This window comes from Akebia trifoliata, chromosome 5 (assembly GCF_017979445.1).
Source record: "Akebia trifoliata isolate Shusen 1 chromosome 5, ASM1797944v1, whole genome shotgun sequence".
NCBI lineage: Eukaryota > Viridiplantae > Streptophyta > Magnoliopsida > Ranunculales > Lardizabalaceae > Akebia > Akebia trifoliata.
In genome coordinates, this window is record NC_141379.1 from 5634720 (window position 1) to 5706808 (window position 72089).

A 72089-nucleotide genomic window follows, 5' to 3' on the forward strand; every position below is an offset into this window, starting at 1 on the left:
TAGATTTGTACGTCTTGGGATATATGATTCCTTCAAGATACACTTTTTTATGAGGAAGTGCAATCCTATATCCCGAGACGTACAGCTCTACGATACCCAAACTTATCCACGTCATAGAGTCATTTGAGTATGCCACATGTCGAGTCATATTATCAGAACTCAAAATAAAACTTTATTTTAAACTAAATCAAAGGCTTTGAATACCTTAATATATGATCTGAAATCATGTGACAAATTGAGAAAATATCATTAACATCGTGCGAGTAGGTGAGATTGGTAGTAAGTAAGATTAAATATGATATCGGGCGATACATGTCTGTTTCGGCATGTGATGCAGTATCATTAAATTATTACATTTTTCGGCAAGATTCCCGAAAATTGTTAGTAATTAACATTGGAGTTAGCATGCTCCCGTGACAAACAAAACACCATTATTTACTCTCCATAATCAACATTTAAATAAGTAATTATAATTAAACGATATATAATCAAAACTATTATACAATCTTTAGCATGCGTATCGGCCGACACATAGAAGCTTTCCACTATGGTTTTTTTAATCTTACTAAACCCTTTTAGAGAAACATAATAACTATATTACTTTTTAATACTATGAGGATGTTTAACGTTTATGGACAGATCATGTGGTAGACACTCTCTGATTAAATCGTTGTGTACACCTAAGGGTGACAATGTGTACCCCATTCCCCGACATACTTGAGCTTTTATTATTCAGTTTTGGGTCCCTTTTTTTAGATCCAAAAAATAATCAAGTTTGGCACTCTCATCAGCTTCTTATGCTTTGTCCCACATAGTTTATAGTTGAGTCGTTGACATGATCGTATGTCTTAGCCCAAATATTATGTTAATAATTTTTTATATTAAAAGTCTTGTGCTTCATACAATGATTTATTGAATGCGTTTTCTAAAATTTTAGGGAAAATTATTAAAAGAGGATTAAATATTCTAATATTTACAATAAAAAAACTATTTTTCACAAAATTATCATAAATGAATTAAGTCGTTGGACAGTATGACTTCTTAAGTGTTTGGAGGGCATTTTTGGTAAAATAATGTATTTTAACACATTAAAACGTTGGACTGTCCAACGACTTTTTTTTTTATGGTAATTTTTGAAAATATTTAACACATATTTTAATAATTTTCCCAAAATTTTATGTTGAAAAAAAAATTGTATCTAGGATTTTACTATCAATTGAGGCTTTTTTTTTTTATCTAAATCTTGAGAACCAGAGCCAATGTTTTAAAAATCGGATAAGAACGACTATTCAATTGGGTCTGGCCAGAATTTTTAAAAATGATGGTCCGATTCATTGAAAATCCAAACTTGGTTGAAAACTGATGATTTCTATAGATTTTTAATTCAACCGTTAAAATCAATCATTTTTTTGGCCATTCAATTCTTTTGAATTGAAAGAAAAAAAATTTCAATAAGAAGTCAAATAATAATAGCTTTTTGGTTTTGACTGACAAATTCTAATATGTTTACCATTCCTCTTTTATGAGATTGTAATATAAAGTTATAAACCTTCTTAAATTAAAGTATTTAACAGTAGAATTTGGATAATATGACATTATTTTTGGCGCACGCCCATAACACCCCTTTCTCTCTTCTACCATAGTGACAAAAAAAAAAAAGTTTCTCATCTGATCACCTTGTGACATTTAAAAACATGATCCGATGCAATAAAGTTGTAGAGGACAAAATTATATGAACATTAAAAAGAAAATTAAATAATTATTTTTCACCGTTGAATTTTATCTTTAAATTTGAGTGTTTGGTAGCTGTCCATTTTCAACACCTTGGATTAAGTTCGAAAAAAAAATTATATATATATTATATGAAAAAACCTTCATAAATTAAATGGTGAGATATCAAAATATGTCATGAAATCCTTAAATTTTTTCCCTTCTAAGAGGAAATTTGTTATTTAGGGACATTTTGCAAAAGCCTTTATCATATTAAATAGGTCATGAAATCCTTTAAAAAAATTTCGTTGTAAGTGAAAGTTTGTTATTTAGGGACATTTTCCAAAGCCTTTACTAGTTACCAAAATATGCAAGGTCTTTTTAAAGAAACCTTCTAAATTAAAGGTTGAGCTACCAAAATATGCCATGAAAATCCTTAATTTTTACTTTCCTTCTAAGTAATGTTTGTTATTGTTTGAATACAATTATCATTTATTAAAATACTAAAAATTAGAATCTCATGGAATTTAAAAAATTTAATTTAATTTTTAATATATATTCAAATATATAAATATATAATAATTATTTTTTTAATAGAAATCAGTTGGACCAAATTGAGCTTCGATCAAACCCTAGTCCAACCTATTAATAAAAAACAGGTAGATTATTGGTCCAATTTTTAAAACATCGACTAGAAACGATGGGTTTGTTGGCCATTTGGGTTCCACTGATTTTAGAACCGACAAGAATTGGAATAAAAAAAATATGATTGTTCCAGTTCTAGATATCTTAGGAATCGAACTGAAACCAACACATTAACTAGGGCTTCAAATTGGGCTGGTTGACCCGAATGTAACCCGGGCTCAACCCGATTGCTGGACGAACCTAGATTGGGTTATATGGAAAATGAATTGAGACTAGGCTAGGGAAAATCTCAACCCGAACTGAATTCGGGTTGAGCTCGTGTTGAGGCTCCAAGCAACCCAACTTAACCCGAACCCAATGCTATATCTTTATATATAAATATATATATATTTAAAATAATATTAATTTTCTCTTCCTAAATATATTTGTAAAACTTTAAAAAAAAATTATGATATAAAAATTAATGGATTTGGAGGTTGTATGCAAATTTATTTACTAATGATTTTATTTTTTATATTATATTTATTTTTTAATATATAAAATAAAATTTATGTGTTGTTCAGCTCAACCCAATTTTAAAATTTCAATCTCGGGTTGAGCTTGGGTTCATGAGTTCTAACCCGATGATCAAGGTGAGTTAAGCTTGGTTTGAGGGTTCTACAACTTGGGTTGACCCTCCAACCCACCTAGGTTGTAGCCGTAACATCTTGTATCTTTATCCCTTGATGGCATATTACATACATGCCCATGTTTTATGTGAGTATTTGAGATACTCCATGGTTTTCAACCTCAGTGGCATGCCCCTACTTGATCTTGGTCTTATCTTATAAGTTAATGGTAAATGACCCAAATGCCCTTGTCTTTCACCTCTTATCAAAAAATCCTCTGATTTTTCTATAATAACCTGTCGTCAAATTCTTTTAACCTCAATGATAATTATTTTTAATTTATTTAACTTTATCTATAATATATTATTTTCAACCTAACTTTTACCCTTTGCATAAAATCATTGATTTTTCTACCCAAAATTTCATGATTCCCTAATTTCTTAAAAATTCTATCTTGCGGTTTGACTGTTGAAGTAGATAGAATCATAAGGTAGAAGATGACCAGTTTTGAAGGGAAAAAAATTATTTAATTTTTTTGTGCTACAAGTTGAAGACATCTCATCAGTTTGAAAACATAGTGAGTATTTCAAAAATTCTCCAAAATGTAGGGCGTATATTAGCTAAATCACCCTAAAACTTAGGGCAAAGCTGAGACTCTTCTATTAAAAGATATGATCCAGATATTAACATCAATAATGGTCGCTCAGCTCAGCTCAGCACGCATCGTGGGGCACATGAGGTTGATCCAATGGACAGAGAGGATTGTACTCTTGAATCAGGAGGAATCCACATTTATTTATTCCTGAAATTCAGAGAAGCTTAGACAAGAGATTCTGTGTTTGAGACCCAAGAAAGATTTATTTGATCTTCTTAGCATATGCTCTAGAGTCTATACTGTCTACCAACCTTAAAAAATCCTCAGATTTAATTTGATCGTACATTGTTTAATAATAATAATTGAAATCAGCCCTATATATCATATTCAAACTTTCTAAATTTTTCTTGCTAAAGAAATGGTTTTTTAAACATATATTTCTCAACAACTTGCTAGAATTTTTAAATCCTTGATGGCAAATCTACGACTATAAATTGTTTCCCGTGGGGGTGTTAATGGATACCCATCAAACCTGAACCGATCTAAAACATAAATTCTTGGTTCCAGTTCCCTTTATGTTGGAATCGGTTTGAACTAATAGGAAGTGGAGTTGTTACTCGTAGGGACCTATAGTTGTTACTCGTAGGGAACTAAATGATTTGAGATTTTTCGACTTCTTAAAATTAATGTATATTACAAAATTTTCTTCAATTTTTTATACACCCTATGGGTAATTTGATGTTAAGTTGATGTTTTTTGTAAATAATATGTTAATTTTTGTGTAAGAGAAAAAAAATTTACAATGATTCGAAGTATTTTTTTTTTTTTTTTTTTATCCCTCATATGATTCTTGAGAATGGGAAGTGATGGACACTCACATTTCTTGGTCGTTTTGATTCCAATTCTACTTATTTAAGAATGGATAAGACATTATTCTGATTCAAAGTACTTTTGAAACCAAACCGTAGCCAACCCATTGATACCCGAATTTCCCATCTCGGTAGTTTCACAAATCGGGTCATATTCATTATCTGATTCATTTCTAACCAATAACTACAACTCTGGATAAAGATTTGGGTTCACCTATTTGGATTACTTACTGGATTAGTTGGATTAACCATCTTTCAAGCACATCCATGAAGATTGACTCAGGGAAAAAACACATGATACCAACCATTTAAATACAAAATACAATGATTGCGATTTTTCTCGAGATTAGTATCTACAAGATGTGTGTTATGGAGATACGTATAAATCTTGGCCTTTAGATTTTGTGTTTACACAGCAAGGATGATGTGTTTTCTCATGAGTCAACGGATCCCAACCTATATATTTTATTTAGATATACCACATATGATGCATGTAAGGGGTGCAACTTAGATCGGATTGAAATCGAACTGACCTAGGACAGTTCCATTAGATAAGAACCAAATTGCCCATATAACCAAATCGAATTAAGGTTGGCTTGGCTCTATAGGTTGCTAATGTCCTATAAACCTTCTTGGAAGTAACATATTATTTTAATTAAAAAATAAACAAATATAACAAACACAAAATATTTCATATAATTAATAAGTCATTAATCTATGTTCTAACTCCTAAGCACTAAGCACAATATAAAAAAAATATCTAGCACTCTCCACCTTTCATACTCTAATCCATAAGATATATATACTCATTCATTTTATAAGGGTTTGGTTCGGTTTTTTACAAGCCTTGAACCAAGAATGAAATCAAATTGATCGATTCTAAGTTTTCGTAACCTGGAATCGACCATAACTTATTCCAAATCAGTCCAAAACTATCGATTAGGTTTGGTTTTCGGTTTGAACTTGACCAAGTTGCATCCCTAACGTATGCCATATTAAGAGATGCTATTGCCGCACCAACTCTTGATAACACCACTCCAATCCATATGTAAAGCACCAACTAGCACATATTTTTGGGATGGTATTATCAAAAGGTGGTGTGGCAATAGAAGCATTTATTATATTTTATATTTGGTATATTAAAATCGAATTGGGTTGGATTATGACTGATTAAAAATATTAATTTTTTGATATGATTGTTTCGGATCCAGAACAATACTGTCAAATCATATCAGATTGGGTCCGGACTTAAAAAATCCGATTGGGTTCTATCAAACGGTATGAGTATATCTGAGAGTTGGCTAGCTAATTTATTCCATGTTGTCTTGATATATGCCACGTGGATAATCACAAAATATAATTAGTTCGTAGAAAATAACTGAAAGAGGTGGAGTGAATCTCAGACAAACTGGCTTATCACATAGAAATAGTATTCTCAAGTAGGGATAAGTCTGGCTCTTTTGGATGCCAAACCATCAAATCAAGAACAATTTTATCCCGATAAACCTACAAGAGTTATCCAAGGATCTTGTACAATATATAATTAATTAAATTTATAAGAACAAAATTAAATCTAACTGTAAAATCACAAGAAGACAAAGATATACAAGATTCACCCAAAATTAAACTACAAAGAGAATAAAATCCTTGGACAATATGGAGATCTTGTTAGGATAATAGAAGCCTACTTCCTCAAATCTGGCCCATGAAGTCCACTATGTATGTTCTCTCTACTCAACTTCGACTAAACTCCAAAGACATATATATATATATATATATAGATAGAGCTCACAAAGAATCTCTCTTAAAAATAAGAGAAAAACCTTAATTCTACTGTATTTCAAATCAATTTTTACTTTACCAAATCCACCACTTTTTTGTTTTGGGCAAGTGGGTTAGTGGGTGAAGATGGATTTTGAAACCATGGTCATGGTAATGGTTTTGATTTCAACCCTCACAAATTAACCTTATCAACTTGGCAAGTTGACACCTACATAACAAATCCATCATTTATAACCTTTTGTACGGAATATAATCAAACTTATTTCACTCCAAATATCAATTGGAGTGAAAGCAACACCAAAAGCTAATTGTCTGGAAAGATTTTCTTTTATACAGTATTTATAAATTGATTTTACAAAATTAGAGTATCCACCAAATCATGGTAGATTGTTGAGGATATATATCATCTCATATCTCTCCAACATAAAGATATGAAAGAATATATCTAGAGAATGAAAAGAATAATAAATCTTGAGCTTAAATCATTGATGATTTATTGTAGAATGATTCTTATTTCTATCTAAAGATAAAGATAGAAAGCCGGCCGGCTATGGCAATATGATTCAATGTTGCATGATATGATCAAATCATTGAATAAAATGCATGGAAGAGAGTCAGATCTAGTAATTAACGATGACCCAAAAGCAATTTTCTTTCGAATAAAGTGGTAATCCAATTCAATATGTTTTGTTCGAACATGAAAAACTGGATTAACTGTTATATGAAGAGCATTGATGTCTTCACAAAATAGAGTTTTCGGTTTGGAGAAAACCATTCCAACATCTCGCAAAATAAATGGGAATTATGCACGTCAATTCTACAACAAAAAAGACCATGGCACAATACTCTACCTCCACATTATGAAATTTGATTTTAAAAAATGTACAAAATGTTGTAAAGTTCATCTAAATAAGCATGGATCTAGGATTTGATTTTAAACAAAATTATAAATAAAAAGTAAATGATAAATATAAAATACCTAGAATCGCTTTTTCAATAATCCGCAAACAATGTTTCAATCTCGATCCGCGAAGAATAGACGCATTACCCCAACTATGCTTATATCTTAATAATGGGAGTCTTTATCTGATTAATAGAATTGTATTTAGAGAGGGGGAGGACAACCACCTATTTATAAAGAGAGTACTAGATTTTCTATTCATTCTAGAACTAATATTGGGTGAATACCACTTAAATTAAATAGGATGTTTATTAACCCATCATATATATTTGATGTTGAGAGTGAATACCAGACCAGATACATAATTTTCAATTTTATCCTCATGTTTTAAATAATTACAATTCAATATTTATAAAATTGTATATGTAAAAAGACCACAAACTTATTTTAATTAGAAAATAATAAGTATATAATAATCCAACACAAAGACCCAAGCTTAATTTCCTTATCATTGGACAACCCACCCAATTAACATAAAAATAAGTCATGTACGTCACAGCTCAAAGTTATTAGTTGTACTAATATATTGTAAGATATCATTCATAGCTAGATAGTGGCCAGTTGTATGAGGTTTCATGAATTGACATACATTACTGATTGAGACCAGTCGATATTTCATAGTCAAGTACTAATGCTCCCACAATGCTACGATAATTGGTGGGAGGCCTCGATATATATGGATCATCACCAAAAGTGAATGACTTGGATTTAACTACCATGGGACTTCTATTGACTAAATATATTGAAGCGGCCCAAAATCTTTTATTGATTTCTATGGCCATCGATAATAGAGTTAAGGAAAGAAGAATTGTTATTAGTAAGAATAATACCATCCACATAGAGTAATAGAATAATCATACCTTGAGATAACTTACACATTAACTGAAAAGATTCCGTAATTTCAGTGCAAAATTAAGTAGTTTTGGCCCAAGCAAAACAAGCTGAATCTTCCAAGCCCAGGCTTTAGGAACTTGTTTGAGCCCATGTAGAGCCCATTTTAATTTGCAAACATGATTGGCAACGTTTGATCAATGCTGGAGACTACTCTATAAAGATTAGCTCCTGTAAATATCATTGAACAAAAGCAATTTTGATGTTCAATTGTCACAGTGTGAATTAAACATAATTCCGCACGGGGGTTAATAACACAATGTTCCAAAATAACCCATTAATTCATTCCTTTTGGTTGTGTTATTTAGCAACAAGTCTTGCTTCTAAACGCTCCGATTACAGGTGTACTTTTAATTTATTTTGTCAACCCAACAGCAATTGACGACATTCTTATTAGAGGTACATGAAAGCAAACCCCAAGTATTATTGGATGCAAATGCTTCCATAATTTCTTCTCACATTATGAAGTTTTCCACCTGGAATGCTTAAGTGCCGAAAAAAATGGTTTTGGGTTCTCTAAGTAGACTATTTTCCATTCAAACATATAGCGCATTCTTGAGATTTGGTTTGAAAACCCCATTCGTTGCTCAAGTTGTTATGGCATGGGTGCTTGCATTGTGAATCAATAGAGTCAATTAGCTCATGATTGTGTGGATGATCATAGGCCACTGATTCAGTACGTACTTGTCACGCTAAGCGCCATGCATTGAAACAAATTAATGTGAGTAGAATGGTAGTCCAAAATATACATTGTGAGGACCTTGGATCTAATTTGTTTGTCGCGTATATACATTTGAATAAGGAAAGCATCGACATCCAAATACACATAGACTTGAATAATCTGGCTTCTTTGCAAGAGGTAAATTACACGGGCAATTCATCTTGAGATATAGGAAAGTAGAAAACTGATTAGAAATAAAAGTTTATAAAAAGCCTCCACCCAATTCTATTTAGGGATTAAACTGTGAAACTTCTAAGTCAGATCAAACTCAATTATATGCCTGTGTTTTCGTTCAACAATACCATTTTGTTTTAGTGTCTCCGGACATATATATAACTAAACTAATGGCCAATAACCATGTCGATATATCAAAAATAAAAATCCTCCACACAAATGCATTTAGGGACATGTAATTGATGGTCAATTACATTCTCGGACCATTTTATTCTCGGACATGTAATTGATGGTCAATAACGATGTCAGTCAAAAAAGTCCAAGAACTCCTTTTTGGAAAATTCCCTCCACCATCATATTGAAAAACTTTAGTCTTTTTATCCAACTGATGTTTCAACAACCCTTGAAAATTTATGAAGCACCGAAAAAATTCTGATTTCCTTTTAAGAGGTTAGAACTATATTTATCTAGAAATGCCTCCATTTTTTTTTTTTTTTCAGTTTCAAATAACAAGATTCATTTTCAATTCATTCTACTTGATCTATTAATTTGCTTAGAACATTTCCTATCAATAAAAACTTGGTTTCATTCATCGTTGACAAATATCTTCGTGATTCTTCAACAAGCAATTACTATTTACTATTTACTATTTTATTGGTAAGAGTATCTTCATCGATATAACTCGAAGTCGTAATTAAATTGAAGTATGTATAAATTCAACAAAGTACGATGAAGAACTTAAGAACCTCTCTAAAATAAGAGAAAACTCTTCTCATCTACTCCATCTTAAATCAAATCTCTATTAAACCATCTTCACCACTTTTAATTCTCTCAAATATTATTTCGCACCCAAATGATTATTTTGTATTACTGGTTGTGCTTTTAGGCCCAACCTGTATTGGCTGGTTTTGGTCTGCACTTAGGTCTCATAGGCTACGCTAGGGCCTAAAATTTTTTAGCCCAATATGGGGCCTAGCCATGTATCCCTGGTAAGTCTCATACAGAGTTCAATCTGTCCAAATTCAGCCTTTTAAATATACTATTGGAGCCCATTGACCAACTCAATAATACTTTCCCATCATCATGATCATCCTTCATCAGAAATATCTATGATCATGATAAATACCTTGAACATCAGATTAATCTTCTAAGATTAATGTATTTTCTAATGGATCAATCTTCTCTTCTTATGTTTTTCTTCCTTCGTTATAGCAATTCATACCTCTAGATTATTTTTTATTATTTACATGTTTAATATATTTGTTGCTATAGTATACTCTAGTTCGGACAAACTAATTCATATAAATCTTTTTCATAATTAATTTTGTAACAATTATCTTCACATGCTTGGTGTCGTGGAGAAAGCGACTACCATGAATCGTGACAAGTAGAAATTCAGGAATAATTCTTCAGAAAGGGAAAAATGGGCAAAAATACACAAAGTAGAAGAAAAATCAAGAATATATACAAAAATGTTTATTGATTATATTAAACAAATTAATATCAAACAAAAATTACAATATTTTATATTAAAATAATATAAAAAATATATTTTCAAAGCTTTGCGAATAAGTCAGGATTAAATCACAGATTAAAAGAATCAGTAATTAATTGTGATTTTTTCAAATAACAATAAATAAACAAATTGATATTTCTCTTGAACAAAATGCAAAAGATGGTATCTTTGAGGAAGATTTTATGTCTTATGACATCTCGTTGGGAGGAACTAAACAACAATCAATAAAAAAAATTCCTCTCATATCTCCAATAATAATGCCAAAGCCAGCACCTGAATCAGCCAAAGTCACCTCCTTATCGATCGTAACTGATCCATGAACCATACAGGTCCATGAGCACATGAAATGTTGCATGGTGGACCATATAATTGCTCTCCCAAATCTGTTGTAATCTGGATGTTGACATTATGTCCATGGTGACATTTTGTTTCTTCAAAAAGTTCTATATTGTTAAGTTGAAAGCTTTTTGAAGAATTAAAGTGTAGAAAAATAAGTATGAGAAGCAATAATAGCAATCAAGAATAAAACACAAATCAAAGATAATTAAAGAGAAGCACGCGGAACAATTTGGGCATGGTTCTACAAGATTGTCCATGTCCATGAACGATGATGAGTTTTCGTTAGTTGTTCCACAGTTTTTCGACGGTCGATGATCCAATCCAAATGTGGTGTTTCAGGGATGGAACTCCTTAACTAAATTTTCTTGTTGGTATTTTCATATATATTTTCTCTATAGAATGTAAAACCGTAGGTACCTTTCTCGGAAGCATAAATATTTCTTTATTTAGTGGGTTAATGAATATAATTTGTAACAAAGAGTTTTCTCTTTATATTGGAATCAATATCTCTTTATTGTTGTGGAGCATGATAGTACTAGTCAATAAGGAGGTATTGTTAATCAAGCAACACATTAAGAAATCTTTTTTGGGTATTTTTCGTAATTTAACTAGTATTATATAAAACCCTAATTAGATTTTTTAGATAGTATATATATATATATATAGGAAAATGTTCAGCACCAAACATTTTGGCAAAACATTTTTCAAAACATGGGTTAGAAGTTTTGGAATGGGCTGATTTTTAGTGAGGATGATCTCTACAGTGAGGAGATCATCCTCACCAAAAATCAGCCCATTCCAAAACTTTTAACCCATGTAGGAAAAAAATGGTTGGCTAAAATGTTGGCCAAAATGTTTGGTGTTGAACAGGACCCATATATATATATATATATAGGGAAATGTTCAGCACCCTAAGTTTTACCACACACTTTAACAAACGTTTTTTGTCCTACATGGGTTAGAAGTTTTGGAATGAGCTGATTTTTGGTGAGGATGATCTCTATGATTAGAAGATCATCCTCCCCAAAAATCAGCCCATTCCGAAATGTTTAGCCCCATGTTTACACGTTGAAAAATCGTGGACCGTCCATTTTTTGTAAATCAATTTTGATGGGGTTAGAAGTTTTGGAATGAGCTGATTTTTGGTGAGGATGATCTCCTCACCATAGAGATCATCCTCACCAAAAATCAGCTCATTCCGAAACTTCTAACCCATGTAAGACAAAACGCGTTTGTTAAAGTGTGTGGTAAAACTAAGGGTGGCGAACGGGACCCATATATATATATATATAGGGAGCTGTTCAGCAGCCCTAAAGTTTGCCAAACATTTTTCAAAACATGGGTTAGAAGCTTTGGAATGAGTTAGTTTTTTATGAGGATGATCTCTACGATGAAGAGATCATCCTCTCCAAAAATCAGCTCATTTTGAAATTTCTAACCCTAGTTTACAAATTGAATAATCGTGGACCGTCCAATTTTTGTAAATCACTTTTGATGGGGTTAGAAGTTTTGAAATAGGCTGATTTTTGGTGAGGATGATCTCCTCATCATAGAGATCATCCTCACAAAAAACCAGCTCATTCCCATATATATATATGGAAAATGTTCAGCACCCAGCCATTTGCCCAACATGTTTTGTCCTACATAGGTTAGAAGTTTTGGAATGGGCTGATTTTTTGTGAGGATGATCTCTATTATTAGAAGATTTCATGGATCATCCATTTTTTGTAAACCATTTGTGATGGGGTTAGAAGTTTTGGAATGGTCTGATTTTTTATGAAGATGATCTCCTCACCATAGAGATCATCCTCACCAAAAATCAGCCTATTCTAAAACTTCTAACCCATGTAGGACAAAACATGTTGGGCAAATTGTTGGGCAAATGGTTGAGTGCCGAACGGGACGCTATATATATATATATATATATGGGACCGTTCGATAGACAATGTTAGGAGACAAAATTTGTCATATATGAATTAAAAATTTTGGATTTGATTGATTTTTTGTGAGGATGATCTCTATGGTGAGGAGATCGTCCTCACTAATAATTATCCCAATCTAAAACTTCTAATCCCTTCAAAAGTAATTTACAAATTAATGATAATAAATGACGATACAAAATTCTAAACCACTTTTGATGAGGTTAGAAGTTTCAAATTTGGTTGATTTTTTATGAGGATGATCTCCTCACCATATATATCACCTTCACAAAAAATGAGTCCAATCTAAAAATTTTAAGTCACATAGGATAAATTTTATCTTCCAACGTTGTCTCTCTGACATTGGTTGTGATATATATATTCAGTGAAAGGGTGCACTATGTAACTATGAGTTTTCTCTTCACAATGAAATCGGTATGATCTATGGATGTACCTCAATTTTGAGGGAATTATGTAAAAAAAATTATGTTTATGTGTGTGTGATTGCATCTTTTTTCTATTTTCTTTGTTACCAATTGTTTTTATTTTTCTCTACACTTGCATCTTTATCCATTTTTTATTTACATAGATATGTTGCACCAAAATATTTATTTGTGCTACTTAAAGTTTTGTGGTTCAAGGATAAGTTTTGGGCAACTTACATGGATATGTAACATTACTTCAAGGATTCTCTTAATATGGTACGTAACCGTCCTCGAGAGTGCCCCCAATTAAACAATGTTCAATGTAAAGATAATGATACATAGAAGAGCAAGTGCCAATTAGCTTAGTTGGTAAAGTCTTTGGATGATGATATTAGATACTTAAGTTCAAAATCCACCAGCACTAAGTTACTAAACTCATTAAAAACAAACTTACCAATTCATAAAATTAAAAAAAACCGAAGGGTATCAATAGGTCAGATCCAAATATGAATTAAACCAAAATTGGAATCGTCAAAAAATTCCTTTAAACAATTGTTAATTTCTATTGATTTTTAGTTTAAAATGTTGCGATTTCAAGAAACCCAACTCTAATTGGTTTTATTAAAAATTAAAGTCGTGATAAAATAATGCATTGTCTGTGTTCAATTGACGTGGCAAATGCACAAAATCATAGATTTTTTTTTCATTGCGATGGATAAGTAAAAATCTGCCAAGTTAATCGTGTACATACAGTATATGTGTCTATGTGTCAGTGCGTCATTTTATTATTAGTCTAAAAATTAAGGGACCCAAAACTATCTTATGAGTTGTAATTTTGACTCTGATTCCAGTTAAATTGGTACTCGTTTGGTGAGAATTAATTAGACATGAATGAACGATGTATAAAGACCCATTTAGATACGAATGAAGACAAACTATAAAGACAATGAAAGTCAGCATCCCTTGAAATGTGCAGAGGACAGACCTCACTATCAACAGTAATGACGTTATGATATAACAGTACTAAGCGTGATAAATAAACATCAAAGTGTGTGTGTGTGTGCGCGTATGATGTGACAGTTCTACTACTTGTCCTCTTTGATGCTCTGATGGCTCTAAAGGCTGTCTGTCGTATTGGGTGGGCTCCACTGTATAAGTGCACGTTCCTTCGTACCTCATTTTTGGTTGGGCCCGGCCCAATTTTTATCCACGCCCACTTTCCATCTGAAACCTCCCTTTCTTCGCTTTTTACAAAAACGCTTTTTCTTCTCTCTTCTTGACTTTATTACATCAGTGATGTAGAAACAGTTTAAATTCTACAACAAAAGTTCATAAATAAAGATTTTAAAGAAAAATGCTAAACTGACTTCCTAGACCACTGTGCTGATGTGGAACTGTGCATTGAACCATAGATGTTTTTTCTCGAGATACAAGTGAATAAACCCTCTCCAATCCCTTTAGATCTTATCATATAAAAATCAAGGAATTTTTTTGTTTTTTTAATCTTTTCTTGATGAGAGATCTATATGACAAGATCTGAGGTGTGAGAGTCTGATTTTAACCCTCTTTGGGTGTATACAATCCATACTCAAAAAAATAAAATAATAATAATAGTAAAATCATGTGAGCCTTCAACATGCCCGTTAATCCATGAGTGATTTACCACCTCTTTGTGGTGATCAACATGATTCTAAATTATAGCCTCGAAGAACTTTTCATCATCGGCTTGGAGTCCACTTGTGTTCGTGTTCACTAAAGCAATGGTACAAAATTCTCAAATCCAATGCTTCAGAAACATCAATCAAGATGATTTTTTTGCATTTAGGCCCACTTGATGATGTGTTAGACAATCATGGAATTTTTGACATGTAGCATATTGGTAGGTTGATTTTAGAACTTTGATGTGCCATGGAAGAGCGAAAAATTTACGATAGCGAGGGATTTTAAAATTTACTTTCCTTAGTCCTCCTTTGTTTAGAGATCCAGTACCAGAGATCAGTAGCTTGAAGTAATTATGATCATAAATGAAAGCTACAATGGCCGTTGAGATATTTGAATTTGGACTAATGGTTCAATATCATAAGGCCCATTAATTATAATTATAATATATACAAAGCCCAAAGAAACAGGGAAGGTAGCATTGTACACCAGGCGCATTTATAATCCTGTGCAGTGGGAATTCTTCTAACGTGCGCCAATTGGGACAAAGCACAACACATTTTGCACTATTTGCTTCTCTTTCTTTTTTTTTTTTTTTTAAATTTAAAATGCTAAATATCCATCCTTAAGATAGCCGTCGACAATACATGATCTACTAACTAAACATCCTCATATATCTACAACCCATCATTATCATTCACAGAACAAAATGATAAAATCAATGGCACCCATGTAATCATATCCACCCGATGCATGCCACGTTGCATCAATCAAAATTTCTCAAATGTGATGATGCTGCAGCTGCAACAACCTGGAATACGCGCCATCGACTCGACTAACCAACTCAGCATGACTTCCATGCTCTATGATACGTCCATCTTGCACCACACCAATGCTGTCCACCCCTCTTATGGTTGATAACCGATGGGCCACGACTAATGTTGTTCGCCCTCTCATCAACCGTTCTAGCGCTTCTTGCAGGACACACTCTGACTCCGCATCGAGTGCACTCGTGGCCTCGTCAAGGAGCAACACTGATGGGTCCTTGAGCACTGCCCTTGCTATAGCAATCCTTTGTTTCTGTCCACCCGATAGTTGCACCCCTCGCTCCCCTACTGGAGTCTTGTACCCTTCCGGTAACCCACTCACAAACCCATGCACATTAGCAGCTCGAGCAGCCTCTTCAACTTCTGCCTCAGTCGCTGATTCCTTCCCGTAAGCAATATTCTCGAAAATGCTAGCTGCAAACAATGCTGGCTCTTGTTGCACTAGACCTATCTTAAGCCGAAGAGACTTTAAGTTCAACCGACGAATATCTTTTCCATCAATCAAAACCTTCCCTGATGTCGGATCATAGAACCTCTCGATCAATGCAATCACCGAGCTCTTTCCGGACCCACTAGCACCAACTAGAGCTTGGCTCTGCCCAGCTCTGACTCTGAGGTTAAGGTCTTTAAACACGGTGAGCTCGGGACGAGCTGGGTAGGCAAAATCAATGTGACGTAGCTCAATCTCCCCACGGACGGATTCAATTGGGTCCGCTTCCGGATCATCTGGATCGATCTTAGTGGAACAATCAAGGATTGAGAAGACAGAGGTGACAGCCTCGCCACCTCGGATGATCTCGGGGGCAAGGCTAACGGTCTCTGCCACCGAATTGGCCGTGATGACAAGGACAACAAAGACTTTGATGACCTTGGAAAATGTGGAGATGCCTTTGCTTACAAGATGGACACCATACCATAGGATAAGTGCCTCGGATGCATAAAGGGCAAGTTGGGAAAGGCCGAAGAGGAGGCCAGCAGATTGGCTGCGTCGAAGGCTTCGAAGCTGTGGGATGCGAAGCTCGTGACAGAAGAGTGAGATGATCTTATCCTGAGCATTGAAGGCTGCAACGGTGCGGATGTTGCTGACTCCTTCCCCAGCAATCATACTTGTTTTTGCATGGGCCTTTGCTGTGTCTCCAGCAAAACCCTTTAGAGATAATTGCTGAACATTGCAGATATATGACAGAAATAATTGTCAAGATAAAGAAATCTAGAAAATTATTGAAATTAAGAATCATATATAGAGGAAGGCACAGAGTTTAACAATACATGCAAATGTCAGTGATTGGGATCCATTATATTACACTTAGAAATACTTTATTGCTAAAAGTCCACCTCATATGATGATCATAACAACTGTTCAATAAAAATAGATCCGGCTTATATGAAACACCATCAGTTCAACCATTGAATCAGGTGAACCGAACGGTTTTTGTGAACCAATTTACAATACAAAAATTTGAATGATCTTTGAGGATAATATGATTTCTACAATGGAGGATTCTTTAATAATCTAACACTGATAATGAGGATTTAATAATGTCTTTTTATAAAATAAAATAAGACAATTTTGGAAAATAAATCCTAAATAATCTTAACTAAATCACCTAGTTGGAGGCCTATTGAAAAGATTACGAAAATTCACTTCAGACCCTAGAGATGGAATAAAAAACAATACCATGGGATTGAACCTTGAGTATTATGTGAGTGGAGATTGATTATTTTGCAAGCGAATAAATTACATTCATTTTAAAATCTTTACTACTATAATGAGAGAAGATGGAGTACAAGAGGTTCGACACCAAATTTTGGATCCCACAAATGCGCATATCTTTACATTTCCACATAATATAATTAGGGTCATTTTGGTCAAAAACCAAGAAAATCGTAGCCCATCATCCCAGAATCACGGTGGTTAGTTTTTAAAATTGCAAAAATATCCTTTTTATTATGCAATATTCAAAAATCCTTTAATAAATGTTTTAAATTACAGATAAACCCTTTTGATACATGTGTGTTTTTCTAGTTATTTAATAAATAGAATCCAGTCCAACCAAATTGAACCAGGATTCAACTGTGGTTAGATCAATTTGAGAAGTTTTTTATCCAATTGCCAGTTCAGCTCTTAGAACAGTGGCTAACCCACATTTTATTGGATGAGTAAGATGTAATTTCATAAGGTTGACAGTTTAATTTGTTTGGTGAATAATGAAGGTGGAACTCATTAAACTTAAGGTTCTCTCCCTTTCAGACTAAGACATGTTACTGCCCATGACATTTAGAAACAGTAGGTACAGTCAATAATTACATAACCATTGACCAAGCCAAAAATATAAAAAACTGAGTGAAGAGGGAGAAAAGGCATTACTTCACAATTAAATAGAAACTGGACAACAGGACAAAAGTTTGCATGGGTGAGGGGTACCATGGCTGGCATGTCTGACACCCCTCATGAAGACAAGACCAGTATATGGAGATTGTATCAAACATCACAAAAGACAATCACCTGAAACTCTCACATGGTGTTAAGGGATTCGCTCAAGACAGTAAAGAAGTAAAAGGTCATGTACTTATTATAATACAGTCTAGGTCGTCCCATCCATCTACCAGAAAATACTAGTTAAACCTTCCCAACATAGTGACAAAAATCACGTAGTTTTCAAATAATCTATGATTTTCCAAAAAAATAATAATGATTAATCGTGATTTAATCAACACAGATTACTTCTAACTTTAGCACTTTTAAGTGTTATTATATTATATAATATATGAAATACATATTTTTTACAACTTTATGTTTGAAAAAAAATTACTCTTATTTTTTAAATTTTTCAATGTTTTCCCAACTTTTTCCGAAGCTTTCTCTTGCCAAATTATTCTCGAACCTAGACTTTGTCACTATGCTTCCCAATGTTGATGTGTACAAAGCACCGCTATTTTCTCTTTTTGATAGGTGTAAGAAGTGATTTTTGTTAGAAAATAAGATGCATTGTATTAAGGTGCATGAGATACCTTGTATCTCATCATAATCGGAAGGTGTCTTGTTTGTATATGTCATTTATCAATAATGGAGAATTGTATCAAATTCCAGCAAGCCAGATAAGATGCCGAGGTTTGACACACAAGTAAAACCATCATAATATTCAGAATGACCAAAATGCCATCAATTAGATGGATAGGAAAACAGATGGATTACCTGAGCAAAGTTGGCAACAACCAGAAGAGGGAAGGCTCCGAGGATGAGAAGAGAGACTCTCCATTCAACTATGAAAGCCACTATGAATGATGTGAGAAGTGATGTCATGTTCTGTAGTATCACTGAAATTCTCTCAGCAATAGCGGACTTCACGTCTGCAGCATCTGTAGCCAAGCGGGCTGCAACAAGGCTTGAATTGTTCTCCTCCTCATCAAACCACCCAACTTCGTTCCTTAGGATCGCTGGGCATCATTTTTAAAATTTTCAGAAACAAACCTCCAACACTTAAGTTCACAAAAGGCAAGCAACTTCAAATCAATTTTCTAGAAAATAAAATGCACAATCTAACAATGATTGAAATGTTAACCAACCAACTACTCCAAAAGACAGATCTGTTGGAAAGGGGAAGAACTATGAGTATAAGAGTGTCATGAGGCTTAACCAAGATATGACACACCCAAGAATGGAGGAAAATATACACTCCACACTCCCCCTCACTCATAAGGGTAGAAAGAAAGAATCGAACCCGTGATCTATAAAAACCTAGCGCTCTGATACCATGTTAACCAACCAACTACTCCAAAAGACTTATCTATTAAGAGAGGGGGAGAACTATGAATATAAGAGGGTCATGGGGCTTAACTAGCGTATGACACACCCAAGAGTGGAGGAAAAAAACATAAATCACTCAAACATAGTTCAATAGTTTATCAAACAATTAATCAATCATGATATAGTATGGAAGAACATAAAACTATACAATATAAACTCAAAAGAAAGAATAATGATATGTACCTGCAAGCATCATTCTCCTCACTCTGGTTGTGAGGTTCTCCCCCATTATACTAAAGAAATAATGCTGCATTAGATATGCAACTACAGCGTAAAGACCTGCTCCAATGTAAATGAACACAAACTCTTTCGTCTTCCTCTCCATTGCAGAATAATCTTTATAGTAGAACACCTCAATCATGTTGCTCATCACAATGGCAAAAGTTGGTCCAATAAACCCTGAAAGAACCGATCCAATGGCACCCATAATAGCATATGGCCATTCAGGTGCATTCAATTTAAGAAGCCTAAAGAAGTATCCATCTGGTGCGGGTCTCTTCCTTTCAGTGTCAGCATTGGAGATCATTTCTATACGACCATCTGCACCTGTGCTATACTGGTAGCTTAAGTTTCTTAAACTACCAGACCGGAGACTTAGGGACTTGGTTGAAAGGGAATGGCTTAGACGTGAAGAACGTGCCCGACGGGTCGAAGGGATTCCAAAATCTCGGTTCCTTGCCATCTCTTGGAATCGGATTAAGGAAGCATAGGCCCCGGCTTTGGTAATTAGTTCTTCATGGGTCCCAGTTTCAACAACTTGGCCTTGCTGGATAACTGCGATTGTGTCGACATTTCTTATGGTGGAGAGTCGATGGGCAACAACTACAGTTGTTCTACCGATCATGAGGCGGTCAAGAGCCTCTTGGACGATACTTTCGGAACCTGTGTCAAGAGCACTGGTGGCCTCATCAAGGAGGAGGATTTTTGGGTTCTTTAACATAGCTCTGGCAATGGCAATTCTCTGTTTCTGTCCACCGGACAGTTGTATTCCTCGTTCTCCCACCTGATTTGATATAAAAAATTGGGGGGAAAAATCCATGTTGAGAAGTGAGAATAGTTTTTAATTTATTTATTTATCATCCAAGAGAAATGAGAATTGTTTGATTGGAGAAACTATAGCAATAGGATTGAACTCAAAGACTTTTCTTCACAATGACATGTTCGATTCTTTCTTTTTTCTGATGGGTAAGCTGTACTTGAACATACAACCTCAAAGTTGCTTTGCAATGTGTCAAACCAACTGAGCTATGGGTCTAAGCCCGACACGTTCAATCTTGAGGTGTAAGAAAGCAACTTTAAAGAGTTCAAGGTCATTGAACCACAATAATACTTCAAAATCTTTCTTAAACAATTTTAGAATACTAGCAAAAATTAGAGATGCTCACAGGTGAATCAAATCCAAATAATGCAATGACTAGATTTGATTGAAGTTCTCTGTCTTCTCTAAATGTAGTAAGTTGCAAGCAAACCAAGGGCTCCATCTCATCCACTCTAGCCTTACACCTAACATTATTTACATTCTCAGAAAGGAAGTTGGAACTTGTTAAGTTGGCACACATCTCACCTGTGTATTGTACCCGTTGGGAAGCAAAGTAATGAAGCTATGTGCATTTGCAGCAGAAGCGGCCGCTTCAACTTCTACAATGGTTGCATCAGACTTTCCATAGAGTATGTTCTCCAGTATGGTGGTAGCAAAAAGTGCAGGCTCTTGGTTCACCAAACCAATCTGATCCCTTAACCACTTCAATTGAAGAGTCCTTATATCCACATTGTCCAACAAAACTTGGCCTGCAAAACCAATAACGCATATATAAATCATTGCTACAACCATCATTAGTACTAAACTAGTGATCTTTGAACTTGAGATAAGAACTTCTTAGTTACCCTGATTTGGATCATAGAACCTTTCTATCAGAGACACAACAGTACTCTTTCCAGACCCACTCCCTCCAACCACAGCAACCGTCTTCCCCGCGGGAAAGAAAATGGAGAAATTACGGAAAATGATGACATCTGGTCGTGAAGGGTAGCTAAATATTACATCTTTAAATTCAATATTCCCGCTAACGTCTGCCAAACATTTCCCCTCTAAGGGGTCTTGAATAATAGAGGGCCTTTGCTTGATAACCTCCATTAACTTGTACCCCGCTGCTTTGCCTTTACTAAATGCGCCAAGATTCGAAAATGACTGACCCAAGCTCCTATAACAAATAAATGAATAATAATAATTGAAACCCACCAAACATTTTCAAAGAAATAGAACTTAAATTATGAGTCTGAATAATGAGCTATTACATGCCACCAACAATGGCGGAGAAAATTGCAGTGAAGGCTTTCCCACCGTCCGTTTGTCCATTCCTAATGAAAACTCCAGCATACCAAAAAACAAGGGCCCATGACATACACGCAATCCCATACGTGCATCCGATTCCTAGACCTTTGGCCATTCCTGCCTTGTACCCAAGCTTCAATGTGTTTTGTATGGCATCAGAATATGAATTGAGGGCCTTGCTCTCGCCCACATAAGAATAAACCGTCCGAACTTGTGCAATGGCCTACACGTAAATTTTCAAAATAACGAACAGATTAAGAGCAGAATTACCCAAACATCTGAATTTTAAATCACAGATGTAGAAATCATTATATTTATACGTAACTAAACAACCAAATTGAACATATAAAGTAACTATGAACCAAAAGAATCAATGTGAGGGTCCAGATAAAATTTGTTTCTTGTGGGGATCCATCCCCATTTAAACAAAATTCTCATCTTTTAGTTAATTTCCCCCCACTAAGTTTAAATGAAAGAAAACAGGAGGATCTAGCAAAACCTGAAAATTAGAAATAAAAATGAAAAATAACCATGTTATTTCACTCCATTGTTTTAATATTTAATATTTTCTAATAAAACCCAATCCAGGAATCGTCCATTATTTCAAAAATAAGCTTATTTGGATTAAAATGTACAAGTGTGGACTCACCTGCTCAGCAATTATGCCAGCATTTGCGTAAGATTCTCGGCTTTTGGAAGTGAGACCAGTGAGGGTATATGCGTATAAACCCCCAGCAAAAGCGATTCCTGGAATCACTGCCACACTCAGAAGCGCTAGCCTCCATGCCGATACGAAACCCACCACTAATCCTGCTAGAAAAGTTGAGAGATAATGTATGAAGTTCCCCACCTGAAACAAACAAACAACCAAATGAGGAGATTTTTTTTCTACTACTTTAACAACATGCGCACGTTAAAATATATTTGCTAACATGCACCGAAATCTTGGAATGATCGAACCTTCTCACTAATGGCGTCTTGAACGAGAAGTGTATCTGTGGAGACGCTAAAGACGATATCTCCAGTTCTGGCGTCTGTGTCGAAGAACCCTACGTTCTGTTTCAAAACTGCTTCCAAATATTTCTTCCTTAATGTGCTCACTTGTCTTTCTCCCGTATACATCCAACAAGCTATCTCTGATTGAGATTCAAAAATTCCCCCCCAAAAAAAAAAAAAGGAATTAAAATGTAAAAAAAGAAAAAAAAAATATATTAAAAAGCGAATCTTTCAAGAAATAAAATAGTTCGTTGAGTTTGACAGGTGAAGAGGAAAGAGACGATAGGCCCACGTGGTTTACCAGATCGGATACCAATGAGACGACACATGTCACTTGTCAATCAGATGTGATTGGACTGTACCATGAGATCGAGAACCTTTATGGCATTACTCAAAAGGTAAAACAGAAAATTTTGACCGAAATGGTAGATCAAACCGAAATCGTAAAACTCATTAAAATATCAAAGAAAAATGGAGATCGATGAGAGAGTAAATCTTACCTGCATAGGACGATAGACAAACTACAAGTCCAAGGAAGACGAAATACAAAGAATACTGCATTAAATCAAGAAAAAAACATAAATTTGAGATCTTTTATGCACCAATCAATCGATCAAGAGAAAGAGAGAGTTTGTTTCCTTTTCTTTAACAGAGATGAGAGCGAACCTTTGAGACTTCATCGACCATCTTTTTGAAATCTGCTTGGTTTTGCCCAAACCCATTCACCATTTCTCCAAACAAAAGGAAGAAAACAGGCATGGCGGAGCCATGGATTACAGCTCCAAAGCTTCCCAAGCTCATCAAAAACCAATCGTACTTGTCAGCAAAAGAGAAGAGCTGGTAGAAAGGAAGACTCTTCTCCTTTTTCTTCTCCAAATCAGACATTTTTTTCGCTGTTGTTTCGTCCATTAGAGCTTTAGTAGAAGATCTTTACAGCTTTTGGAGGAATAAACACAAAACGTAATGAGTGATTCAGAAACCAGAGGTGAGACTCGAAAGCGCTTTTTGGGTAATATTTCGTTCTGGGTTTTGCGCCATTAAAGAAAAGATCCGAACTTTCGTTCTCAAGCTCAAAAGTAAAAAAAAAACTAACCTCTCCCTTTCTCTCTCTTTACTGTGTTTCCGCCATTAGAGCTGAGATCAAAGCTTTCTTCTCCTCCTCAGAAAACTGACAATGTTGGTCGGCTATCAGTCCGATACGAGTGTACGTCTTTGCGGCGAGAGTGAGAGACCAATGGTCAAACAAACGAAGGAAATGGTGTTGAAGGGTCTCGTGGAGTTGGTTATAATTATAAAGGAGTTAACTATGGTTGTAAGTTTATGAACTGTAGTTAAGTGGAATCTAGTTAACTGAACTAGAGAAATAGCGTAACCTCGGCCTTCGTGCGAAACAATAAAAATACGATACGATATATTATCAAGAAAAGTCCTAGTTTTTCACTAATCAGATCGAACCAATTGTTCCGACCGGGTTTTTTCATAAAATAAAACCGGATGACCTGGAAAAGCATTGAGAATGACTTGAAGGACTTTTTATTGAGAATATGTATCGAATAGTCCCTTGATAAAAAATATGAATCATCTAAATCCTATTTAATAAAATATTAGTCTAGTAAGAATCTTTTAAAGATTTTTTTTAAGAAAAATATCTAAAATATCATTTTAACGATTTTACAAAGTATTTAATCTAAAAATATAGGGAGTCAAATAAAAAATTTAGACCAATTAATTTAGTTATTAATATTTCTATAAAAAATTTAAAAATAAATATTTTATTTTATTTATTAAAAATTAAATTCAATATAATTTTATTTGACTCATTAATATCGACATGTTAATTTTTGAGTTGAATCGATGTATATTCAAGTTGAATTTTAAAATTATATTTTAATTATTTAAAATTATTTATATATTTTAATAAATCTAATATAAATAGACCAAATCAGTTTGATGACAATCATACTCGTCTCCTCATCATCATTGGTGTAGTCATTACCAAATACGTGATTTAAAGTTATTAGTTTTCGTAAGATAAACAAATTTTTTTTTTTTTAATTGATTTATAAGAGATGACCATAATTAAGGGGCATGTCATTATAAAATAAAGGAGTGACTCAAATAATCTCCAATAAACATGTTTCTTTAAACTTTAAAAATCATTAAAAAGGATAATTATGGCATTTTCACTTTAAAAATCATTTTTAGACTAATATTTGATAAATTGGATATTAAAAAGTTCATAATTTTTTAGAAGGGATTTTTTTTTTACATATTTTCAAAAAATAGGCATTTGTTGTCGTTGTCCTTTTTTCTTTGTCTAATTGTTGGCTCAACCATAGTGGATAATTATGAACCAAATTTTAGAGGGTTACTATTACCACATCAACTTTTACTAAAGTCACACTAATTGTATGCAATTCTTTGGTGTTTTACATAAGAATTGGTGTGGCATTAGTAAAATTTGATGTGGCAATTGTAGATGTCTAAAATATTATTCCTTTAAAAACAAAATAAAATGTATCTTCAATTTTTAGATCACTATCACGAATTGAAACAAATAAGAAGGTTCAACTTTTACTTTTAATTTTTTTTGCTTACATGGATTGAGTGGACTTTATTTTGGTAACTTTAAGCGTTACAGTTTTTCCAATAGAGTCGTGATAATATGACTCACCAGGTGGCCTACTCAATTGACTCTCTGGCAAGAAGAGTTCGGGAATCATAGATATGTATGTCTCGAGATACATGATTGCACTTCCCCATAAAAAAAAATGTATCCTGAGGGACACAATGTGAAATATATATATATACTTAATAGCTCAAAGACTGTCGAATTTTATAAAATTCGACGGATCAAGGCGTCAAAATTTTTTTAACGGATCGAAACTGTCAAATTAATGGAGGATGGTAGAAATTTGATGGCTCTAAACCGTCGAATTAGGAAATATCAAAAAATTTAACAGCCATAGACTATCAAAATTCGATTTCTAAAATTTGTGAGCTTTGACTCGTCAAAATTTTCAATTTTCACATAGTGAGAGTCATGTATCCCAAGTTGTACATATCTACGATTCTTGAACTTGTCCACGTTAGGGAGTCAATTGAGTATGCCACTTGGGGAGTCATACTATTAGGATTCTTTCAAATAAAAGAAATTCAACATTTTGGAATCCCATAAAAGAAATTCATTATAAATAAGATAGTTTTAAAAGGAATAATTTTTTGCTCACAGAAATCTGAGATCCACCAGTCAGATGTACCTATGTGTATTGAATGGCATTCCTAATTTACAAAAGTATCATTGTTAGTTACAAAACTACCATTGTATGTTTGATGTGACAAACCCTGAGGAGTCTGTGAGCACTATGAATAAAAAGTATGTGAGCACAAAAAGATCTTTAAAAAAAGGAGAATTAGAAAAGACAATAAAGTTCGAGAGGCATTAGCAATTTTTTTTTTTTATGACAGGGTTCTAGATCCCAGAAACCACACATACCAAGTAGGAAGGGATAAATCCTTGTGGGTGATACGAGGGGGCTTGAACTCAAGACATGATTAATTAGTGAAACATTGCATAAGAGGAAAAAAAAAGGATAATATATAAAGTTGAAGGGGTATATTCTTGGGAAGGGGGAGCGGAGACAGAATAAAATTGAAAATTGTTTTTGAGATCATAGTTCAAAATATCATTTTGTCACAAAATGTTTCGATCGAAACATTTCGATTTTGGATTTTTCGAGACAAAATAATGGGGAAACTTTTTGAAGATTTTGATAGTTTCGCAATAGATTCAAAATATAAAAAGTAGATTTTAATATTTTCATCATAGATCCAAAAGAAAAAAAGAGAAGATTTTGGTGATTCTCCATAGATCTAGAAAGTTTCGATGATTTCTTCTTCTTCATTCTTTTTTCTATGATTTTTTTTTTCTGAAACCAAAGCCTTTCATGTTTCAACCTATGTTACTTGATTCGTGCGGTTTGAATTCGGGTTCATGGTTTGACACTCTAGAACGAATCCGGTTCGTAGGGGTAGACAGAGATGTGAGCATTTGATGATTGAAGTTAAGAGTAAAATAAAAAAGAGGTTGAAGGTGACTAGCTTTTGCAAGAAAAAAAAGATTATTTTATTACCAGATGAAGACAAAGGGCATTTGGTGATTTTTCATTGGTCTATTAATAAAGACCAAGGTTAAAGGGGCATGCAAATATTTTTAAAACTTAGAACTATGTAAAATGTAACTCACATTGACGAACTTGCGAGCCAAAAAGCGAATTGGTTCGCAACTCACTACTGAAGCAATGAATTAGGTAACCCTAATTTCAACATAATGGCATGCCCATGACCTTGGTCTTTTATGGAAGATTGGGTCGTTTTGGTCGCGTGTATAATGTTTTGGAAAATATTGTTGACACCTATGTGTTTTTAAATTGATGAGATGCCCTTTAAAAAATCGTCTCCTATGAAAGACTCTTACTTAAATGTTAATATAATGTTTCAAAATACTTTGGGAATGTTTTAATATCATTTCAATTTTTGAACATATTGAAATACCGAAAAAGATCGAGATTTTAAATCATGCTCGAGATACATTCTTTATCTCCCCCCCTCCCTCCCTCCCTCCCTTAAGAGGGGTTTGGGATTTAATCTCAACATCAGGACAACTTTAACTTTATTATTTTTTCTCTTCTCTCCTTTTTCAAGAATACTGTTTTAACCTTATTTATCGTATTTCATTTTCTCTAATTTTTTCAATGATACCTATCCAACTTTATTGATGGGGTTAAAAGAGAATTATTTTATTTATTTATTTTTCTTTTTTATGGGTGGTGGTGGAGGGGAGAATGCCCTACTAAGAGCTGTTTAGCTTTTGTGGACCATGATTTAGCCATTGACTATAGTTATAGCCCTTTTATTGATCACTAGCTAGTTTTATTGATCATAAAGGTGAAGCTAACAAATTTCTTATTCAAGCTTTTTGAAATATAAAATTAAGACAAGATGCTTGATTATAAAATCAAATTTAGCAGAGGAAAATGGTCGGTTAAGTCTATTACAAAAGAATGTACTTGTTTGTCCCCTTGGCCATCTTTAGTTATAAAGCTGGGACAGCATATCCTGAAAACTGTAGAAATGGTTCTAAATCAGGATAAAATAAAACCATAACCGAAGGTCGCAAGAAGTGTCTTAGGTCGTAATGTAGGCTCTTTGGGAATACTCGATCCTTTTATAGTTTTCACTGCCACTAACCACGTATTATTCTTTTAAAATTGGGAAATTTACTCTCATAGTTTTCAACCTCTTCGATCTTGAGAGTGGATCCTCTGTAGTATTTCTTTCCTAAAGTTCCGTATAATAGTTTTAGGCGGTTAAGATAAGAGACACGTCAACACAACAATAAATCCATACTGTGTAGTTTTAAGAGTTTAGTGACCGTTGATTTTCAAAACCTTTGATCATGGGTTTGAGAATATATATATTTCTAAATTTGATCTATCCTCACAAAATAAGAGGAATGTTATTGATTTTCAAAAGTGATTAATGAAGACGGTAGACAAATCATTGCAAGAAAGTAGTATAACAGAGGATCTGCTCCAATTCGATCTTGGGGTATAAACTTTGATTACTTTTGTCTCCCTATTTTTTCACTTAAAAAATTATTGATTTTTCCTTTCTTTTCTTTTCTTAAAAAAAAAAAAAAATGTAATGTCATCTAAATAAAGATTTTTTTTTTTCTCATTGATTTGAAAAATAAAGCAATAAGAGACAATGAAATAATTAATCAAATCGTTGTTGAGAGCAAGTGATGATCTTGTTACCAAAATCCCAAATTTAAAGATGGTAGATATTGGAGAAAACATCATTGGGTTTTTGACAATAGGTTTATAACAAACTCTCGAAGTGGGTATGTGGATATGTGATCTTTGGAAACACAAGGGGTTCTAAAATATTCACCAAAATCTAAAGGATTTGAATTTTTTTGTTTTTTTTTATGGAGGTGGGGGGGTTAATTTGGATGTCATATAGAATGTAAATAACAGTTGCTTTATTTTAGAGACCTGTTAGTGTTACCCAACTTTTATTTACTAATCCTAATTTTTTAAATTATTTATCACACTCCATTCAAATAATTTTAATAGTTATTTACAATTATGATTACACTCATATAAAATCAAAAGCCCAAAAAATATATAAATCTAGCCAAAAAAAAGAAAATGAGAGTTGTATTTTCTATTGACATCCCAACTTTTACTTATTCTCAATCACTCACTTATTTTCTTTATTTTTAATTAGAGTGTAATAATAAGTAAATGTTGCAGTGCCAATAGCAGTAATCTAATTTTAATTTCTACACACAAAACAACACTTCTCCAAAATGGTCACCTCACCTCAAATTAGCCAAAATGCACTTCTCAACTTTATGTTTTTCGGGAGTTCTAGTTTTGCAATTCTTGGCAACAGAAACTAGCAATAACCAGAACAACCTTTAGTGCTTCAATAAGACAAATGTAGCCCCTACGAATAACAACCTCTAGTAAGTCGGCCTTGCAAACAAGACTATGTGAGGTAGTTTTGCATGAAAAGGGTGAAGATCGTCATCTTTTAACGACCATGAATCCATTGGAGATAAAATAAACTCCTAAAGATTTCAATTATATTCAATTCTCCCTCTAAAAATTGTTATAATGCTTATTTACAAAACCTAGAACCTAATTACTTGAAATTGTAAAAAATTGACAGAAAAAAATTAGTAATTTTTTTTATTTGACTAAAACTCTTTACCAAGCTTAAAATAATTTTAAAATAAACTTAAGGCTCCAAATATCACAAAACTCTTTACTATGTATAATCCCAAAAAGCATATTTTGATCCTCAAACACACTCTCTTTTTGCAAACACCGCCCCCTCGGAAAGTCCTACGTGCAACAGGGACCCTGGAGGGTGCCCCTAAGAAATTCATAACTTCGTTAGGTTTCGAATACTTGACCTACTCTTCCTAAGGAGTTTATCAAAGCTCTATTGTCCATTATGTTTGTTGTAATGCTCATTAGTACGAAATCTGGTGATACATTATAGTAGCCATTCCAATACATGGATTGGAAAATGAAATAATGCCCTTTTGAAGGTAAGGTGCATCGTTCAACTTTCGACGACTAACCTCTTTTGGTCCTGCAACTCCATATGGTCTTCTCCAACTACTACATCATTAAGCCAACTTCAATATTTCATTCAAACATTCAAGGTCCTACACCACCACGAGTCAACAATAGTCATATAGTACAAACACAACCCCTTGATCATGGTTTGCCATTGCTTGAATGCATTATAGACAGGTTGTATGATTCTGGGGTAGGGTGTTTATGTTCTAAATCGAAGAACAACTTGGACCCAAGTGTTTCTAATTAGCCATTTTAAGGTCTGAAAATGATGAATAAAACAAGCTGGAAATGGTCCAACAAGTCTAGGAAAAGGTAGGCTATGGAAACAATGACTCAGTCGCTAGTATGTTCTACTAAATAAAAAAAATAAAAATAAAAAATTGGTTCCATCTTGGAAATATAGTTGAATATTGGCGAAAGACAATGAATTAATATTTAAAAAATGAGATTAACAATAGATTAGTCACTAATCCACTTCATTACAAGTTAGAATTGAAAGAGTTCCCTTGGGTACAAAACAGAGTCATGGACCACTCTCTTGAGTTACTAATTTGCTAAAATTATGCATATAATATATATTAAATATTCTAAGCAACTCTTTCCACCTAATCCATTAGGATTAGATTGATGAAGTTGATTCCAAGATCTGTGATCTAAGTTTTGACCCCATGATCTGTACATTCCAGCAATTAGGACCAATGTTTAACCCATATTTTATGTATTAGTTGGTTAACTTATGACTCTTTTTTCAAGCATATGGGCCGTAATTAAAATATGAGAAAAATTAATCTAGGTGTTGTTTGTTAAACTGAAAAAAATAAGTGTTGAATGACTTTAAGTGCTGAAAATTTTGTTTATTTAGATGCAGAATCACGTTTGTTACACATTACTAAAACTGATAAATTGTCTTTTTTACCCTTACAATCATATTATACATTGTTTGTATATTTCAAATGCTTATTTCTTATCAAACACAATAAAATATATTATTTTTTATAAAATTAAAATACAATTCATTTTTAAATAATAAGTAATACTCAAATTTTCAATTTCTAAATAATAATTTTTTATTTCTAAAATCTCACAAATTTCAAATTAAAAATAATAATGTCATAAAAGTCACTAAAATTTGAAATTAACATTGAAAGAACTTAATTTTAGATTAATAATTTTTTATGGAAATGAAGGATGTGTAATTATAAAAGCACCCCATGAATTAATAAGGGTAACCCATATCATAGTCAAATTTTTTTATCTTATATGGGTTAAAGTTTTTAGAATGAACTAATTTTTTGTGAGGATAATCTATATGGTCTAGAGACCATCTTCACAAAAAATCAGCCCATTCCAACATTTCTAACCACATCAAAACTGATTTTCAAAAAATAAAATAGACAATTTACGATTCTTGAACTTGTTTTGATGGGATTAGAAGTTTCGGGATAAACTAATTTTTTGTGAGAATGATCTCCTCGTTGTAGAGATCATCCTCACCAAAAATCAACTCATTTAAAAACTTTTAACCTATATAAGACAAAACAATTCAGTCATAGTGTGGTATTATTAATTTGTAGAGTGCTTATATAATTATCCATAAGATATAAGAGGTAATATCCTTTGAAGTATAAGAGCATATTTGTCCGTGCCGAAAAAGAGAAATTCTTACTGTTTCAGAACAAAAATTAAGCATCAAAATAGTGCTGAATTTTTTTCACTTATTTTTAGTTATAAGCGATGAAAATATGGAGTAAACAAACACGCTAATTTGACAAAAAATGCTGATTTTTTTTTTTTTTTAGTATTAAACGCTGAAAAATAACGCAAACAAACAGTCTTTAAGACTAAACTAATTATTGTCTAGTTATATTTACTAATATACATGTTTGTAGCTTTGAAACTATTTTTGCCAAAGAAAAAAAAACCCATCAATGTTTTTATACAAATTCAGCCATCTAGTGTGATTAAAAAAATACAAATTATATGATTCAAAAAGATTGCCTACATCCATAGATGATAATGATTTTGTAGCCATGAATCATGATCCACATTCTTTCCACCCATATAACACCATAGAATACAAAACACAAGTAAAATAAATTCTCCTTTCCTTGAGTAGAAAAATAAATAAAAAACTGTGATATTACATTATTACCACAACATTATGTTCGGAATAAACATCATAAGTGATTTTATTATAAAATCACACCATGTAATAAAATCACTTGTGATATTTGTTCATAATATAATGGTTTAATAATATGATTGCCCTATGGTTCTTAAAATAACAGTAATCTTTTAAAACGAATTTGGACTCAAAATACACTAAAATATAGTTAATTTACTATAAAAAAAGAAGAAGGATGAATTACACTTTCACCCCCTACAGTTTAGCATAATTCAATGTCGATCCCTAACATTTTGACAATTGCACTTATCTCCCCTATAATTATCTAATGGATTCACTTACCTCCCTCATCCATCTACTTGCAATAGATCAAACAGTTACAAAAATGATATTTTATCTTTTTTAAATGTTATTTTTTTTTATAAATAAAAATATCTTTGTGAAAAAATGGGTTCGATGGTAAGAGTTGAATGCTAGGATGGAGACATTTATATAGTTTTAAAATTTAATTTTTTTATTAAAAAAAATGACGGGGTAAAATATTAAATAACATCTGAACTTTAATACAATCAACGAAAGGGGAGATAAGTGCAATTGTCAAAATGTTAGGGGATCAACATGGAATTATGGCAAACTACAGGGGTCAAAGTGTAATTTATCCAAATAAAAATTGACTCAAAAATTTATTTTAACTCCCAAAAAAGCCCCTCTTTTATTCTAAGCAAGCCCAAGAAACTATTGTCCATCGATGGTCTTCGTCGTAGTAATCGTCAAGACGAATCCAACGATATATTATAAATTATAATAGACATTTCAACACATGGAAACAAAGTTATATGTGTTCAGCCATCCTACCCATCTTGACAAGGGTCCCATCTCTGCTTTGGGACGTAGGGCTTTAATTTGTTCTAAATCCAAGAACAACTTAGCTCATCTGATTCTAATTATTAATCATTTTAAGTTCTAAAATGATGCTTCAAACAAGCTGGAAATGGTCCAACAAGTCTAGGAGAAGATAGGCTATGGAGCCAGATAAATCACTCACCACAAACTTGTAATTAAATAAATAAATAAAAAGATATTTTGGTACCCCACAGAAAAATGTTTAATATTTGGGACAGCCGTGTGTAGATTTAATAATCAACTTAAAGTGACATATAGATGCTAATGAGCTGGAGTTAAAATGAGATTAACAATAGATTAGTCACTAAGTTTTTCAATTTCCATAGACATGGAGAATAGGGTGGAAAATCAATTTCCATGGAAAATGACATTTTTCAAGTGTTTGATTGCACATGGAAATGGAAATTCATTTTCCATCCCATTCAAAAAGTCCACTAAATCATGGATTTCACTTTCCCACCCATATGGGTGGAAAAATGAAATCCACACATATTTTCCATCCTCAATTCTTCCCTACCACCATCACTACCACCACCACCATTACACTAACCTCACCGTCGTCACCATCGCCGTCCCCGTCGGCTCCGTCTCCGACCACCTTCTCTCTCTCTTCTTTTTCTTCTTCTCCTTCTCCATCCCTTACCTCCTCCGCCACCACCACCACCACGTTCTCCCCTCCATCTTCCTCACTTACCTCCATTGCCGCCATTGTCGCCACCTCCACTGTCGTTGTCGCTACCTCCACCGTCGCCGCCGCCGCCACAGTCGTCGTCGCCGTTGCCGCCGTCACTTTCTTTGCCACCGTCGCCACATCCTTCCCCCTCCCTCTTCTTCTTCTTCTCCCCCTCCTCTCTTCTTTTTTCTCATATTTTTTCCATGATTTTATCTAAGTGAAATCAAACAATGGAATTTAATTTTCCAACCCTACCTATTTTCCACAACTAATTTTCCATGGATTTCAAATTCCATGGAAAGTGACTTTCCATGCAATCAAACATACCCTTAATTACAAGTTAGAAAGATTTGACTTGAATACCAAATATAGTGTCATGGACCACTCTCTTGAGCTGTTAATTTGCATAAAATTATACATATAAGAAAATATTGAATATGTCAAGCAACTCTTTCCACCTAATCCTTTAGCATTAAGCTGATGAAGTTGATTCCGGGACCCGTGAGCTTAGATTGACCCCTAACTTGAGCATATATGCCTGTAATTGGGATCAATGTCTACTTTATGGATTTTTTTTTTGGATGGAGTGTCTAGAGCCGAAAGCCCACCTAGTAGGGGTGAGGTGACAAGTTTCTTAGAGCACCATATCTCGTCCAAATCCCTTAGGTAAATGCAATACTCTACCAACCACACATATTAGACAAGACGAGATAAATCGTTGTGAGTGACCAATGAGGGGGTTTGAACTCAAGACCTCTCCCTTTTTGGAGGGAGGCCCTGACCACTGTTTAAGGATTAATTAGTGCACATGGGTTATAATAAAAATATGAGAAAATTTAATTTAAGAGGAAAATATATAATCTCTAACTATATTTATTGTTATATTTGTTGGTAAGAAAGAAACCTATAGCCAAAAAAAAAAAAGCTTCTTCGCAATCTAAGTTTATTGCAAGTTCGTTACTAAGTCACTTACCCCAAAAATTTAGGTTTCAAAGGCATTTCTCAATCAGTTGATGATGAGAAATTCAAACATGAGGTCTACATTTCAATCCCAGTTATCCTAGAAAGAGATTTTTTTTCTCTCTGTTGGATGGGGTTTTAAAGCCCAACTTTTACTTATTACACCTCAATTAAAGATTAACACACTCTTCAAACATTATAGATATATATGGGCCAACAATTTTGAAATGGGCTGATTTTTTGTCAGGATGATCTTTATGATAAAAAAATTATCCTCACAAAAAATCAGTCAATTCTGAAATTTCTAATCCCAATTTATAAGTTGAAGAATCGTGAATCATCAATTTTTTTTCGTTAATTTGTAACCACTTTTCATGGGACTAAAATTTTTAAAATTGGCTAATTCTTGGTGAGGATGATCTATTGACTATAGAGATCATTCTAACAAAAAATCAGCCAATTCTGAAACTTTTTAGTCATATAAGACAAAACTTTATTTAAAATGTTGTCTAGGATTTTGTCAAAATAACTCAACCCACATATATATATATTGCTTATTGTGGGTATCCCCACCCTTCAGATGAGACTATCCCCAGTACTCTTCAAAGGTTTGGGTCAAATTATAATCTCGACACTAAAAAACATTATAAAAGTCGTTCAAACAATTTCGATAGTTTACAATTGTGATTAAGCTGGCATAAAATCCTAAACTCAAAAAATAGAAATCCAGCAACAACAAAAGCAAACAAAGAAATGCGAGAGTTTCTATAGTTCCAATCATTCAATTATTTTCTTTATTTTTAATTGGGGTGCAATAAGTAAAAGGTGGAGTACTAATAGCATCTCTCCTTAAAATTATTTTTAAATGGGAAAATGAATTCTAAGAAAAATATGCATTCATAGTTCATACACCTGAAAGTGACATTTTCAGAGGAAATTATTTTTTTTACCACCCATTTCCCATGCGCAATGATATAGCTCCTAAAGAAATGATCTTTCCAAGTTTAAAGACATGGACCAATTCTTTATTACAAAGTACAAAAGAATGGTTACTAATCATCAAGGCATGCTTGAACATCCCATGAGACCAAAGGCACCCAAAATAAGAAAAACAAAAACAAACAAGTCTTGCATGTGTTTACGAGTGATCAAGTTAAACAAACAAAGTGACTTTGCTCAAACTTTTGCACTTGTATTCTTCTTAAACCAAAAACATTTGATTAATTAAATCCACATAATCTCATGTGGCTTCGGACACATGGACCCCACTAAAATATGGTTGTTTGAGTGTTCATAAGTGTTACACATGGCCATGGTCCCACTCTTGTTCTATAAAGGATGGATACGAAATGACTTAACTCGGTAATTATTAGATTTAGTTATAATCTACAATCAACTTTTAGCTCTTAATATTTTGTAGAAAATCAAAATTGAGTGGGACCTGGCAAACAAATATGTTTTTATACCCAATGTAAGGATAGTTTAGAAGGCAATTCATCAATTTGATGTTGATAAAATGGTTTTTATGTTGATCTAAATCAAGTTAATGATCGTTTGATCTTGATTATGATAAGTGTAGACACCTCAATTTGTCCAAACCAAACCTCAAAGTTATCAAAATCCAATAAAAGAAGTCAAATCCAAAGTTTTCAAATTCATTCAAATGTGGCGAATTCACATCTTAAATTAAAGCTAGGCCATGAGTAACCCATGACCTAAAGGAAATTTTCTTAGGGTCATGAGTCACCCATGTCCCTATCTGTTTTTCATCAAGACTTTGGGCAGGTCATCGTCATAGTTAAAATTTTCACTTCAGTACCCTCACTCAAGGCCCATTTGGTTGAGATTTTTAGAGTGCATGTGCGCCTAAGATTTTCTTAGGAGAAAAACCTTATAATCCCTTTCTTAATGACTTATTCTTTAAGAAAATCTCATTTCTTCCTTTTTATACCCTTACATTAAATCATCCATAATTTTCCTACATAGACTTTTTAGTCTTTCACCCCTTCATCTAATTTTGACCCCAAGTCAAGTATCGATCCCACATGAGTTGAATTACCTCTCTAACCTCATCTTGTTAAGACTCATTTAAGACGATTTACTCTTGTACCCTTTAATCTTGTTCACAATTCCAAAGGTTTTTATATAATTCCTTGTAAATTGATCATATTCTAGGGATTATAACTTTTTTATTCCTCCTTTAGAATTTTCTAGAATCCCTTGACTTTTTACACTTTTATCCTTAGGTTGTAGAAGGTTAGTTAAGGAGAATGACTTAAAAGTTCAAAATCATGATCTATAATTACATGCCATTTAGCATAATTTTCTAGAAATTGACTTAAAACAAAAGTCTTGGACAATTTTATCCATCCCCTAGAATTCTCTAGAAACTTGTAAGTTTTTACAATCCTATCCCTTAATCATCATAATTGTTAAACCCATAGAAAAATAAAATACAATCAATGACAAGATGTTGGAGGACAATTGAGGTCATTTTTTGAGGTTTATTTGAGGATATTGATAACTCAAAAAAATTGGACAAATTTATTCCCAATGGTTTCCCTAAAGCCTATAAATAAGACTCTCATCCAACGCAAAGGAAGAGAAGCTAACATACTCAAACTCCATCAATTTTATTTTTAAAAGTCTTTATAAGCCTCAAATTTATCCAAATGATCACACACCTTTCTTAGAAGCCTTTTTGAGCAAAAAAATAAAAAGAAAAAAGAAAAAATAAGATAAGAGAACTAAGGTGAGGAGAAGCATATTTCTATTTTGCCATATTTTTATAACCCAAACACCCCTATTATCCCCCTCATTATTTAATTTTTAGTTTATTTAAATTTTATCAATGTACTTTTTTTTTTCTTCTCTTGGTTCGAGTGGTAGAGAGTAATCCTTCCATGTGAGGTAATCTCCCCCTATAAGTCTATAATAAATTCCTTAGTGAATATTTAAATTTCAAACACTTTATGTTTCATAGTTATATATATTTTTTCTTTTTATGATTAAAGAGAAAGAGAATAATCCCTCTTCTTAAGGCAATCCTCCTTTTTATGAATCCACGTAATAAATTCATTTGAAACCTCCCATGCATGTACTATGACCATCCTTATTTTTAAAAAGTTAAGAGTCAAAAGTGAATGTATTCTCAGATCTACACCTAACTCTCTAAGCCAACAAAAAATAGTCTCATACGAATACATATTCCTATATAAGATTTTACTTCCACTAAGGTTGTGTTTAACTAAAGGACATGTCCTAAGGACTAAACCAATAAAAAATTATTCCTAGTGAGTATGTAAGTGTGTGATAGTGTTTAAGGACCCAAAAGAGTGAAATCCAAGTGGATTTGTACTCAAGTCTCAAACCTACAAAAAAAATCTAACAAGCATCTTTTTCTTTTTTAGCTTGCCCAATATCTCTTTTTTGAGTATTTGCAAATCAAATTATAGTCGATTTAGTTATTAACACCATCTTTGTCCCTTAACCAAAATTCCTTACCTAATTTTTAGGTAAACTTTAAATCCTTTCCATTATTGTAAGTCACTACAAGTAAAAAAAAATTGATTTTATAAAATTCATCTCGATGATGTCTATTTGCACCTTAACTCTTTGACTGGTGACGACACCTAAACCATGTAAATGAGGTCAAAACTTATTTAAACCTCATGTATCTATAATAAGGGATAAGGAAAAAAATCTCTAAAAAATAAATATGAATATGTTTGGTGTAGCCATTTAGTTCGATAGTTCACAAAAATAATGAACTAATAAAAGTATAAAATTATATGAACAATTCACATTCGGAATGAAGTGAGCAAATAAATATGAGTACTGATTTTTTTACTTTAATTTAAGCCAAGTCAATGATCATCTGATCTTAATTATATTAAAGGGATAAGAGGAAAGTATGCATAAAAAATAGAGATTAATTTTTTTTCCCAATAATTTGATTCTATCCAAAGAATAATATGGAAATGTTTGATTTAGTCATGTAGTTTGACAATTCACAAAAAAAAATTAAACTAATAAAAGTAAATGAACTCTTCATCTATACCAAATGAAGTGAGCAAATAGTTCCCCCAAAAAATACTGCATGCATGACATTCCCCTTTGACCTTCTTGCCCCCCTTCAATTTTTGATAAATTAGACACCCTCTACGTTTTGGAGAATATTTGAAATATCCCTACCCATGTTTTCAACATCTATGATAAATCAAATTTAATTTATTTAAATTTCATCTTCAAATCCACAATTTTGAATATCGCTTTAATGCCATGTACAAAACCTTCGAATTTTTTTATCTAAATCTTCACATCTTCTACTTCAAAAATTCTATCAAATTTTTTTAATTTTATTTTTTAGAATTGAAGGTTCAAATAGATTAATCTTAAGGTTGAAAATTAGGGTAATAAATTTTACTAAGGTTGGGGAAGGGCATGTAAGCATTTTTCAAAATATTTGAGATACGTTATATTGAATTGCTCTCCTCTCATATATTAATTGGAAAAATACCCTTTTATTCGACATCTCCCCAAAATTAGTCATCTTTAAGTTGTTCAACCTTACCATTAAATATGAACTTGATTCTACCCCCACCCCCAGAAGAAAATATTGGCTTTGCCCTGCGCCTTCCATTTTACATAATTTCTTAATCTATTTTATGAATGGTGAATTGTACTCAAACCATAATTATGTATTTTTTCCATGTTTCTTCAAAAAAAAAAATTGGTAAAATCTTAAATGTTGAGTTTATGTGGGAGGTAAAATATTCTCACACAACATTTTGATTACTTCAAAGGGAAAGATAATACCAAATTTTTGTTAGAGAGAGAGTGAATGTAATCATGTATAAGATTTATATTTTGAGTCACGATCCAGAATTGTGTCCCATTCCTATAACAACAAGCGATGTTTATATGAAACATTTCGATTAGAGATAAAATGCATTGGGATGCATGTTATATAGAAAATGACTTGTTTAGGAGCCCAATGTGTTTCAAAGTCTAACCCAAAAAGTGTCATGTAGACATTGTTTCTATTTGATGCTGATCCTTAGATAGATTTTATAACATCCTTACACCTCTCATTTATAACGTAGATTAGTGTAAAATTACTTAAGTGGCTCAATAAAATCCGTTGCTTTAAGGCATAAAGATGATAATGACACATCCAAATCAAATCAAAACATGCTTTGACACTTAGACAAAATAATTTGTCTGTTGCCCAACGTGATTTGTCACCTGCAGCTAACCTAATTTCATTTGGGAAACCTTGGCGTGTTTTTTTTTTTTTTTTGGATAAATATGGCCTTCATTTTGGATTCTTCCCCCAAACCAAACATACATGCATTAAAAAAAAAAAAAAAGGTTTATTTGTAATTTAAAATATTAATTAAAAGTTTTATTTTTTTTATTTTTTATGATTAGGTAGTAAAAGAAGATTTTTGTCTCGGGATTCACATCTGTACATCCCCATAAATATGTACAGTTGTGTATTCTGAGGTGAGCATGCCTATTAGGGAGTCAATTGGGCTCGCTTACCTGCCAATCCGGCCCGCCCAAAAATTAAGGGTTTGGGCCTTGATCTTGATCCCAAAGCCTCAAGTAAGTAGCAACCAAAGAGACATCGGGTATTTGTACTTTAGATGCGGGGCATTTACGTAACTCTATGAAATGCCACCAAACCTAACAGTTGTCCCGCCTAATTCAAATTTCAAATTTCAAAATCTTTCCTTTAAAAGAGTCAACCGTCATGTACAGCGAACATCCCACCAAAACCAATTCAAATTTCAAAAAACATAAAGAAATCTGTTTCAAACGGCTAGTACTTCCTCAACAATCTTTATAAGACTAGCCTTACTTCTTCAAAATCTTCTATCTTGCTCTCTCGTAGGCGTCTTCGTATACGTCTGATCTCTCTCTCTCTCTCTCACACACACACACAAACACTATGAGAGAGTGCATCTCCATCCACATAGGCCAGGCCGGTATCCAGGTTGGAAACGCTTGTTGGGAACTTTACTGCCTTGAACATGGCATCCAGGTGAGCCATCAATTCTCTACCGAACCCAATCTCTATAAAACCCCTAAAAATTTTAAATTTTTTTCCTTGCTGGTTTTTTGTTATTAACTTCTAAGGTTTTTTTCTGTAGCCCGATGGACAAATGCCAAGCGACAAAACTGTCGGTGGAGGGGATGATGCCTTCAACACCTTCTTCAGCGAAACAGGTTCTGGGAAACACGTCCCCCGTGCTGTCTTCTTGGATCTTGAACCCACTGTTATAGATGAGGTTCGTACCGGTACCTACCGTCAGTTATTCCACCCAGAACAACTCATAAGCGGCAAAGAAGACGCAGCCAACAACTTCGCTAGAGGCCATTACACAAGTGAGATAAAAAAGCTTCTTAATTTTCCATATTTCACATTTTGTTCTTTAATTTCCCCAAATTCGTGACATTTGGGTTATTGTGTGTTTATTTGTGAACAGTTGGGAAAGAAATTGTGGATCTTTGCCTCGATCGAATTAGGAAACTCGCGGATAATTGCACTGGGCTTCAAGGTTTCCTTGTTTTTCATGCTGTTGGTGGTGGGACTGGTTCTGGTCTTGGATCTCTCCTTCTTGAAAGGCTTTCTGTCGATTATGGAAAAAAATCGAAGCTTGGGTTCACTGTGTACCCTTCCCCTCAGGTTTCAACCTCTGTAGTTGAACCATACAATAGTGTTTTATCAACCCATTCGCTTCTGGAGCACACCGATGTCTCTATTCTTCTAGATAATGAGGCCATCTACGACATCTGCCGAAAGTCGCTAGACATCGAAAGACCAAGTTACACGAATCTTAACAGGCTTGTATCTCAGGTATGAGATTTCACGATTATTCATTGAATTAGTCTGAAAGTGTTGTGGGTAATACTAAGGAAACTTGTTAAATGTTGTGTTTTGGGTTCATATTAAACAGAGAACTAGGGTTTTTCCGAAATGGAAAAGGTATAGAGAGAACCCAGACTTCCAAATCTCTCTCTCTCTCTCTCTCTCTCTCTCTCTCTCTCTCTTTTTGGGTGGGTTTTGTTATGTTTTATAGGGTTAAGGGGAAAATCCAGATCTAAAATCACATAATTTTTCGGTTTTGTAATGTTTTTATTGGGTTAGGGTAGAACTCCCAGACTTGCAAATCACATAATTTTTTGGTTTTGTTATGTGTTTTTTCTATTAGAACTGGGTATCTAATCCTTCTATTCTACAGGTCATTTCCTCATTGACAGCTTCTCTTCGCTTTGATGGAGCTCTAAATGTCGATGTTACAGAGTTCCAAACAAACTTGGTACCATACCCCCGTATCCATTTTATGCTCTCTTCATATGCCCCAGTAATATCAGCTGAGAAGGCATATCATGAGCAATTATCTGTAGCAGAGATCACAAACAGTGCGTTTGAACCATCATCGATGATGGCAAAGTGTGATCCCCGTCATGGGAAATACATGGCTTGCTGTTTAATGTACAGAGGTGATGTCGTACCAAAGGATGTGAACGCTGCGGTAGCTACAATCAAGACGAAGAGGACCATTCAATTTGTTGATTGGTGCCCCACTGGGTTCAAATGTGGAATCAATTACCAACCCCCCACAGTGGTTCCTGGTGGAGACTTGGCTAAGGTACAGAGGGCAGTGTGTATGATATCGAACTCCACAAGTGTTGCGGAGGTGTTCTCAAGGATTGATCATAAGTTTGATCTTATGTATGCTAAGCGTGCTTTTGTGCATTGGTATGTTGGTGAGGGAATGGAGGAAGGAGAGTTTTCAGAAGCTAGGGAGGATTTGGCTGCATTGGAGAAGGATTATGAGGAAGTTGGGGCTGAGTCTGCTGAAGGAGAGGATGATGAAGGGGACGACGAGTATTAGATGGATTGATTGGCTGATTTTTCTATTTTTTTTTTTTTTTAACTTGAAAACCAATTTGACTCATTGGTCTGCAGTGGGGATGGATGGTTGGTTTAGTTTCTAGTTAGCTAATTAGTTGTATGTGGGTTTATTATCTTCTTGTGTTCAAGATATAAATCTGTTTGGCTTCAATGAATCTTTACAAGTTTTATGCAGTACTCTTTTTCAAACCTGATATCAATCTCTATCTTTCTTAATTCTTGTCGAATCAAATATGATAATTATGGGGTCCAATCATCGATTTAAACCTGCTAACAAGACTAGAGGTATTGTAAATGTTAATTTTGACTTTCTTTTTCCATTTTGTTACTAGTAATTCTCCACTCCTGTAAAAATTTTAACCTTCTTGGATCCTTCGGACAACTTAGTGCAATTTGGCAGATTTTGAACCTAGTTCATGATTTATTAACATAACATTAACCAAGTTAGGCAATTGTGACATGAGATGGTTAAAAGGCACACCTTTTAGGAGTGCTTTGCTAAGTAAGTTGAACTGAAGTGTCCCCAAGGGCGGCGGTGTGCCTTTCTAGGTTTTGTTACAAGGAGTGCTTCACTAAGTAAGTTCAAGTGTGTCAACTAGAGTGAGAGTTGCAGGATTAAGTGAATTCACCTCAAGAACTGAAGGTACTTGCTACTTTCTCAAGTGCCTCAGCCATACAACAACCATAGTGACCAAAAATCAGTCTTTAAAAAAAAAAAATTCAATTATTCCCAAACCCCAACTTTTTGTTTACTATACAGTGACTTCTGTTACAAAACCAACGTGTTGAGCTCCAAAAATCTGTCTTTTTTTATATAATATACCTTGCATATTGGTACCTCTTAGAGCACCCAACTAATCCCATGGGACACACATCACCCACCTTCCACACGAACTCAGGACCTCCGCTTCCCAACGCTCCTTGAAGCATTGGTCATTAGCATTCTCAAATGAAGTGCAAAGTGAGCCCCAAAAGTGCCTTACTGCACTGTGCACACATGCGTGCCTTAGCATGGTTTCTCCCACTTGTGTCTGAAGTTGATAAATGATAGATCATGTATAATCTCAAGGGGAAACTCTTATTGCTTTTAAACGTGGGATTATGTTTTAGGCATTTGTATAAAAATGCTCTTCTAACTTACCAAAAAAATCCAATTAACCAAAGAGAGCTTCTAATTGCCACACCAACTTTTGCTAACGCCACCCCAAGATGCATCTAATTCTTTGATGATTGCATATGAATTGGGGTGGCGTTAGCAAAAGTTGGTGTGGTAAATGGAAATAGAATCTCTCTTAACCCAATATTCAAAAATAAAGAATACCTTGTTTTGATTGAATATAAAATTATTTAAAATTAAAATTTTAATATAAATATTTATATACTCTATCAACCCATTTCGTTTACAATGTTGCTCTTTAGAAAGTATGAAGAATAAAACCTTGGTATGTATAATTGTACATGTGATGTTTTATATTACGTTTTAACTCATCGTCCAAAATTTAATAAAAACTTGGTGCCATTTTGAGTTCGAAATTATTTTTGAAAGTTTTCCCAAGGAAAAAAAAAATCCTTTTAGTTGAAACCAAAATCCAAACAGATTCTAATTTTTAATATTCAAAATCCTTTTAGTCTGTTCGTGGTTGATGTGATAAGTGCACAAAACTGCATATCTTTTCCCTGTGTATCCCGAAGAAAAACTTTACGTTTCTGTGCACTTGCTATGTCAACCGCGTACAGACTGTGTATGTGTTAGCGCGTTATTTGATCACGACTCATAATATATCCTAAAAAATATATAAAATAGATTTTATACTTTCTCGCATCTAATCGGATTGGGACATGTTAATTGAAAATCTATGCTACAGATTCTGAAAAATTGAATCCGAATTGGATCAGGTCGCTGTTTAAATCCAAGCCATTGACTCAAAATCTTAACTGATCCATTGATGACCCATACTCCCAACAAACTAGCACTCATTTGGGCTGCAATGGGCCAGATTTTAGCCCAATCCGTACCATCCCGCCATGGACCGGGTTTGGGTTTATTAATTAAGTCCATTCAGTTATCAGACCTAGCCAGGCTATGCCCGTTTTATCAGGCTGGATTTGGGTATTGATTGTCGGCCCGTTGGCTGCCCAGCCCGCTAACTATATTAAAATACATTACATAATAATTTTCTTATAAATTAATAATGGTGCCCTTAAAATACTATTGTATAGAATGCAATTAATTTTTTCAAATCTGATAATCAAAAATTATTTTGTTCAATTTATTAATTATTTATCATGCTTTCCATACAATAAAAATAAGTTAAAAACGGGTTTGGACGGGCCAGCAAATGGCACGAATGTAAGTGGACCGAGTTATGGGCTTCGACTAAGATTTTATTTCTTAAGCCCGGCCTGACCCGATATTTAGATGGATTGGGTTCCGGCTCTATTATTCAATCTTAAAAGCCCGGCCCAGCCCTGTCCATTGAAAGCTCTAGCACTCATGCTTACGGTAATAAGGAATGAATGTTACTGTGACGCTGGATGAAATAAAGTACATGGTCCAAAATGTGACTCTATGCAGCCAAAATCACAAACTTCATTATAGTACAATGGGGTCCACAATTATTTGTTTATATATTTCTTTTTCGAGAATATTGCGAAAACAGTTGGCAACGCTTTTGTCTAGCTAGCTACAAGTTGATCATACCTTATATCTTTTAATGAAAGTCTCTCTCAAACTCTTTATTATTATAAGGAATTAATATTGAATTTTTTTTATTATACAGAAATTCACATTAATTAATGATTTTTAATTTATAAAAATATTCTCTACATTACGTTAAATGATAGTATATATGTTAAATGACCTGTCGATAAAAACACATAGTTTTGAAGATTCTTTACCCTAACATTACTTATTTATCCCTTTCTTGTTAGTAATAAACTTAATTTTTAATATTTGTCGAGTGGAGAGAGAGAAAGAGAGTAATGGTTTTTTGTTGCCTCCCTCGAGATACACAACTGTATATATTTATGGGGATGTACAGTTATGCATCCCGAGAAAAAAGATCTTTGGTTATAACTCATGCTATGTCAGGGAGTGAATCGGAGCGTATGTTAGAGGGGATGTTAGTAAATTTAATATTTGACCATTATGAAGAGAGTAGAAAAAGAAAATCAATTTAATTCTAATTGTATTTAAACCACAAATCAATTTAAGTGACTATGCTTAGGTTGTACTCTCTATTTCAAATTAGGAAATAGGGCCCACCTTACAAAAATAAATCAAAGTATCCTATTCAAACATGTTGATCAACCCACGAGTCACACGTGTCCCATTCATGCCTTAAGTGCACTTAACCTAGCCAATTTACATCACATCAATGTGGTGTTATACACTTAAAAAAATCTATTTTGTAAGGGAAAAAGAGAAAGAAAAAAAAAAAAAAAAAAGGGATTCCCAATATATATGAGATGCCATGATTAAGAGAGGTGGGTGAGTTGAGGCTCTAAGATTGGAATCCATATTGTCTCAACCCTATAAAATGGGTGGGACCCACTAAATGTTTTTTAGGCACTAACCCACTAACACACAACCTTTCTTTCAAAGCAATTGTTCAATTAGTTGGCCATGTTCCCAAGTCATGTCGTTAAGAGAAAGAAGGCATCTCCTTTGAAATGTTTAAAGCCCAAAGAATGGAAATTTTTTGAAGTACCCCCCTCATGATTTTGATGAAAATTAGAGATACCCCTTGATTTTCAAACTAATGGTTTAACCCTAGATTTGGGTCTTGTTGGGAGATTAACATAACTTAAAATTATGAAATGCCCTTACCTTGAACCTCTTGCTAAAAAAAAGATATTAATTTATTTTTCTCGAAAATTCTGTTTTTAGTCTCTAGGGTATTTTTATTTTTTTATTTTTTTTAGAGTAATGATTTTCTGATGCTCTCTCTAACATACACCCCCTGACATGGCATGACCTAGAATCATAGATCTTTTTCCTCAAGATACATAACTGTAGATTTTTATTGGGATGTACGGTTATGTATACCGAGCAAAAAGATTTGTGTTTCTAACTCACTCCATGTCAAGGGGCATATATGTCAAAGGGGGTGTAAAAAAATCATGACTTTTTTTTTTTTTATTTCTTCAATCTAATCCAAACCTTTTGATTTTTCTTCTCAAGAATCCTTCATATCCATGTTGGGTTTTTTTTTAATTATTTATTACTAATAATATATGAAAATTGAGATAATTAATAGTGTGCGTTGGGGGGGGGGGGGGGGGGGAATATATAAAGATAAAATTTTAATTTGAAACACTCTCCTATAAAAAAAAATCAAAATCCATATTAAGAATTGAAATCTCTATCAGATTATCAAACATAAAATTCTAGTTGCACAACCCTTAAATTTAGGCAATTGTTTAACACAATTAAAATACATAAGCGCAGGACCCAAAAATAATAATTTTCAATTAATTAAAATAATAAACCCTTTATTATTATTATTATTATTTTTAAATCCTAATACTTCAACCTCCCTGGTGTTCTTCAAGTTTGAAAATAATGAGATTAAAGACAAGGGTAAAAAAGTTTATCCTTAGGTTGAAGAGAATGGATTTCAAAGGAAAAAAAAATTAGAGAGAATTTTGCTTATGGTAGGGGATGAGAGAATTTTTTTTCATTTTATTAGTGATTTGCGAAAAGACCAAAGTCAAGGCTCTTTTTTTTTTTTTTTTTTTCTAAACCCAGAATTACCTTACAAGAATTGAAAAACACCTTAGAAACAATAAAGGGAAAAAAAATTAAATTTAATTAAAAAAAAAAAAAAAAGAAGATGAAGATGCCCTTCTTTATTATCTTTCTCAGCTTCCTTAATTGGTCATGCATGGTCACTATCAAAGAATTCATATGAACGGCAATTTGGGTTAGAGATTAAAGACGATTACATTAGTTAGACGAAATTCACGGATTTCTTGTTCCCATCTTTATCATTAGAAGAGGACATAAAGTTTTGGGAAATAAAATTCCTTGTAGAGAGGGAGAGTCACATATAAGAGCGGAATAAGTCAATAAAGATAGAGATGGATTTTTCCATCTCTCTCTCGTGCCTTAGAATGGGTGGAGGTGACGTTTACCTAACTGTTTTATTTGTGCTTTTTCTCTTTTATTAAAAATAGGTGAGAGCTTCAAATTTTGACCTTTCAATTTGGATTTAAATTTTATATAATCAAATTAATCAGTGCCTTTATAGATGAAAATACACACATGAGTGCATGAATGTTACATTTCTATGTATAACTTAATTACATCTTATCCGAGATAGTAGACTCAGGAACATTAATCGTATTATGTCGTTCACTTCAATTTTTAAACATATTTTATTATTATTTTTTAAAGGGGGTATCTGAATTTATGTTTGACTAGGGGGGTTGGGTGAGCTAAGGCCTAACCAAAGCATATGGGTCTCTCCCCCAAGCACGTGCAACGTTCGCACATCACACATACTAGGTAAGTGAGGGTACACCCTCGAGGAGTTGTTGCTCATACTGGTATCAAACACATATGCAACAATAGAAAGATATGTTGATTTGAGGAACCATTTTCATGCCATTGGGATTTTTTCACTAGCTTAAACCTTGATTTGATGACCCAATTAATTGATGTGAGATCTTTTAACATTGCAACAATAGAAAGGCATGTTTGGTTTTCAAATCTAAATGTGACAATGAATTACAGGATCTAGAACTTAATATTTCAATCAAACTAATAATGAATAATAGATTTCAATCAATCATATAAAATCATCCTCTAAGAGGATTCGAAAGTGAGGTAAGTGCAGCATATGGTCTTATGTCCCATCATTCACTAGGCGAAACTTTCCAAGAAACATATGAATAATTGAAACCTAACTTTGAAGGTGGAAGTCGATCGACGAATGGAAGGGTGATGTCACCCACGCAGGACATCACTTTCGAAATGACAAGTATATCATTTTCATTCGTCATTCACGATAAAAAAATCATCGAAAATGATTGGAATCATCATTGAAAACTTAAATATACGAGAAGATGAAAAATGGGTAGTTTCACTATTTCAAAAATATTATATAACCTGAGATGAGGTTGAGGGACCATTAAGAAAATAAAGTTTTACTAAAGAGCCGTGATAATATGACACCCCCCTTCTAACACACGCCCCCTATGCCCTCATCGTTGAACTGTAGATCATTTCCCTCGAGATACACAAGAAAAGATTTATGATTATGCATATCCCGAGGCAAATAATATATGGTTCTGTGATGGGATGTGGGGTGGGCATCATAAAATCATCATTATTTACCAAATGGACTATTAGGAGAAGTCCTAAAACTTAATAACTAATTTTAAAAAAAAAAACCTTCCACAACGGATCATGAAGTAATTCTCCCATAAATAAAGCATTCAGGGAATGAGGATCAAATGCAAAAAAAAGGCCTCGCAATATTAATTAATGTAGGGGGGCATCATAAAATCATCATTATTTACCAAATGGACGATTAAGAGAAGTCCTAAAACTTAATAACTAATTAAAAAAAAAAAAACCTTCCATAACGAATCGTGAAGTAATTCTCCCATAAATAAAGCATTTAGGGAATGAGGATCAAATGCAGAAAAAAGGCCTCCCAATATTAATTAATGTAGGTAACTATTCAACCCAAATTAAAATATATATGTTTAGCATCAAGAAAAAAAAATTCAATTTATAATTAAAATAATATAATAATTTTAGGGATGTTCTATTACCACTCCATTATATTATGAATAAACATCATAAGTCTTTTATTATAAAATCACACCGTATAATAAACTTAATTATTGATTTACAGAGCATAATGGTGTGAGAATATGGTTACCCTAATTTTATTATTAGAAAAACATCCCAAAAAACATACAAGCATATACAAATATATGGATCATGATATACATACACATAAAGCTAATCATAAAGTTACAAACATGTTTTGTCTTATATAGGTAAAAAGATTTGGAATGGGCTGATTTTTTGTGAGGATGATCTCTATGCCGAGTAGATCATCCTCACAAAAAATAGTCCATTCCGATTACTTTTTCCCATATAAGACAAAACATGTTGTAGCTTTATGTGTATAAAGATCCTGATTATATATATATATATATATATATATATATATATATATATATATATATATATATATATATAGAATTAGGATCCATATACACATAAAGCTACTCATAAAGTTACAACGTATTTTGTCTTATATGGGCAAAAATGTTTGGAATGGGCTGATTTTTTGTAAGGATGATCTCTATGGTGAGGAGATCATCCTTACCAAAAATCAGCCCAGTATGAAACTTCAAACCTATTTTACAAGTTGAAAAATTTTAGACCGTCCAATTTTTGTAAATCACTTTTCTAAATCAGCCCATATATATATATATATATATATATATATATATATATATATATCTATATCTATATATGGTCCCGTTCAGCACCCTAAGTTTTACCCTACACTTTAACAAACGTTTTTTGTCCTACATGGGTTAGAAGTTTTGGAATGGGCTGATTTTTGGTGAGGATGATCTCTATGGTGAGGAGATCATCCTCATCAAAAATCAGCTCATTCCAAAACTTCTAACCCCATAAAAAATGATTTACAAAAAATGGACGATCCACAATTTTTCAACTTATAAACATAGGGCTAAACATTTCGGAATGGGCTGATTTTTGGTGAGGATGATCTTCTAATCATAGAGATCATCCTCACCAAAAATCAGCCCATTCCAAAACTTCTAACCCATGTAGGACAAAAAACGTTTATTAAAGTGTAGGGTAAAACTTAGGGTGCTGAACATTTCCCATATATATATATATATAGGGAAATGTTCAGCAACAAACATTTTGACAAACATTTTGGCAAAACATTTTTCAAAATATGGGTTAGACGTTTTGGAATGGGCTGATTTTTGGTGAGGATGATCTCTACGGTGAGGAGATCATCATCACCAAAAATCAGCCCATTCCAAAACCTCTTACCCATCAAAAATGGCTTACAAAAAATGGACAGTCCACGATTTCCCAACTTGTAAACATGGGTTAGAAGTTTTGGAATGGGCTGATTTTTGATGAGGATGATCTCCTCACCATAGAGATCATGCTCATCAAAAATCAGCCCATTCCAAAACCTCTAACCCATGTTTTGAAAAATGTTTTGCCAAAATGTTTTGCCAAAATGTTTGTTGCTGAAAGGGACCCATATATATATATATATATATATATATATATATATTATATATATATATATATATATATATAATATATATATATATAGGGGGGCGTTCAATGGCCAACTTTTTAGCAAACTTTTTGGCAAAACATTTTTCAAAACATGCGTTAGAGGTTTTGGAATGGGCTGATTTTTGGTGAGGATGATTTATATGGTGAGGAGATCATCATCACCAAAAATCAGCCCATTCCAAAACTTCTAACCCCATCAAAAACAGTTTACAAAAAATGGACGGTCCACAATTTTTCAGCTGGTAAACATGGGTTAGAAGTTTTGGAATGGGCTGATTTTTGGTGAGGATGATCTACTCACCGTAGAGATCATCCTCACCAAAAATCAGCCAATTCCAAAACCTCTAACCCATGTTTTGAAAAATGTTTTGCCAAAAAGTTTGCTAAAAAGTTTGCCCTTGAACGCTACCCATATATATATATATAATATTCAAACAAAAACGGGATTCTAACACATTATTCTATCGATCCGCATAAGATGCTTCATTAATAATTATTAATTAAGGACCAATTCTCTAATAGGGTTGGAAAAAGTTAAATAATCCAAAATCTGGTTTATAATTGATATATTAAAATTGTTAGGTCTTCCTCTAAAAATTAGTCCTAATCATCATAAACATGATAAATCAAAATAAATTAAGGAACGTGTCCAAATCATCGTAAATTTATCTTGGTCAAAAGTTTTGACTGTTTTGTCTGACTCTAATATATCATTATCATTAGTACCAAAATTTCAATTCGAAAATAAGAAGATAAAATTAAATTATGACTTGAGGAATAGGTTTATAACCCTAACCCTAATAGCGGCCAATATGCTCCATGTCTTTTAGGCATCCATCCATCCATACATGTCACATGGGTAGACCCATAAACACCCAAACAAGAAAAAATAAAATATGCAACATTTTTAGTTAAAAAAATTGAGACATTTTTGGTTTCGCATTGCACATATAAATATTTAAAACCTATTCCCATCTACTTCCAATAATTTGGTGGCGGCGTAGCTTTTAATTGCCCTTCACGTCACAGCACACATGAAATGGATGAAAGTTGTAAACCGTTTCCTTCAAAGTAGTAAAAGAAGACGGTTGGCATAGGTGTGGAAGTTGTCTAGGTCAAAATTCAGTCAACTTGACTTTTAAGAACTCAGCTTCAAGTTCAATCTCACCAGAGGTTAATCTTGAGATGCTCGAGTTCATTTTTAAATTGATTAGGCTGTGAATTGAACTAATTTGTCAAGTCAACCACAAATACACGTGACCGTCCACTTTCAACGCCTTTGATCATAATTTTTTTTTTTTTTAACATTCCCCTCTCAACTATGGAAAATTGCAACAAAAATGCCAAACGAAAACAAGCAGTAGGGTCCACATCCGTCAGTTACGTGGTAGGCTTAACTATGGAGGGTCAAATCTGCAAGTCCTAAGGTTGCAACATGTGTCATCTCGAGGTTTGGGAAGGTCAAAGTGTAGGATTTTGTCGAATTTAAGGGTTGGGATAATCATAATCGCCAAGTTGGAAAGGGAAAACTTTCAAAAAGAAAGGGAAGGAAATGAAAAAAAAATTAAAAAAATGGGAAAAAAATGAAATACACATGAGGTCCCCGTTTAGTAACTAACGTTTTATCTTATATAGCTTAAAAGTTTTGGATTGGACTGATTTTTTGTGAGAGTAATCTTTATGACGAGGAGATCATCCTCACAAAAAATTAGTCGAATCTGAAACTTGTAAACCCATCAAAAGTGATCTAGAATTGTGTATTGTCGATTTTTTACTATTAATTTGTAAACTATTTTTAATGGGGTTAGAAGTTTCAAATTTGGATGATTTTTTGTGAGGATGATCTTGTTACCATAGAGATCATCCTCACAAAAAATTAGTCGAATCTGAAACTTGTAAACCCATCAAAAGTGATCTAGAATTGTGTATTGTCGATTTTTTACTATTAATTTGTAAACTATTTTTAATGGGGTTAGAAGTTTCAAATTTGGATGATTTTTTGTGAGGATGATCTTGTTACCATAGAGATCATTATCACAAAAAATCAGTTCAATCCAAAACTTTTAAGTTGCATAAGACAAATTTTGACTCCTAATGTTGTTTCCTAACATTGGTTTCGAATAGTACCCACACATATATAGGGTCTCATTTAGGGGCTAACGTTTTGATCAACATGTTTTATCTTACATAGAGATCATTTTTTTGTGAAAATGATCTCTATGATGAGGAGATCATCATCACAAAAAATCAGCTCATTCTGAAACTTCTAACCTCATGTTTATGAGTTGAAGAATTATAGACTGTTCATTTTATGTAAATTACTTTTGATTGGGTTAGAAGTTTCAGAATGGACTGATTTTTTGTGAGGATGATCTGCTCATCATAGAGATTATTTTCACAAAAAATCATTAAATTCCAAAACTTCTAACTCATGTAGGACAAAACATGTTGACTAAATAGTTGGCACATGAACGGCTCCCCTATATATTAAAAATTATAGAAAATGTATTCATAATCTAATGAATTATATACATTAGACAATTATTCTAAGTTTACAATATATTTTTTAGCAAAATATATATATGTTGAATATCTGTGTATAATAATATGTCCTCACACATAATTATATATTTATGATAAAATAAAAGAAAAAATAAAATGTCTAACCATCAATGTATCTTTTAAGAAAAACAACACATTATTAAAATAAAATAAAATAATCTATCACATGCATTATCCAAATCTTATATTAACCAAAGCACAAACTATCATAAGGCAATAGAAAATAACCATTGATTTGCAAACATGGGTTATTTATTTATTTCTTTTTTTAAATAATGTGTTTAAAACGTGAAAGTCGTGTTTAAAACAGTAAAACATGTTTTATTGAAAATTTTGAATTTTTTATTATTTTAATTATCAGAGGTACGAAACGTGTTTTAAACGAGACTTTAAAAAAAGGTTTTTTTCTTAATAGGGGTTATAAAATATTGAATTCAATCTAATAGTGAACGAACTCTTAAAGTAAGAGGTTCAAGGTTTACTCGAATATCATGACATGCTTGAAATCACATCAAATCCCTGATTTTGGCTTGAGTTTAGAAGTGTTTGTTAAATGAACATTTCAAAAGGGATAGTATTCGAAAAGGAAGGAAAATCCCAAAAAATTGGGGCACACTTATGTCATTAAGTGGTATGTAATTCTTAATATAAATACTCTGTTGAAACATTTTGAGATTAACTTAGGCATTAAAGGCTCTATGGTGTAGGCACTATTGTGGAATTTAGCGGAAACATGCAAATTAATAAATTTGATAGGTTATGTTCAATGAAACACTCTAAATCAATTTGAATCAATAGATTTAACTGATAAACAAATAATAACTTGAAAGAAAATATAATATAAAGTTAAAAATAATTAAAAGAGAAAAGATAATTAAATTGATTGATTTTCGAATTTGGAGCTCTTTATATAGATTACTCCATCATAAAAACTTATAATCCTACTAAAATACTAAAAATTAACATTTATAACCTATTTACAACATAATATTAACTTTCTAATCCTATTAAAATTCAAATTGGAGACTTCGAAACACTTCAAATTATAGTTTAAATAATAAAAATAAATTTAAAATAAATTAGAAACTAATAAAGAATTGTACTCCTAACATAATTATGAAATAGAAATCCTATTAAAACTAAAAATATAAATAAAACCTAATAGAATTAGATAAATATTTAGACCTGTGGATATTCTACATCAGATGATTTGTATTTTGTTACACTACCCAGAGTTGCGGGGTGTAAGAGAGATGCCCTGAGTCCAAATTTTTAAAGTTACAAAAATGACAATCGTATAATATTTTCTTAAGGATTTTCTATTTTGGGGAGATAAACACATTCTAACAACTCTCGACTTTGCAAATAGTGATTGTTCTTATTTTTAATCCATGAATGTAAGCACACTGTTGAACCACATAAATCATTGTCTTTGTGCGATTTTTATCATCTTTGCTATTTTATTTTTTTCACAGGCATCCCCTAAGAAATTTTCAAGCTTCAAAAGGAGATTCAACTAGGAATTGTAGATTTTGAAATAGAGCAGAGTTAATTTTCCCTTTGCATTAACTATGAATGTTTTATCTTATTTACATTGTGATTACCTTCAGATCGGTGGGATAGCCAAGTCCACAACACAAATTTTCGGGTTATTTCAAAAATCTCAACCCAAACCTAAAATATGTCAACTAGATCCGAATTAAAGAAAGATTAAACCCAATATTGGATTTTAGTAAAGACCCATCCAAGTTGCATGGGTTGCGTGCAAATGAACAGCACCAAAGCTCTACAAGTCAACAGATAAGGAGGAGACACCAAGAGAAAGAGTTGGGACGTTTCCTTGAAAAGAACATTTTTTTTATATATTTGTGTCATTGTGTGTGTGTTTATGGAGATTAGTCATATATAAACAGCTTTCCCACCCTCCAATAATACTCCACATGACCACAAATGTGTCTAGATAAGAAAGTGACAGGTGTTCATTTCCCATTGTAAGATGGGATGCCTCGGTTTCCTGATTATTATTATTATTTTATTTTTTTAGTGCACGCCAGAATCTTTTGTGGTTGGTGCTGAGTTTGCTTTGTTTTAATTAACTTTCCTTTTCTCCTCCAAACTATGTCTAGGTCGATGATATGTGCACATGCCACTGTTTCACCTTTTTTTTTTAATTTTTCTTCTTCTTTGTGTTTATTAAACTAAACGTAAATATTTGTACACAATTTAGTAAAGTAGATTGAATAAGGCAAATTGAGATTTATATATGATGGCACTTAAAAGAGTAATTGAAGTTGATGCTCTCTCCTCCTAGACCCCACAACCATAATCAATCAATTTGTCCAACTTGTGGACCTCATCAATGTTGTTAAAGTATTATTTCATACTCAATTGACCAGAATGCCCTTCCAACTTGTAAATAATTGTGTCGGGTTTATTTTGATCCTCGTAAAATGGCTAAATTCGTTGGTAAAAATTGGCCAATAGAAATGTTGAAGAAAAAAATAAAATACAATGCCTTTGATGGAATGAAATATATACTATTTGAATGACAGAGACGCTTTAATGTTATTGCTATTGTCGTGGGTAAGGGAAGCTTCTACCTTGTCCCGAGTCCCACAATCAAACCTCCTGATTTATTTCAGAAGAATAAAAAAATTGTGGAAGAAAACTTAGGATTAATAGTTATAAGTGCCCAAAAAAACAAGTCTAATGACATAAAACACTTGACATGGAAGAGATGTTCTTAAAAAATTATTGAGGCCCTACACAAACATTTATAGGGACTGTCCCAAATCAAATTTCATAGGACAATTATATGATGAATGTCATTTTCTAAGTAAAAATGATGTCTATGGGATCAAGTTTAATATAATAAAAAAATAATTATTATTATTATAAAAAATGAAAAGATTAATAAAAGCATAACATACACTTTTTATCTAAAATCATTTTACTCTGTAAAAAAAAATTGATTTATTTGATTGTCGAAATATGTGATTATAAGGTCTATCAAACTAAAGAATGACCATAAGTATGGAAAAAAAAAATGAAATGTGATCTAATTATCAAAGGAAAATAATTTGATATTGTAATCATTATTATAAACTTCTTAAATGAGAAATACTAAGATTGAAAAATGCAAAGTATTTAATGTTATAAGCCCATAACTACCTAATCTAGTGAGAGGTGATCACATCGTTAAATCAAATAAATATAAGCATTTTTTAGATGAAATAGAGGAAAAATGATAGTGAACCCCTAAGCACATAGAGTGAAAGAGATGAATATCGATAGGGAGGTTGCGGTTACAAAGTGAAGAGGTTTACTGGAACTATTCAATGTGACTTGAACATGTAACCAAACACGTGACTTACTTTCTGATGTCTTTCTCTCGTGATAAGCAATGCGTCCACTCACTCAAAGCTCATGTTAGGATGAACGCCAAGAACAAGCGCCGCACGAGATTATTCATTTAAGCCTCAGTTGACGTTGTCGTAAAGTCAGGAATTGTCCAACAAATGTTAAGTTAATTATTACAGAGTCTTTTAATGAGCAAACCCCAAATCCAAGTACTATTTCGATATTCTCCCTTGAAGGGAAAACTACTCTCTCCAAACTTCACTCTTTTTAACATCTTTATAAATTTTTCCTCATAAATTGTTTTTATTATTTATTATTATTATTATTATTTAAGATTACCCCTCTTTGCAACGTTTGAATACAAATTTAAAAAAAAAAAAAATGGTATCTAATGATATTGGAGATAAAATATCCAACATCACTAAAATATATTTTATTATAAAAGATAAAATATCTTTTATTTTTAATTAGGTCATTACGATTGTACTATTTTGTAAACCTTAAAATCATGGTGGGATCTTTCGTATGTTAATTTTATTTTAATTTTTTGGTATTCTTTTCACCATGATATTGTAAAATAACTCAAAAAGAGACCCAAAAAATAAATAAATAAATAAATAAAAAATGTTATGTCCTAATTAAGTTTACTAGAAAATGTCAAAACCATTTTTAGGTAATATTTTTTGTAGGTATGTTTGAAACTTAAGAATCTAATTATGATAAGTAACAAAAACCTACTATAATTTTTAATTGGAAAAACTACTAAAAGAGAGTTAAGTATTTTACTATTTACAAAAAAAACAAATCTATTTTTAAAAGAATTATCAAAAACGAATTAAGCCGCGTTGGACAGTCCAACATTTTAGTAACTCCTTGGATTGTCCAACATTTTAAATGGAGGTTAAATTGTTAGGGGTGTTAAAACAAGCTATTAATATGTTGGATAATCTAGTGTTTTAATCATTCGGAGAGCATTTTTGGTAAAATAATGTATTTTACCAATTTGATTTTGGTAAGTTTTGAAAAAAATAGAATTTTTTTTTTTTTTGTAAATATTAAAACATTTAACCCTTCTTTTAGAAATTTTCTCTTTTTAATTTATATATATATATATGGGTCCCGTTCAGCACCAAACATTTTGGCCAACATTTTAGCCAATCATTTTTGTCCTACATGGGTTAGAAGTTTTGGAATTGGCTGATTTTTGGTGAGAATGATCTCTACGGTGAGGAGATCATCATCACCAAAAATCAGCCCATTCGAAAACTTCTAACCTCATCAAAAATGATTTACAAAAAATGGACGGTCCACGATTTTTCAACTTGTAAACATGGGGCTAGAAGTTTTGGAATGGGCTGATTTTTGGTGATGATGATCTCCTCACCGTAGCGATCATCCTCACGAAAAATCAGCCCATTCCAAAACTTCTAACTCATATTTTGAAAAATGTTTGCCAAAATGTTTAGTGCTGAACATTTCCATATATATATATATATAGTACATTCTTAATGATGATAAACATTTTTGTGTATACTATCACCAGACACTTTAATCATTTTTAATATTTTATGTACAAAATAAAATAAAATTATTCTTTTAAAAATTGTAATCCATCTATGTAAATGAGGGATATTCTTGCCACTAAATTAAATTAATGGTAAAAAAAGCAAGTTAGGAGGAAATTGTTTAAACTTTAGAAGGAGCATCTGTAAATAGTACTTGGGTTTGAGGCCTTCCTGGTAAAATACTCATTGTCAAAGAGAACTTCTTTTAGCACACTAAATTTTACTTATGGAACCAAATTTTACTCATAGCATAAGTAAAATTTAGTGTGCTAATAGAAATTCTCTCATTAATTAGAGAGATTGGCAATGTAACACTACCTACAGCTTTATAGATTTCATGGAAAAACTCATAATCAAAAAATAATAATAATAATAAAATAATTTTTGAACTTGATTAAAAGAATTGAAAATAGATGACTATCGAATTTCTAAATTTAAAATTAAAATAAATGACAAAAATTAACTTGTTTTTTCTTTTTTCTTTTTTCCTTTTTAATTTTTTTTTCAAAATTCTTATAATTTTGTCCTTTATTACTTGGAACATCAGATCATATTTTCAGATGCCAGAAATTGATGTTGATAGGATCCTCATCAAAGTATGTTAAGTAACAAATTAAACGTGTTAATTTGAATTTGATGACGTGGATCCACACTAAAAGGTTTGCTAGGTTATTAACTTGTTAAAGTAAGGTTTTGTGGGTAACAAACTTCATAAAATAAGGCTCTCTTAAAGTTTTCAGAACTGCCAGGGAGTTTTTTTTTTTTTTTTAATAAAAATGCAACAGTTAGATCTGCTGTGTAAATCTCTCTATTAATTACCCTCTCACTAATTTCTCGCTATTTTCTCGGTTTAAGAACCTAGTTGTTAAGAGAATGGAGATAAGAAAAATAGAAAGCGATCCGTTAAAATATCGCGATATTTTGCTATTTTTCGAAAAAGTTTCTGAAACATTTGCAACGAAAAAAAAGAGAGTAGAATGTATCGTAACCGTACGATGCGAATATCGAGAGAGAGAATCCGATGCCTCTGAACAAAGCACTTGAGAGAGAGGACGGTTGCGAACATAGTTGATATTTTCGTACGTGTCAGTTTAGATCAGATCGATGGACCCCTGCGTTTGAGACCGTATCTTGTTCGTTATATAAAGGTACGAGACATCAAAATGTGTACGACTGAGTCCAAGGATCAGTTGGTTACGGCCATTTGATCAAATTTTTTGTCTATGGGTCCCAATTCTTGCACGTGTGCACAAAATGGTCCCTAAAGCATGAAAAAAAAAAGGCACACGAAGGACAACTCATGGGAACTAATGCTGTTGACGAAAAGTCACACTTTTGAGTATGAGAAAAAAAAAAGTTTTATTGGGTCTTAATTGTTTCCTCTCTTTTCAATGTTATAAATTGATTTTAACAAAATAAAAGGACTTGTAGAATGATAAATTGATTTGATCATCAAATGATGTGGACCAATTGTCCAATTCGGGTAAGTGGTCATCATCGATGGAGAACGAATAAAAGAGAAAAAATGGTAATTAGAAACTATTTAATTACTAATGAATAAAAATTATTAAACTTTTTACTAACTTTGGTGTTAAATGTCTTTGTCAAGTTTCTTATCATCCAATGAAGAAATTGATGTAAAAGAGATGACATAAGAGCACTTCGTAACATGGACTTCAAGTTGCAACATGGACTTCAAGTTGCATGAATTCCCCCACATGTCATGGTATACTCAGGAATAATAATCCAAAAATAATGACAATAAGCAAATGCGACGCGACAAGATGCAAAGGCATGACTAGGTTTCTTGACATGCAGTCTATCGTATATCTCCATAAATTGTTGTTGGTGTTATTATTATTTTATGAAATATTTTTTTTCCAAGTTGATATAATTTTGTACTTTCGACACAATATCATTAAAATCCTGTTATTTTGACTTAGGAGTCTAGAGGTTTTTTTTTTAAAAAAAAAAAAAAACCCATTTTTCTTATTTCCGTGATTGATTGGAGCAATTTTGGAATTTAATAGGCTTTTTTATTACAAAAGTTCGACTACATTTTTGCAAACTTATCATGTGGTCTTAGAGAGTGCAATAGTTCTTGTAGATGTAAAAATTTATCTTTAATCAACCTCAAGTTTTGCAATTGATGAGTCTTCTTCTTGAGTAGGTGTCCTTGCACCACATCCATTTTTATGCTCAAATTCGATTGATTTAAAAAATTGACATATTATAGGTGCACAATTATAAATTACGTACATTTTTATGTGTAGAACGATCAATTTATAGAGAACAGAGGAGATCATGAACAAATTTTATTTTCTAATTTAGTCTTATCCAAATTACTAATTACCTAATTTGACTTGATCAACTTTCCTAATTTATTTGCACGAGTCCTATGTGAATTAGAAATAAATCCAAAAAATATTTGTTATCCCCACATTTTCGAGATTCGACCTAATCCACTTTTTTGGAGTGATTTTGAATCTTCAAATTAATACTATAGGATCTCAAATTCTAAATTAGTCAATCATGATTTTTACCTCCACAATCCTCTAAACGTTTGTTTGATCTCATGCCTCTACTCTTGAAATCATCTAGTCATATATGCCTAAACATGGGTTTTCGATGGACTTTTTTACTCACGAATTGCATAAACCAAATCATTGGAAACACATTTACAAAATTATTGTTTTGTGAGAAGCTTTTCGTTTTTTTTTTCCCGAAAATAACTTCTTTGGATGTATTGATAATTATAGTAGAAGTTAATATCTTTTTTAATCATTAATTTACGAAATTAAAATTAGTGCAAAGGGTATTAATGTCTGAAAATCTTGTAACTTAACATATCTTTCATATATTTGCCAAATGATAATATAGTTTCTAGTTTATTCCAAACTTTTTTTTTTTTTTTTTTTTTTGGGGGGGGGGGGGGGTAGGCTTCTATTCCAAACCTTGCTAAAGAAACATGTTAAGAGGAAAATCTTTCATTTACTCCATTTAAAAAAATGAATTTATAATCACTTAATCAAAAATCAATTTGTTGTAAAAATGAATCAATTAGAATGATCTTGGTTGTGACCCATATCTTTCTATTGAATTCTAGTATTAACTATTTGTGTCTAATTATTTAATATGTATGCAAATTTTTTAACACATTTTTTTATTTTTATAATGGGGATGTTTGGACTTACTTTCAACTAGGGGGACAGATGAGTCAGGGCTGAAACCAAGCATGTGGAACCCTCCTTCAAGCATGTGCAACGCCCATACATCACACGCATCAGGTAAGTGAGGGAACACTCTTGTGGGTGGCTTGATGAAATATTGCTTAGTCAGATAATTTTTTAAAATATTCTAATTAATTTAATTTAATTATGATATTTAATGATAAAAAAAGTAGTTTTATTATTTTTTTTAAAGGGTAATTTCATTATTTTACACCAGAAGCATAGCAAGTACCCCATCAAGTGAAAATTAAAGAACTATTTTTTTTAGCAAGTTAAAGTACCTACTTCAAATAAATATATATATAAATGTGATGATGATCATCATGATCATGGTGATTATGATGTACCCATGCCTGGTGTGGCTCATCTCATGAATAATATAGCCTTGTTACTTGAAATAGATTGGAAGAGTTGATCAAATTCAGCATCATGTGTTCCATTTCTTTAATGAAAGAGGTGAAAGAAACTGCCAAGATGACCACCTCATCAGATAGGCTTTTGTCATTGACCAACATTATAGATGTTGACCCAAAAGCCAATTTTGTCAAAAAAGGAGGTGTGGTGTGGGTTGAGTGATTATTATTATTATTTTTCATCCTTCCCTTCTCTTATATGTAGAAAAGTATAAAACTCTTAATTACCCATCCCATTAGTCCTTCTTTTATTTTATTATTTTTGTTGTTGTTGATGTTATCTTTCTCTTAATCTTATCTACTATATAATAACTCCACATATTTAATTAAAAAAAATTGAAAAAAGAAGAAGCAATGATTATGAGAATCTATATACAGTAACCCTAAAAATAATTTACATGCTATATGAGACGTGTAGTCCAGGTTTCCTATCTTATCATATATGGAAAAGAAAAGCTTTTTAAAGACTTGATTGTGTGAGCCAAAGTGACTGAGTTGTCTCTGTAAGACACAATTTAATGACCATTTGATTAAGAATATAACATTAAAAATTATTAATAATTGAATTAATTAAGAAAAAATATATATTAATCTAATTAGTTATATATTGTATTATTTTCTAAATTAGCGTTAGTTTTATAGTATAATTGATAGGTACCTTACCAACGAAGAAGTAGACCTGAGTTCCAGAGGAACACGTTAATAATCTCTCACAATTACTATAAGGACAAAAAAGTATTTTGCAGTAAGTCTGAGGACTAAATAATCGATCTGACCTTAATGAAGATTATTACAATAGTTATTGAGTCAAGAGAGAACTCTTAAACCCTTCTTTTATGCAACTTTTGGGATAATCCCGAGAAAGAGAATATTAGAGATTGCACATGCAACACATTTTTTAAAAATTAGGTGCAACAAAAACGTCACTTGTAAATACAATACATACCCATCATGTGTAAGAGAATTTTCATAAAGTCATCTTAGTAAATTCAAGTATTACAATTATAATCATTCAAATTGACTAGTGTAGGTAGGTCCGAAAATGATGTAATTAGAGATTTTCAAATACTTATATAAAGGGGATGATAAATGCAAAGTTACATAATTTCTCTTAAAACGAATTTATTATTCTGCTAACATTTCTATTGAATAGAATTGAAATGTTTTTCGAGCTCGACAACAAATTAAGATGACACATATCAAAGATAATAAGATATCTATATACTAAAAACTACCTTAACTACACACTCCTCTAAACTACCCACAATCGTATCCGTTCAACGAACAATCATAACCCTATCCCAACTTCTCCCACAATAAGGGTATGATCCTCATGTATCCAACCTATTTTATGTATTCTATCCCTATAAGGAATTGATTCCATACATGGCATGTACTATAAACTACACTACTCCTATCTCTATAGATAGGCACATATCATTCCTCTCCTCCCAAAAGTGATGTTAAAACCTCCTGAATCTCAAATGTTGTTGGAATCAATTACATCCGACTTCCAAGGTACTATTCTTTTGAAATTGGAATTTTCACACTCGCAATTAACTTCTTCGATCTTTATGTGTTGGTACTTCTCGAAAATAATTGATTTGATAATGGATGCATTGATTTCAACTGAGAATATAACTTCAATTTACTTTTTCTCTTCAAAATTTTCCTTCACATTAATATTGAACTTCTTCAAAATACTAAATCTGACATTTCTCCAATTCATCATGCATCGACTCAGAAAATTCCTTCAACTGATGATCCATTGAATTGATTTTCATCTGAGGATCGTCACTCTAATATCAATTGTTATGTATCTACTTAGACCAAATCATAAAAATAAAAAAAATAAAAAGATGAAAAAAATTGAGATTTATCTCATTTGAGGGATATCAAATCTCTTAAACCACCAATTCAAGATGATAAATCTCTAATTCAATTAATATCATTATTTTTAAATAATTTCAATAAGCATAAAAGAATTTAAATACAAAATAAAAAATTATCTTAACTACACACTTCTCTAACAATCTTATCCATTCAAAAAACTACTTCATCACCCACATATCCCAATCTTCATCACCAACTATTATTATTATTATTAATAGGTTATATAAAATATAATAATTTAACTTGAAGTTTATTCAAACTTAAATAATAGGTTTTTGTACGATTTATGAGCATTGAAAACCAAACAAATACAAAATGCCAAATGAAATAGTCTCTATCAGTGATGGAAATACATCCTTAGGATAAGATGTGGGCCCCATTTTTTTTTTAAAACAATCAGCATCTGACCATGATGAACGGTGACAGTGCTCCCATGAGCTAATCAATCATCTGCGGTCCATTAATTATATAAGTAAATTATGCGTCAACTGTGACTCTCTGAATAGTGACCATGCTGTCCCATCACTGTTAAATAAATTAAATCGAATGGTGTGGGATTTGTTTTATCCTTGCAAAAATAGGATAATAGTACAAGATCATAACCCCAACAAGATCAAGATAATAAACTTGGATTTCAAGGGCGAGAAATTGAATAATTGACTCTGCGAGAAAAGAGAAATTGACGCAGAAACTTTTGAGTTTTGAACGGAGTAACGGAGAGAGAGAGACGTAAGAAGAACGGAATCAACTCATTCACGTTAAAGCCGTTTTCTCGTTAACACGTGCCAAATCACTTCGAAACGTCCGTTAGCGGTTTCGATCCACCGACCACCACTCGAGACGGCGACTCTGATAACACGCTTAGCTGTTCGTGGGCCCCACGCCATATCTCTCTAAACTCAAACTAAAATAACAGAGAGAAAGAGAGAGAGAGAGAGGAGAGAGAGTAGAGAGAGAGAGAGGCCCAAAGACTAATTCAGGGCCTCCAGATTTGCACACACACAGAGAGAGAGAGAGAGAGAGAGAGAGAGAGAGGAATAGAGAGTAGAGAGAGAGAGTAGAGAGTAGAGAATAGAGAGAGAGGCCTAAAGACTAATTCAGGGCCTCCAGATTTGCACACAGAGCTCTAGAGAGGAATCGAGAGAGAGAGAGAGAGAGAGAGACGGACGAAGAACGAAGGAGGAGAAGAAGAAGAGGAATTAAAAATCCCTAATTTCAAATCGAGTCTCATTTCTTCTAATTCAATCCGTAAGTTTTGTATACTTTGGTTTCTTTTTTTTCTTTTTCTTTTTTTTAATTTTAATCTTTGGGGTCTCCATCTCAGATGAAGATGAGTAAATAATTTTAAATTTTTTCTATAAATAAGAGTTACAAAACGGGATCTTTTTTTCGTCTATCAAGACAGTAAAGAAATTTTCTTTTATAGATCTTATCTAATATATTAGATCCTCTTTGGCCTACAGGTTTTTATCTGAAAAAACCCTTGAATTTGCTCACCTTTGTGGGAACTCTCGTTTCTAGGGCATTTTGATACCTGGATTTGTTTTTTGGGATCTTCTGAAATATGGGTTCTGCTTTGTTTTTATGAATTATGGACATTAGAGGGGTTTCTGATCTCGTAAATTTTGAAAGGTTCAATATTTTTCTTCATTTTGATAGGCGATTCTTGGGTTCTGATCTTAGAGTGATCGAAATGGTTTCAAAATAGGTTTTTTTTTCTTATTAAATTTCTCTCCCATTTTTTTTGGGATTCTTGTTTTTTATATTTTTACTGTTGACAATTAGGGTTTCTTTGATCTTGTTCGGTTTAAAAGAATGCATTTTTCTTATCCAAATCGGTTTATTTTTCAGTTCGGAAGAGGAGTATCTGGAGCATTAGGGCTTCAATTCTTGACAATTTGGTTGTGAATTTCTTTTTATTGAGGAAAAGAAAGGAGACCTTGGTTTGCTCTGATTAGTAAATTTTTTGCAAATTCGCTTCAAATTCTACAGACATGTTGGAAGGCCAATCTTGTATAATTTCAAGGCCATTCCCAAGTTCTTGTGAACAAGAGAGTAAGTGGGTTTACATGACTTACCATATATTCGACATCTCCACGAATGGTAAACGTCGTTTACAGGAAGAAGGCGAAGAACTTGGGGAAGGGGAAGAACTCGGGAAAAGAAAGTCACCCAAGCACGATACCCAAGAATCGATCGACACCCTACATGATCTCTCCCTTTCTCCTGTCGATCAATCTGATCATCAGGGCAATAATGATGGGGATCGATCGGATTTGAATTCCCTCATTCAGCCCCTTGGCCGGGACATGTCGATCAACTGCCTTCTTCGCTGCTCAAGGTCAGATTATAATTCATTGGCCTCACTAAATCAGAGCTTCCGGTCTTTGATTCAGAGTGGGGAACTATATAGGCTGAGGCGACTAATGGGAGTCATTGAACATTGGGTTTATTTCTCTTGCCATGTCCTTGAATGGGATGCTTTTGATCCCATCTCTCGTCGTTGGATGCATTTGCCAAGGATGCCTTCAAATGAATGTTTCATGTGCTCCGATAAGGAGTCCCTAGCCGTGGGTACCCAACTTCTCGTATTCGGGAAGGAAATAACATCTCATGTAATATGGACGTACAGTATTTTGACGAACTCGTGGTCTTCGGGCATGACAATGAATGCCCCAAGATGCTTGTTTGGGTCTGCAAGTCTTGGTGAGAAAGCGATTCTAGCTGGGGGTTGTGATTCACAGGGGAGAGTATTGAGTTCGGTTGAACTATATAATTCGGAAACCGGAACTTGGGAGACTCTTCCAAGCATGAATAAACCTAGGAAGATGTGTTCGGGAGTATTTATGGATGGGAAATTTTACGTTATTGGAGGAAGTAATTCAGAATTGCTTAGTTGTGGGGAGGAATATAATTTGGATACAAGAACTTGGCGTGTTATCCCTAACATGTTCCCTGGGCGGAATGGACCAACCGAGGCGCCTCCGTTGGTCGCAGTTGTAAACAACGAGTTGTATGCTGCTGATTATGCTGAGAAGGAGGTGAGGAAGTACAACAAAAAGAGGAATTTGTGGGTCACTGTGGGAAGTTTGCCTGAGAAGGCAGTCTCAATGAATGGTTGGGGACTAGCGTTTAGGGCATGCGGGGACCGGCTTATTGTAATTGGTGGGCCTAGGGCTTTGGGTGTAGGGACTATAGAGCTAAATTCGTGGGTACCAAAAGAAGGTCCGCCTCAGTGGAACGTCCTTGCCAAAAGGCAATCAGGGAGCTTTGTTTATAATTGTGCTGTGATGGGCTGCTGATGTGTCAAATTTTGGTGACACCATGTGTACTGTTTCGGGTTCCTCACGCTTTAGGGGGATGTACAAGATTGGTTTGTTCAAGGACATAGGGTTCTGGCTAATGGGTAATCTCCGCCTTCTTCTTTTACATCTTCATCTTCATGTTTTCTTTATTTTGGAAATTTCAGGTTTACTCAAGATTCAATAGAATGTTTTCTTGGAAGGAAGTCTTTTTTCCTTCTCTCACTGAATTTGCATCTTTCCTTCATATCTGTTACCATAAGAGCTTTCAAAGGTCAGCATCATTTAGCACGACAGATAGTTAATAATTTGAAGGACCAATAGATTGGTAGGATGTCAAGAATATTTGTGAGCTTTTTAAGCATTGCAGGAAAATTGTATTGATTTCATGGTCCTTAATGTGCTTAACTTTGCCTTTAAGAGAAAATAGGCTCTGAGAGGTTTTCTTTTCTTTTTGGACTATATAGTTTGTTTACTTGTTATATTTATAATTTTTTTGTTGATGGATTATTGTTGTTGGAGTTTCCATCAACTCTTCCATGTTCTCCACAACTTGTTGCATTAGCTCTGGTTCATTTTGTTGGATGTTTGGCTTAGCTCAGTTTGGTGATATTGGTGGCAAAATGAGTGATAAAATATTTGATCTTAAATGTTCTTTCATTTTAATTTATAATTCATTGAATTCTCCTAATAATGGACTTTTTTTTTTCTGAACTATGAGGCTATACGGCTTGAAAGTTTGTTAGGGTTACGTAATTGTTGCACTTAAAACTTGATAAAATTTCCGTTAGTCCAAGTCTGGCTCGACTACGGTTTGGTCAATTTGCGAGTTGGGCAAGGCTGTGTCCATTTTCATTGTGAGCAATGAAATAATAATGTTGTTGGGTTGTCGCAGTTGATGTTTACTAAAAGAGAGAAATAGGGGTTACTGGCTGACGGTGGTAGGGTTGGAGCCGATGAGCATCAGTGGAGATTTGCTGTGTTTTCCCTTCCGTAGTTATACTCTTCAACATAGTGTACATTGTACGATTGCAAATATTACCTATCAATATATCATGAAAATACAATTGTAACCTTAACATTAAAGATGCAACTTCTTTAATTTTAGAATTTAAATTGTAAGGTAAAAAAGTCAGGCCAGGTCAAGCTGCCCAAAGGGCCTGTATCCCAGGCCCAGACCCAGACCCAGACCCAGACCCAACCCTTCAATAAACGGGCTAGTATAGTACAAACTGTACTGAAATTATCTTGCCTAAGCCTGATACATTTCACGCTGTCAGGACGGGCTTTGGGCAAAGCCCAGCCCAATTGTCTTGAAATCGTCTTGGGTTTGACAATCTTGACCAAGCCCTGTCCATTATGGACTTGTCAGGGTGGGCTTTGGGTCAGTTCTGCCTCAGAGACTCATAGGTATACAAATAGAACTAGTATTCTATCTTAGTAGTCGTCTGTCTAAAAGTTCATTTCTTCTCCATTTAAGTAAATCAATCTGCCTTTTTAGACAATTTTTCAATAGTCTTAAGTATTCTTGGAGGCGATCCCATCGAGGGAAAGTTTCCTTTATTCTTTCGCAGTTTGTTGGGTAACATGGAAGGAAACGAACTCGCATATGTTTGAAGGGAAAGAGAGCTTGGTTGGTACAGGAAGTGATTATTTCAGTAATGTGATCTATTTTCTCTTGGTGTAAAGCATTTGAGGAACATGAATGTCTATTCTTCGAGGATCTACTGTTTAGATGGGATCGGCTGTGCTCTGGTGGACAATATAATGCTGCTGGTGGCTTTTGTAGTACTTTTATTTGTTTGTTTACTTTTGCTTTTTGTACCTGGTTTTATTTTTTGTTGTCTTTGTAGGTAGGTAGGTCCATTGACCTTTTTTCTTTTCATTTAATAGAATATTTATTTATAAACAAAAAATAATAGTAATTGTGTAATTAGACAGACTCAGGGATCCAAATTTCTGACTAGAGCACTCTTACTGACTTAACCTCTGGCCTTATGAGGTGTGCTAATGAAATTTGTGTGTATTATTAGTCTACGTGTTCTATTAGTTTCAGTATAATATAATTAACACTATTTTATTTGTATTATATTTTTAGAAGAATTAACTTAAATTGGGTCTGTGACTATCATCAACTGTTATTGCAAATTATATAATGTTAGAATATCTTTATGCATAAAAAAATGTACAATATCCATTATGGATAAGTTAATACAATCTATGTAACAATGACATGGCACTTCTGGCGTTTTTTGCCTCATTACGAACTGATCGATACGTTGGCACATAAAGCAGTGCCACCCTTTATTTCGATGAATTTTTTTGTTTGTTTGTAAAAGATGGCTCCTGTTGTCCATCTTCCATGTACGTCCGGATTTCTTTAGTTGTTTAATACAAATGCAGTGGTTTAATAACACAAAGGTGCATGTAATTGGTATGTTGTTGGCCTATTTGTGTAATGTTCTTGATGAGCTCAGTGCTTTTGTACCTGCTAGATTTCCAGATGAACTCTCTGGGTACCCCCTAAAGGATGGTATGGTTTACATGCCTACATACTGTAGGTTGTAAACACTTATTTTCTTACGATTTAAGGTTAGGTAGGCCCCCATTTTAAACCTCAATCATATTGCCCTATACTTATTAATATATGTTTATGAATGTGTCGGCATTTTTTGATTCTCGAAGGTGCAGTGTCAGATAGCTCATATGGCCTCTGACGCATGGTTCACTTCGTCATTACATAGATATCTCTTTATTATATCTATCATTTCTTTTATGGAACCCTGTTATGCAAAATAAATTAGGAAATATAATTTTTTTTTCAGTGTTACCAAATCATACTCTTTTTTTTAGCCATTGATATCTATATTGTTTTAATGTCCACTCGTCATTTTATAGTTATGATCCCTACTATTGTTTCTTGTGTGTTGTCTGAAACTTGGGTTAGGCTTTGTAGTTATCTAAATGTATCGAGCTGAGTTTGGTAGGAGGAGATTTTAATCATTCTAATTGCTGATAATTGGGAATCGTAACCTTTAAAGTGTGTCGTATAGGATTGCAATAGAAAGTCACATTGCAGTTTCTAGGTAAGCTCTCTCCTCATTCCGAGTACTTGTAAAAGAAAATTGGGTTTCTTGATGATGATGATGTTCATCTCATAGGGAGAGACTTATAGTTCTCGCTTTGTTATAGAAACACCAGATACTCTTTCTATAGAGAGAGAGAGAGAGAGTCTCTGGGCTTGTCTGTGGCTCTAGACTCCATAGCCACGCTACTAAAGAATGTATTAAATTCTTATGAATTACTACTTACTGTCACTAATCCATCATCACAGAACAAGTTGAAGTGTGTAAATCTTGGAATTTGCAAATTGGGCATTTTGTTTAATATATTATTCTTAGCTGTTGTTATTGTCCATAATCTTATCTTGATTTCTCTTTAATAAATAGGTTTTTGTCTTCTTCTTAAGATGGATTATATCAAGAAACATTTGTTATTTTATTTAGTACAAATTAACAGCTGTAGTTGTTTGATTTTCTGATTTGAATTTTCTATTATTGCACTTTGACCATTTTTTCTTTCTTTCTTTATTGGTTACATTACATTTATCTCACAATATCTCCCTCGAATCCATTAAATGACTTGCTGTCTTACACTTTTGTCTTGTCTTGTATCCAAATCCAATCTGCTCTATTTTCATGGTTTAGGAATCACCCAATGTCATTTGTCGGACGGTTGTATCCATCAAATTTTTGTTAGACAGCTTTCTATTCTCATGTATAATATATAATTTCTTTCTAACATTGTCTCGATTTGATGGTTGTAACCATCTAATAAGTCTAAAATGGCTCCATTTTCGGTTCACAGCTGTACTATGCACTGTGTGGTGTGCCATATCCATGTCAGCCTGGGCCCACAACCCAATGTGGCATTCTTTCAGACATGCTTATGACATTGATGTTTTGTCCCTACAGCAAATATTTTTCTGACTTACGATTTGTAGTAGAAATGATTTCTAGTTAATGGTGAAAAATGTTTCAAATCCAATGACTGGCCTAAGAAGAACATCGATCAAGCTGATGTTTGGTCTTGGGTCCACCAAAATCATCATCGCATTGCATTGCACACATTATCTGTATCTTATCCAAAGTTCTGAGGTTGGCTCCATTGGTGGGGGTAAAAAGTTAATGTACCTTGGGGGAGGGACTTCTTTCTAAATAGAGATTGACCGTTCTTGTAATTGTTGAGATTGATCTTTTGTGATCATTGAAATCAAAGTTTGTATGTTGTCCATCTCGATGTTTGAATATGAATCATCAGGATTAACATGCATCGACGTTGTTACAATTGTTGATCTTGACGTTTTAACATGAAGCTTCTGTGATCAACATGCCTTTTTATTGGGGTGGGGGCATTAAAAGGAAGAAAGATTTTTACTTACTGGCTTGATAGGATACTACTGTCCAAAAACTCAGGGTGCATTATGGCAGCAGCAACTTGGGAGGGAGAGGGCTGGGTCTACGTCAATCTTGGGCCTGGCTGGCTCATTACTCATTAATATTAGATCACTTAGTAATAATAATTACTTATCTATGTAAAAAAAAAAAAATTCTCAAATTTGCAATTATTTATCCTAAAAATATATTTCAAAATTATGAAATTATAGAAAAAGGACAAATAATTGGATAATGCTGAAGTACCATTAAAACGTAAATCAATTGTGCATTCTAATGTGATGGACCTAAAAATAATCGATGGTGCATGCATTCTACTAGGCATGGCACTAGTGATTGGACAGCATTGCCATGCCTCGTCATACCAATTTAAGCCTATGGGGCACATGGGTCAGGACAGGAGTATGAACTTACAAGAAATCCTTGTAAGCGACTTAAGGACCTGACAGGGGAAAAGCCCAGTGTGGG

The 72089-nt window shown here is 33.2% G+C and overlaps 2 protein-coding genes and 1 pseudogene across 6 annotated transcripts; 2 read left to right on the plus strand and 1 right to left on the minus strand.

Annotated features, from left to right (window-relative positions):
• Positions 1–15464: 15464 nt before the first annotated feature.
• LOC147401228 (ABC transporter B family member 19) lies at positions 15465–24038 on the minus strand. Of its 3 annotated transcripts, none has more exons than XM_086442419.1 (11): positions 23871–24038; positions 23444–23705; positions 23278–23332; positions 22742–22917; positions 22431–22631; positions 21745–22004; positions 21334–21650; positions 21014–21237; positions 19633–20452; positions 18838–19079; positions 15465–16803 (listed from the first exon to the last, which is right to left on the minus strand). In XM_086442419.1, exons 2-11 carry the CDS (start codon positions 23684–23686, stop codon positions 15595–15597), a joined length of 3747 nt encoding a protein of 1248 aa, XP_086298545.1. In that variant the 5' UTR covers positions 23687–23705; positions 23871–24038; the 3' UTR covers positions 15465–15594. The 3 variants fall into 3 exon arrangements, with proteins under 3 accessions (XP_086298545.1, XP_086298544.1, XP_086298543.1); XM_086442418.1 differs by having other exon boundaries at positions 23444–23713; XM_086442417.1 differs by having other exon boundaries at positions 23444–24038.
• Positions 24039–40486: 16448 nt separating this feature from the next.
• Positions 40487–42676, plus strand: LOC147401229 (tubulin alpha chain-like). Its single transcript, XM_086442420.1, has 4 exons — positions 40487–40647; positions 40757–40991; positions 41093–41463; positions 41849–42676. Exons 1-4 carry the CDS (start codon positions 40555–40557, stop codon positions 42503–42505), a joined length of 1356 nt encoding a protein of 451 aa, XP_086298546.1. The 5' UTR covers positions 40487–40554; the 3' UTR covers positions 42506–42676.
• Positions 42677–64882: 22206 nt separating this feature from the next.
• LOC147401230 (F-box/kelch-repeat protein At1g74510 pseudogene) lies at positions 64883–67750 on the plus strand (annotated as a pseudogene). Of its 2 annotated transcripts, none has more exons than XR_015178368.1 (2): positions 64883–65113; positions 65717–67750. The product of XR_015178368.1 is annotated as an F-box/kelch-repeat protein At1g74510 pseudogene, transcript variant X1 (transcript). The 2 variants fall into 2 exon arrangements; XR_015178369.1 differs by lacking the exon at positions 64883–65113 and adding an exon at positions 65272–65497.
• The last annotated feature ends 4339 nt before the right edge of the window (positions 67751–72089 follow it).

Bases quoted from the DNA above. Each gene is read 5' to 3' on its own strand.
- LOC147401229 (XM_086442420.1), top strand. From the start codon at position 40,555: ATGAGAGAGTGCATCTCCATCCACATAGGCCAGGCCGGTATCCAGGTT. The intron at 40,648-40,756 runs GTGAGCCATCAA...TTTTTTCTGTAG, and splicing joins GCCTTGAACATGGCATCCAG to CCCGATGGACAAATGCCAAG. The intron at 40,992-41,092 runs GTGAGATAAAAA...ATTTGTGAACAG, and splicing joins CGCTAGAGGCCATTACACAA to TTGGGAAAGAAATTGTGGAT.
- LOC147401228 (XM_086442419.1), bottom strand. From the start codon at position 23,686: ATGGACGAAACAACAGCGAAAAAAATGTCTGATTTGGAGAAGAAAAAG. The intron at 21,651-21,744 runs GTAATAGCTCAT...TATTTGTTATAG, and splicing joins TCCGCCATTGTTGGTGGCAT to GAGCTTGGGTCAGTCATTTT. The intron at 21,238-21,333 runs GTAACTAAGAAG...TTGGTTTTGCAG, and splicing joins GTTCTATGATCCAAATCAGG to GCCAAGTTTTGTTGGACAAT.